Source organism: Ananas comosus, linkage group 19 (assembly GCF_001540865.1).
Source record: "Ananas comosus cultivar F153 linkage group 19, ASM154086v1, whole genome shotgun sequence".
Taxonomy (NCBI): Eukaryota; Viridiplantae; Streptophyta; class Magnoliopsida; order Poales; family Bromeliaceae; genus Ananas; species Ananas comosus.
In genome coordinates, this window is record NC_033639.1 from 3,430,455 (window position 1) to 3,502,543 (window position 72,089).

Genomic DNA, 72,089 nt, shown 5'->3' on the forward strand with positions numbered 1-72,089 from the left:
TGACCGTGCGAGGTGCGTCATTCGTGGTGGCAGACATAGACGAGTATGATCCAATCCTTAACTATAAGGATACCAAGTTTAATCCAACCCTTAACTATAAGGATGCAATGCTCAATCAATCCCGTAACTATAAGGATGCCTCAACTCTGAGGATGCCATGTTCACATATGCCATAATACCAAATTTCATTCTTCAGCGTTCTTTAGCTCTCTAGCATTTGTTATACTCATCAATGCCACACACACCCTAAGTGTCTCATTCATTAACATTTGTTATACTCATTAATGCCACACCACTAAATGTCTCATTTCTAGCATTCATGACTTATTAATGCCACACAAACTATGTGTTCAACTCTAGCATTCATTATACTCATTAATGCCACACTACTACTTTACTCATGTCATAATGTCACTATGTTCTTTACCTCATCTAGGTTCTTGTCCCAACTCACACATTCATAGGGTTTACAACTTGTTCAATAGCTCACTAATATCTCATATGCATCTTGTACTCAAAGCATGCAAGCAATACATTCTCAACTCAACCCTACAATGCATGAAGTTCATATACACATATATGCTCAAGAAGTGACATTTAGACATAAAAGGAAATTCAATGATTTCAGATAGCACCACCCACCTCGTAGGGTTGCTAAGGTGCTACAATTCAAGTTTCGTGATTTTTGAGCGCCTATCCCCTCGACCATGGCAAAACGAAGCCGAAACGGGGTATTTCTTCTATTTCTCCGTGTAGACTCGTCGGATCTTCGAACCGAGTCTCCCAACGCGTCGGTTTTACCTTCAATTAGAGTTACATAGGCTCAATTTAGATCAAACTCAATCATGATCAAAGGCCCTATTTCGAAACCCTAGAATACGATTTATTGCATAGTTTTCTCATTTATTACATAGTATCCAAAACCCTTCATGATTTATGCAATATTGTAGGTTAAAATCATATAGGGTTTCCATTTATCTCATTTCCAAGGTTTTATACCAAAACCCTAACTCAACCTTAAGAAAATCTCACCTTGAATCCTTTGCTTTCATCAAGCTTCTTCTCCCTAAGGCATGCTTCACCACCAAGCAACCTTAAGCTCCTCCAAATCTCTCTTTAATGGAGAAATTACAAGAGGAAAGGAGAGAGAAGTGTTAGAGAGTAGAGGGAGAGTGATCTAAAGAGAAAGAAAACCCCTCTCCAAGCTCCTCTCGTGTTGGGCACAACAAGGGAGAGAGTTGTGTGGGTTCACATATATATAGGCCCTCCCAAACACTATTACAATTTTCAGTTTAGTATATCAGATACTTTTCGTCGGAGCCCTTCTGAATGTCCGTTTGCGCTCAAATTTGACAGTCAGGCTCGGTTAAAATCATTCAGATGAACGAAATCTTAACTTCTCAGTTTGAACTATTTTTTGTCACCGAAAACTCTACTGACTAGAATCTCTAGCAGATAGCAGTCAGATTTTATTTTTCACTTTACGGGTGTCAAAATGAGATAAAATTTTAAATCTAGCCCCATAAAAATAATTCTGACGTATTCTCAAGTTTTTATAATTTTCTGACACTGAATTTTCTGCTAACATATCATCCCCGTTTCTTACCGAAAATTCTAAATCTTCTGTTTCCATTCCAATTTCAGCAAAAGTCATTTCCGACTTATATTTTACTTCTTTACATCCAATAAAAATAGTATCTTACACTATTTTTATTTACATTTACTTTATATTAAAATTTTGGTACATTACAAGTGGTGCGGTACTCATCAGTAATATGCAAAAACAACAAAAAAGGGAAAGGAGAGAACATCACCGAGCTAGCACCACTGTGCCGACCTTGGATCACAGCACCCACTTGAAACTATAGTAGCGCCTAACACCCAAGACACACAGCGATGTCGACTGGGCCTACAAAAGACCTACCAAGTCAAGGTCCACCTAGTTGACTCCAAAACACTAAACGCACAACCCCTGAACCGACGAAATTTTCGAAAGACCACCGGAACACCTTCGAACCCAAAGGAGTACCCCAGAAAGTACCATTGTACACCTCAAGTCACCCGCTATCCCAAAATGCACCAAATTAAGTGTTCAAATAGCAAACACGTGCCAAAATGACTCCGAAATATAACAACATAGGTTCCCAAAAATGCTGTTTTCGACACCGAAACCCTCCACCCCTCACCCGTTGTCTCCGAACATTCAAGACAATAAGAGAAACCAATTAACAAGGCTTGGCGACAAACTTGGGTCATTCACACTAACAGAAAGAGAACCCTACATCGATAACTGCATTCCGCTGACAAATTCTCCGGAAAATGCCACAAAACCAACAACGGACATCGCGGAAGCCACGGGATCTTGGACGACCAGTCGAGGGATCACAAACAGTGGTCCTACACTACCCGAGGCAGACTGTGAGGCTCAGATTGCATAAAAGCCCCTAAGTTACCACTAATTGCAATATATATAATTGTACAAAATTAGTGTTTAGGGTCGTTACTGAAAATTGTGCAACTTCGAGACCAACCGAAGGCACCAATTGGTAGGTCTTGATGTACTGAAGCCCATGCTCACTATCCGAAGCACGAACGATGGCCGAGGAGTGCACCGGGGCTACCAGAACTCAGAATAGAAAGTCCACCGGGGACGACGATTGCATATCATCATATATCACTAAAAATGCCTTAGCTCCTAATTGTTTTCTAAACATTCCTTTAATTCCTACTATAGTTAATCCTAAATGCGTAAGTCCTAAATTTTGTTTTAACATTTTTTCTTCTGACTCTTTATCAATAAATTCTAAACCAACATTCTGATGAGTTAGTGTCCTAGAATCTTTTCTGTTGTTATCTTGGAGCCTTTATTATAGTGGAATCTGACGTGTCCTGTACGATTGAAATTTTTCGGTATGGATGATGAAGATTTTTTTTTTTTTAATAAGTGTGAAGCATGTTTTTAAGAAGCATGTATTAAATGTATTGAGAAAACATACAATATCATATTAAGACTCGCTATTAATACTTATATGAAAATAAGTTACAATATACGACTGCTATAAAACAGATAGAAGCATGAGAAACTCGCTTAGCCTTAATTGAACAAAGAATAGAAACTTACGAAACGCTAATACACCAGCAACAACCTAAGAAACCTGATAAAGAAAAAGGAATTATTATTAATGAACCTAGTGATTTAGAAGTAGAACACAGACAAATAGAAAACGATGAGTACTATAAAAAATATAGAATAATATAGAATAATATAAAATAGTTTAATATGTAATCGAAATAAACTTTTAAAAAGTATAACAATAGCCTGTAAAAATAAAAAATATATATATATAATTGAAACAATAGCTTTAGTCGATATAGGATACACAACCTGCTTAGTAAGTTCTTCCTTAGTTCCTAAAAGAATTTTATAAATTAGCAGACAAATTTTCACCAGGAATACAAATGGATGGTACTACACATATTTATACCCATTATATAGATAATTGTAAAATTAGTTTTATGGATATTGTAATTCCTATATAGCGAATATTATACTTTACCTAAATCATGAGTTAGGGCTTTGAGAGAACCATCATCATAAAAACGAAAGAAAACTTATTGTGATAATTTTTCCAAAGGCCAACTATGTTGTAATAATAAGAGTCTCATACATTGTGTTTGGTTGGGGGATGGAGGGAGGGAGCGGGGCAGGGCGCCAGAGGAGGGGGGGGGACACAAAAAAATGTGGTGGGACAACTACCCACCTCTTAACAGGTTATCCTAGGATAGTTCCGCCGCTTTTATTATCAAGAAGTTTTCCGAAATAGTTAGGAAAAAGAGCAGAATAATTATTAGTTATAAATGCCTTAACGATAATACTAGAACAAAGGCTTATACTATACCTGATAAAACCCTATTAATTAATAAGAAGATTTTTTAGTAAATTTGATTGTAAGTCTAGATTCTAGCAAATTTGCATGGATCTTGAAAGTATAGAATGGATAACCTTCACATGTCTAGAAGGATATTTTGAATGACTTGTAATGCCCTTTGGTTTAAAAAATACCCCTGGCATTTTTCAAAGAAAAATGGATAATATATTTAATAAACATAAATATTTTGTTCTAGTTTATATCGATGGCATCTTAATATTTAGTAAAAATCTACAATAGCACCTAGGTCATTTATAAATTATTTTTAGTGAATTTATAAAGTATGGAATACTTATAAGTAGAAAAATGATCGAACTTTGTAAAACTTATATTAACTTTTTAGCAGTAACTCTAGGAAATGGAAAAATTAAACACCAACCTCACATATCAAAAAAGATATTAGAAATGTCTAATAAACCAAAAACACTCAAAAAACTCCAATCATTTTTAGGAATTATAAATTATGTTAGACCCTTTATTAAAGATTTGGAAAAAATAGCTGGATCATTATATTCTATAACATATAAAGTAGGTCAAAAGCATTTTAATCAAGATGATATCAAACTAGTACACCAAATTAAAAATGTAGTAAAAAATCTCCCTCATTGAGACTTATTTTTAAGACAAAGATTACATTATTATTGAAACAGATAAATGTTCATTAGAATGGAGAGCTTGTCCTAAAAGTAAGACCTCATAAATATAGTTATGTAAAAGAAGAAAAGTTATGTAGTTACTAGTGCAGAACCTGCGCTTCGCATCGGGTAGATCGTATTTCAATTACTTAAAAATATAATTATTAAACTTGTAAGATTAAAAAATTATAACTAAATAAAAATATTATCAAATAGCATTATAAACATTAAAAAATAACTCTATTAGTAATATTTTCTAAATTTTTAAATAGTTACATTATTTTAACAACTTTATTTAATTAAAAATTAATTAAATTTAATAGTTTTGAAAATTGTTCTATACATAACGTTTTTGATATTAAAATCAAAATAAAATCGTATAAAATTCAATATTTTAAAAAAAAATTTTACAATCCAACCATTCTATATGTTAGATTTTTAAATTTACGTATAAAAAATTATACATTTAAAATTTTTATAATAAAAATATTTAGATTAGGTTTAAAAAAACTCAATTCCTAAAAAAAAAATCCCACTACCGAGAGAGAGAGAGAGAGAGAGAGAGAGAGAGAGAGGAGAATTAGAGGGCAAAAAAAAAATCCCACCCGAGCCACCCACCCGTGCCTGTGTGCGACCCTCGCCTGCGCCCGCGCCCCGGCCGCCTGCGTGCGACCTGCACCCGCCCGCCCTGCCACGTGGAGCTTCCACGCTGCCACGTGGAGCTTCCGCGCCGCGTCCGCCCGCGCTACCACATGGCGTATTTCGAGAACTCAACTTTTATTATTTTGTATGGATGCTAGTGAAAAATTTTTTAAAAAATGTCATATCAGTAGTATTGACGCTGAAATTTTAGTAGTTATCTACGCCTTAAATGCTTTGTAAATTACATATCATTAATAAACAAAAAATAATAATTAGAACAGATTGTAATGCAATAGTAAAAATTTAGGATAAAAGAAATAAAAAGGTAAGTTCTATGAAAAGATGAACATTTAAAGTTCATATTTAAACTCAGTATTAAAATTATATTCAAAAAGCAAACTCAAATTTTTAATTTGAATTTCAACTTAAAAATTTAAAGTTTGAATTATCAATTTGAATTCAAAGTTCAAGTTGAAGTTCTTAGCTAATAATAATTTAATTAAAATTAAATGTTAAAAATTTAACTTTAACTTTAAATTTAAATTTAAATTTAAAAAATTAGATTTAAATATAAATTCGTAAATTTTAGTTTAAAGAATTTATATTGATTTTTAAGTTATAAATAAAATTCAGAAAGTGAAATTAAATTCATAATTTTAATTCAAATTTAAAATAAAATTGTCGGTGACTTTAAATATTACTTTATCAATCTAATTTTGTAAAAATAACTTTCATATTTAATTTTATAAAGTAAACAACTGGTATAATATCTATTTTTCAAAAGGGGTAATTGTTTATATATCCTTGAAAAGTTTCCAACTTTCTAACTTACCCCTCTTAGAAGGCTAATATTTTACATTCCAACTTATTTCAAATATACTCATAGAGTTAAATTCTATTAATAAGCTGTTAGCCTGTTATCTGTATAAAATTACTATTTTGCCCTTTCAAATATATTATTCTACTATCGCTGACTTTTCTTATTTGCCCTTAAGTTAGGAGCACAAAAAATATTTTAATTTTCGATCTTTTCAAATATACCCTTCTATCATCACCAATATTTCTTATTTGCCCTTAAGTTAAGGACAAAAGAGGTATTTTAATTTTAATTTTTTTTAAACTCTAGTAGATGTTTAACTCATATTTAACCTAAGTTAACTTAACTGGTGATAACTGTAGGGATATTTTGGAATAACGGAGGAACATATGAGAGGTATATTAGAAAGAAAAAAAAATAGGGATAAATAAGATATTTTGAAATTTTCAGAAGTACATAGGCAATTATCCCTTTTAAAAATATTAATATTATGTTGCATTTTCGGTCAACTAAATATACGGTCAATGCAACTTTAGGAGCATTCAGTTTGTGCTATCTATACATTGGTAGAACCTTTTTAGGAGGAAACTTTTTCCCTCCCAGTGTTATTATTATTATTATTATTATTATTCCTCTCGTTCTCTCTCTCCTCCCTATTCCATCAGGTAATTTCTTCCCTCTCTCCTACCTTCTCTTTCTCTTCCTTTCTTTTCTCTCTTTTCCTCTCTCGCCCGCTCTTTCTCTTTGTGGCAGATCTGTGGCCGTGTGGCCAGATCTGCAGCCTTGGGCTAGGCCGCATCGCCGGATCTGTGGCTGTGAGGCCGTGTGGCCACGGATCTAGCGGCGCGGCCACATAATTAGATCTGTGGCCTCACGGCTGCGAAGAGGTAGTCGCCTCACCGGTCTGTGGTCCGATCTGTGGCCACGCAAATTTTTTTAAATTATTTTTTTAATTTGTAATTCTGTGTCGATATTAATATTATCAAATATATTAAAATTGCAGGTTTTGTTAGCAGGTTCATGGTTCTAAATTTAGTGTAAGATCATTTTTTTTTCTTGAATAGTTGTTTTGCTAAATGTATTATTTTTGTTTGTTTTCAATGTCAACTGTTCAAATATAACTCGATTTGTTTTAATGCATCTCGATTTGTTTATGAATCTCCATTATTTGGGTGAATGTGATTGACGTCTCTATTCTATTCTCACGCAGTCACACTAAACAAGTTCTATTTTAAAGTTCTTAGGATTCAACGTATACCTGTCTTTGTTATTTTGCTAAAATTGTTGCTTATATTTGCTTTGTTTTAGATGGTGTTCGAGATGGATCTAACTTCAAATGAATTTCTTTTCCGAATATTTTCTTTAATAGTAAAATACTTTGAGATGATCAAAGCTTTGTTATCTTTAAAACTAGCGATAGCACTCGTTCATTTTAAATGCCACACTAGACATCATTTTTTCCGGAGGAGAAGGGAGGGGGTGTGACGGCCGATGGACGAGCATTGTAAAAATATTTCATAAAACATAAAAATGTCAGGAGAATAGAGCTGGCAATCCAGCTCGTTGTTTGTGAGTCAGCTCGTGTTCAGCTCGAAATGAGCTCGAGAACGACTCGCTCATTTAGTAAACGAACTGAACACGAGGTGGATTTTCCAGCTCGTTTAGTAAACAAGTTGAACACGAGCTGGATTTTCCAGCTTATTTAATAAACGGGCCGAACATGAGCTAGAGTCAGCTTACTCGTGTTCGGCTTGATAACAGCTCGATTATTTTTATTTTATATTAATATAATTATATATATATATATATATATTATATATATATAAATATATAATTATATTTGTACATAAATAAATAATACAAATTATTATTTTTAAAATTTGCAGTCCAACTTAAAAATAAAAAGGCGCATTTATATCTAGAATTTCAACAGTTGGATCAAACTCTAATGGGTAATATTCGATTATCTTTTAACTTCCCCTCCTCCTAACCCTAATTCCTCTTTCCTTTTTCCTTTCACACTTCACACACACAGCCCGCCTCTTTCTTTCTCTCTGTCTTGGCGACTACGCCCGAACCCCCGGCAGCGCTCTTCCAACTTCGCCGTTCGCACACTCCCGGCAGCGCATTCTTTGCCGTTCGCATATCCCGATGGAACTCCGGCAGCGGCGATTTCATCAGGTTCGTTCTTCGTCTTCCATTGATCTTCATCATTTTTTCCCCCTTTTTCTTATGGTTTTTTTGAGCAGAATGTGAGGGATTTTCTTTATCGTATCGGATCGGCGCAAAATCCACCACCGCTCAACTTCCTCCCCGGCAAGGTAGCCTTGAATAATCCAGCCAACGAGCCGAAAACGAGCTAGCTCGAATAAATTGCGAGCCGATCACGAGCTGGACTTTTCGAGCTCGTCACGAGCTCGAGCCGAGCACGAGCCGACCTTGAACACTTTCGAGCCGATCTCGAGCTGGCTCCGGCTCGCCCGAGTTCGGCTCGTTGACAGCCCTACAGGAGAATACTTTATGACAATGATTTACCATGCTATGAGAACACTTGCATGGATGTTAGGCCCTTTCATAAACTTTGTAATCTACTTTCAATAAACTGTGTCTGTTGAGGAGATCGTTGCCTTATTTTTACACATTGTTGCATAGTGAAGAATAGGGTAATTAAAACACAATTTATTCAATTAGGACTCAGGAGAAACAATAAACAGACATTTTGAGGGTGTTTTGCTTGCTATTTTACACCATCGTGATATTTTGTTAAAGAAGCTTGAATCAGTTTCTATGAACTCAATTGACCGAAGGTGGCAGTGGTTTAAGGTACTACTACCAATTTCTTTCCTTTTGCTTTCGTATAAAATCATATAATTGGTTTAATTGTACCCAATAATCGTACAATATAAATGTAGAATTGTCTTAGCGCGCTAGATGGAATCCATGTTCTTGGTCATGTCCCCGTCACACATAGGGCTAGGTATCGTAATCGGGATAAGAAAATTCTCACAAATGTGTTAGGAGTGTTCTCCCAAGATATGTGATATATTTATATCTTATGTGGGTACTACCTTTTGCCTAGGGAATGTATTCTTTTTTTTGACTATCAAGCCCTTAGGTATCTAAATTCACAAAAAAAAGTTAGGATTTCGATACGCCAAATGGGTAGAATTCCTTCAAGAATACACATTCGTTCTCAGACATCGTGCTGGCATAGAAAATAAGCCCGCATACTCATTGAGTAGGATAGTTGGTACTATTCAGTCGATAGGTGTAAACATTATCGGCTTCGAGAGAATCAAGGAAGAATATTCCAATTGCCCTGACTTTGGTGAAATTTATGCTGCATTTGTGGAGGGTACGACCACCAGTAATGTTTATGTCTTACACGATCAATATCTTTTTCAGGGAAGTTGACTACGCATACCTCATGGATCACTATGAGATTTTATTATATTGGAACTGCATGCGGGAGGATTAGCATGCCACTTTGGATGGGAGAAGACCATAGTGATGGCCTAGCTTGAAACGAGATGTTGCAAGAATTGTCGAGAGGTGCGGGACATGTCAGCGAGCAAAAGGCAAGCGACAAAATACTGGATTATATACACCCTTACCTGTACCACATTCACCATGGCAAGATCTTAGAATGGACTTTGTTTTAGGGTTACCAAAGACCATTAGAAAGCACGATTCGGTTATGGTTGTTGTTGATCGATTTTATAAAATGGTACATTTTATACCATGTAGGAAAACATCCGATTCCTCTCATATTGCCTATTTATTCTTTGCTATGATTCTAAGGTTGCGTGGAGTGCCCAAAAAAATAGTTATAGATAGAGACTTCTAATTTGTTAGTTATTTTTGGAAAACTCTTTGGAAACTAATGAGAACAAAATTGCACTTTTCATTTGTGCACCACCTCCAAACAGACGAACAAACTGAAGTTGTCAATCGAAGTTTAGGTGATTTATTAAGATGCTTAGTTGGAGAAAACATTAGAAATTGGGACACTATTCTTCCTATAGCTGAATTTGCATACAATAGCTCCATTAACCGAACAACTGACATGAGTCCTTTTGAAATTGTTATTGGATACAACCCGCAAAAACCTATTGATTTAGCATCCTTACCTATAAGTTATCGAAGTAGTGAACATGCTGAATCTTTTGCTCAACATATACGAGAATTGCATAATGAAATTTGGAGACGGATAATTCTTAGCATTGAAACTTACAAGAGACGAACGCCGGAGTATCAAAGAATTTAAAGGAGATATGGTTATGGTGAGAATTAGACCTAAGAGGCTTCCAAAAAGAGCCGTTAAGAAATTGCATGCACGATGAATGGGTCTGTTTAAAATTCTAAAGAAAATTGGTTCTAATGCCTATTCGTTTGAATTACCACCCGACATAGGGATTAGCTCCGCTTTCAATATCGAAGACCTAATAGCCTATCGTGAAGATATAAATGACTCAATTCTCCTTCATTTGATAATCCTTTTTCACCTTCACCTTTTCTTTTGAGCCCTTTGTTGCAGAAAAGAAAGATGCAATCCAATCGAATACTCCATGATCGTATTATGCCCACACGAGATGGAGGAGATCACACGTTCTTAGTCAAATGGTTGTATAGGCCTTATGATGACGCGACGTGGCTCACAAAAGAAGAATTTCAGAGGATCGACCCAGAACTTTTTGAAGAATACATCAATTGCAATTCGTTGGAGTTGAATTTTTCCAAGAAGGGGAGAGTTGGTGGAGAACCGGGTCCTTTTTGGATTTATGCTCGTCGTCGGAACTGAATTCTTCCCCGATGAGCTCTTCCCGGGGCAAAGTCCTAATCAAAGCAGGCAAAAAGCGAGAAAGACCCAGTTGGAACCGAATTCTAAATATTTGGTTGGACGATGGACTAGTACTAGAAGTCTAACTTGAATCTGAGTCTGATTCAGATCCTAAATTGCATCTGAGTTTGATTAAGATTTAGTGGGTTAATTTTGGAAGTTTAATTAGATTAGGATTTTTCAGTTTATTTGGAAGTTTTAGATTAGAATTCTATTCCTTTTTTAGATCTCTATTTTGAATTTTGCTATGAGAATTTATTTATGACTTCGAGTTGTATTCCTAATCGTTTTAATCTATTCTCTCTATAAATAAGGGTCAAGTCTCTATTGTAAGATATGCTTTTGATTAATGAAAATTGAGTTACTTGAATTCCTCGTGAATTTTCCTTGCCTTTGCGAAAGCGTCGACGGAGAGAGTCCGGCTCGGAGCGAGTCCCGTGAATTATTTTCTTTTTTTCCTTGTCCTTCCCTTTCCTTCTCTATTTTATTTTAGTCGTTGGATCTGTTACAATTAAAGAGAGCTGTTGAGATCGACTTATCCGCATGGGACCCACCTGCGGGATCTTTTCACAAGCCTTTCGTGAGATTCCCCCCTCCGTCTGTACTGTCCCTCTCTTCTCCTGCTGTCCGTATAGTAGGAGTTGGCCCACTTGCTCAAGAAAAAAAAAACAACAAAAATCCGACTGATCCGCCGTCGCCGTGACAACCAACTAATTGAGATTGGGATCAAGCCTACTTCGTGGAAGCAAGCCGTCGTCGAATCCATTGATTTCTTTTTCTTTCTGCGACTATTTCTAAACCCTAATTTTCTATTATCATCACCCCATCGTTTTTAACCCTAATTTCTTTCCACTATTTTAGAAATTCCAACGAAGCGGCTAAGATCTGATGATCGAAAGAAATTAAACAAACTCGTCCGCGTGCGTGCGATGGATCCGATCCTGTGGAAACTCGAAGGTGTGATCTTTCCTAATCGATCTCTTATTTAAGTTTTCGAATTCCGAATTTGTCATTTATTTCTTTTAGTTTGATTTCTAAGAATTGCTCAATCTATATTTTAAGTAATTCTCGAAAATCATAAACCGTCCTACATCACAAAGTGTACAGGTCCACTCATGCAACTAGCTATGCCGTGACCTCACGACGCAACCTGACTTGCCTTCTCACAATAATCAATTGTGAAAACCGTGGGGTGAGAAACCAACCTGAGGTTTTCTAGTGGGTGCAACAGAGCCACGAAGGCAAGCCATAATCACCAGGAAAGAAGGTAATCAAAAGATATAGATAGATATTATCTTTTTGAAAATGAAGCCTACAGTAGCAAGATATAAATGTGCATGATGGTAAAATAAATCGGAATGCCGCTATTGTAAATGATATCTATCGAACTATATGCCTCAAAGGATGGCATGTTGTAAAGAACTATGAACTATTTTAGAAAACAATAAGAACTGCAGATAAAGCAAAAGTTTTGAATTGCAAATAGAATGAGAGGATCATATGAACTATGAAGACAAGTATATAAACCATAACCTAAATCAAAGTGAACACGAAGATTACCAGAATAATTGCACAAACAATATCGAGACACCATAAGATCCATCAAACTAATAGAAGTCAAACGTAGCCATCATATCCTGAGACTGCTGTTGTTCTGAGTTTTTATCACTCTCCTTTGCAGGGGCATTTCATTCCTTTCCTTTCCTTTGGCTGGGTGGCTAGCGCTGCAGGATAACCTGCTTAAGGTGTCTACAGAATTTGTGCCGTTACTATTACTAAGCAATTATTGTTCTTATTCACTCAATATTGTTCCATAACAAAACACCTATATTTATGCTGCTCGTTTTTTCAACACATCCTACTTAATGGTTGGAAATGGTGTTCCCATTTGAATCTTATTCCATTGTTTGAGGGGATACTGTAATCTTACATCTTCCCTAGATTCCTACAACTCAACATCTAGGTTTGTATTCCCGCTCTGTTTCTATGTCTGACCACCATATTATATTTTATATAACACCATTTTTATTTATGACAAGATTCTTTCTATTTTATCTTCTTCTTTCATTAATGAAACTAGTTGCCTAATTTCTTCTTTATTAATTAGCTAATCTGATAATGCTATAAAATCATTTTCTTTGTGAACTAATATGAGTATATTATACATCTCAATCTCTCTTTTTTTTAAATTTTTTATAACTAGATTTACAAACAAAGGTAAAGTTTAAGAGCGCATTATTAGGTTAATAATAGGCCCTTGGAACAGAGACCTCGCCTTCTCCAATCCAGAAATGTTTTGGAATGAGATCAATTCGGTGTGCTTCTCCCCTGTTTCTCATCTTCTCATTAGTTTCAAGATGAATGGGATTTTAGGTGCTTGCACAAACCATTTGCATCCACATATCAAATCTTATTCTGAGGGGTTTCATGTGTTCCCTTATCTCATTATATCTACTGAGGTTTGCTCAGGTTTCTGAATTGGGTGACAAGTTTTTGCTTTCTTGCTTGTTTCTTTCTTTCTTTTGATGGTTTCTAGTTTATTTGATGATCATAATGTTTGATTTTAGGAAGGGGAATATGAATGATGCTACGGCGGGCGCAGTTGCTGGAAAGCTTGCCAATAAAGGAAAGCAGTTGATGACGTCGAACTCAAATCTAAAGCAGGTGAAAGAAGGGGATGCGAGGCCTCATGGAAATTTTAACGCTTATCCGAACTCAATGGCGACTTACGAGGATGTGATCGCCGATCGAAAGCTGTTCATGGGAACTCTCGAGAAGTTGCATGCTGCGATGGCGACAAAATTCATGTGAGCTATCCTTTCTTTTCTTAACATCGTTGGCATTATGCGTTTTCTGGCCAATTATCAGAATTGGTCTTACATTTTGTACTTGATGTTTCTATGCCTTTTCTTAGTAGTAATGCTTTCAGTTGAATTAGTACTTTAAGGCTGCGTTTGGTACTGAGGATATCCTAGAACAACACGGGATATCCCTCGAGTTGTAACCAAACAGCAGAAGAACAGAAGGGAACGGATTGTTCTGGTCAAAACGGATTGCTCTGGGTTGTTGAACAACCCGTTAAAAATTGTTTCTAGGGGAACTGAGAACAACTTTGTTCTTCTCTTTATTTTATTAGATAAATAGATATATAAATAAATATATTAATATAAATATTATTTTTATGATAATATATTTAGACTTAAATTTTATTATATAATATAAATTAATTAAATTTTATATATTATTTATTTTATTAAGTTTTATTATTTATATATTAATATTTAATTATTTTATTTTATATTAAGTATTATATATATATAATTATTTTTTCATACATTATATTTTTTTAATTTGTATTGAAATTTACACTATTATTAATTAAAATTATAAGGATATGGTTACACATATTATCAATAAATTATATAAAATAAATTATTATATATAGTAAAATAAATATACTATTTTAAATAAAATTGTTATATAAAATATTATATTATAAATTACTACAAGAAATAATTTTATATAAAATATACTAATATAAATTAATTATTTTATTTTTAAAAATATATGTAGATATTGTTCTACACTTTTTATCCAAACGCTACTAAGGATATCCTCTAGAATATCCCCGAATGCATCCAAACATAAATTTACAATTGTCTTATCTTATATCGGAATATCCCCTGTTCTCGGGAACAACAAAAGTTGTTCTCCAAAATTTAGTTCTCCAACCAAACGCAGCCTAAGGAATATAAAACATTAGAGTTTGTTCTCCTAGATTTCATTGGCTTTTGTTTGTTTTTTTATCAATACTAAGTTAATGGGAACATACTTCAAAATGAAAGACCATGACTTGTGATTTGTGAGTTATACTAGCATGAAAGTATACTTAGGCTCCATAGGGATGGTGGGGAGAATAAGATATCTACATGACTCATTAAAAACGGAGCAGTATGTCCCTGCATGCTGTCTCCCCAACTCCTTTTTACCCAATATCGTTAGGTAGCCCTCAGTACCAAAAGGGCCCTTATGCATCTTGTAATGTCTAAAAATTGAAGATCATGAATTCTTTCACATTTTCCATTGTCTTGTTGAAAAAGCTTTTCTAAATCTTATGTTCTTTAGGCCGAATTAGCAAGCCAGCTCTCATGCATATATAAATAAGTAGGTTTACTACTATATGCCTATTAATATTAGCTGCTCAAATTTTTTAATATCGAGCTTGATGTGTGGATCTTTGTATATTTGTTTTGGCATTTATTATGTTGTACGTCAAACATTATCATGCACTAGGTCATGCAGTAGTCAATACATCGATGTAATTTATACAGTTACAAGTCCTATAAATATTTATGTTTAACCCTCAAAAAGATCTATGCTTTTTCTTTCCTTTTTTTCACTTTCTGATTCTTCTATGTGGTTTCTTTTCCATCTATAACATACTTTCACATTATGATGTTTTACCTAGGTTTTATTTTTATTTTATATATATATATATATATATATATATATATATATATATATATCTTACATGAACTGCATATGCAGCTGCCTATTGCAAAGATGCAACACGATACATGCTGTGTGCCACCATCTCTACCTTTTAGAAAATCTCGTGCCATTAAGTTTTTGCATAGTAGGAATTTTTTATTTTGTTTATGATGCAGGACGGTTTAGGGAGTTTAGGGGTTTCTTGAGTATTGCTTAAAATACTGATCGAGCGATTCATAGAAATCAAACTAAAAAGAAATAAATGGCAAATCTGAAAATTCGAAAACTCAAATAAGAGATTGACTAGGGAAAGATCACATCTTCGAGTTTTCGCAAGGTCGGATTCATCATACACACGCTTGCGAGTTGGTTTAACTTCTTCAGTTGTCGGATCTTAGCCGCTTTATTAGAACTTCTAAAATATTGGAAAAGATAGTTAGGGTTAAGGTTTAGAAAGGAATGAAATTAGAAATAGGATACTAGGAAATTAGGGTTTAGAATTATTTGTCGAAAGAATAGAGAAATTGAAGGATTTGATGACGACTCGCTTCTACGGAGTAGGCTTGGATCGCAAACTCGTTAAGATAGTTGTCGCAACGACGGCGGGTTGTAGGGGGAATGCGCCTTACGTACGGCTTCTCCTGTATGGCCCGGCTGTGGGGAGATCCTGCGGGTGGCCTCCTAGTCGTATTCATATCACCCCACAGCATGGCCCGGCCCGGCCCTGACCCAGCACGACCCACATTATACCCTTACGAAACATGGGATATGTTGTGAGCTGGACTAAATTTAATCCAATCCGGCTCTAATCTCGCCCAATAAACATGCTCTTTTTGTGCTTAGCATTATCTTGGTGATGCCGCCATTATCTCTTGCAATGTTCCAAAAAGTGGTCTATGCGGCCACAAATGAGGTTCAGACCATCAATCACACCGCATATATAATATTTGGTGCACTATGCAGTTTGACCGCATATGCAGTAGACGACCACAAATGAGGCTGCATATACGACATTTTTTTTAAGGTGGGAATAAAAAGCAATATTGAATGAGATTGTTCGGTTAATGATTATACATATACATATTTATTTTTGTATAAGTTTAGTTAGTAAAAATGCATATAAATGCAATTATCTTTAGCGCCCTGGGGAAACTGAGTTTAGCGGAAATCATGTAAATTTTTTGTAAATCCTTTCCCGATGGAAAACATAGTTAGCAAAAACTGTGTAATTTTTTTTTTTAAAACTACTAAACCTGCCCCGAATGTGCACGGCCCCGTTACATGGGCGGTCTTTTTTGTACAAACGGACAGAGTCTTTCCTATACATGTATGGCATAGGAGCATAGTTACGCAACGGCGATAACACATAGTACAACTACAACAGGGACGAGAAATAATCACAACTATTAAATAACTACAAATCCATCCAGAACAGGTAGAGAGTAATATGACAAGTCTAAATTATCAATAACATTTTTGAAAACCAAATCAAAAACCTATTTATCATGAGAAATGCAAAACCAATAGAAATCCAAAACACTGAGGTTATATCTCATTTTATGAAACGAGAACTAAATCATGATATTGAAAAACGATAAATAAAGATTTATGAAGTTATAAAACTTGATGTTTCCAAGATAAGCCAAAAACTAGAGAAGCTACCGAGGTTCTATCTCCCACGACCTCACACAGCATCCCAATCCTCACTACCTGCATCACCTGTAAAAAGAGGATCAATCTGCCAACCACGAAGGTCAAATCTCATGATAGTATCCAGCTGACCATAAGGTCTATGTGATGTTCATAATCGAGTGCAACCTACCTTATGTGATGTTCATAATCGAGTGCAACCTACCTTAAAGTTAAAGTCAACGACAGAGTACTCGTGTATCATCAAATCCTACTCTACATGTCATAAGTCCAACAATGATAATGTCTAAACATGGCAATCATGAAGCATGTAAAAGAGAGAAACGATAGTAAGCCGACATGTAAAGTAACTAAGCATGAAAGATATAATCCGCTCTACTAATCAGTAATCAATAATTACCCAACAATCATATTATAACGATAATTAAAGTAAGAAAGTAGAGCAAGTAACATGAATAGTAAGGAAGTAGGTAAAATCGATCTGCTCAACAAGATCTATGATGGAAGCATGATAGAGGTAACCGAGTAGAACACCACTTTACCGACTTCGGATCTAAACACCCACCTATATATTGGATTATATCCGAGTCCGCGACTCCACCAATGTCTCTTCACGTGAATCTAGACATAATCACTGAGTGTCAATATAAGCCACTACGTGTCCGAAGCACCAATCGACACACATACGGCACTTCGGTGCACAACAACTTACACAGAACATCAGTTTTGAAATCCGATTTTCGAAACTAAACCAATCCACGAGCCGACTCTACAAGAGTCCAAACTGCTCCCAAGCATCAAGTCGACTACAATCTGCGACACTAAGTCGCCAAAGATATTAACTAGTGTGATCAGAACATTAGTTTCTTTAACCGATTTTCGAACCTCGCTCAAACCGTCGCTTAACTCACTGACACCTCCACTCAATCCATGGAGCGTCTCGAGCAAAGCTGTAGGTCTTCTTGGATAACCCGCTGTCCTAAGACACCAATTTACGTGTTGGGACAATCATACAAAAGATGCCAACAACAATGATTCGGCCCTAAAATTAGGCCGCAACGGGTTCCGACGTATGCCGATCTTATTATAGGAACCAGCAAAAGATAGGAGCACTCATGCTGCTGGTTTCAACCAGCGAGGACTCTTGGAAGCACATCCCGAGAATTTCGGAGTCCAAGTACATAGCCAGTGCAGCGAAATGGCAGATTTTCCGCCCCGATAAGTCCCAAAGTTACCGTTTTCGGAAACGACACAACATATGACTACATGATTGCTCCCGATGGTCATTTCCGCTTGGAATGCAATTGTAACAGAGCTCTGGTCAGCAACAAGCATGGCCACGCACTCCTAACCTAATGGTTTGGCCAAAAAGGCCTAATTTCGATTTTAGAACGCGTGCGTGACTTGCGTTCAGCCCCAAAGGCGGTCCTAATACTACATCACTACATAAATGTGACATGACTTCATTTGCAACTCAGAATAGGGAGGTCGGAACATTGGTCCATATTACCGATTTCTAAAATTTACCCGATTGTCGCACAAGCTCACCGGTGTACCACTACTACCCACGAAGTGTCCCGAATCACACTATACATCTCAATATCCCATCTGCTATCCTGAAATGCACCACTTTAGGTGTCCGGACAGCCGCACACAAAAATGCATAATAATGGGATATGTGACCCTGAACTAGGTCGAGTCGGGTTCCAAGATTCCGTTTTTGCCTCTGGAACCAACCAGCCTACAGCATGCATGCAGCCACCCAAGGGTCAACCAATGAGGTTAGACCAACCAACAACGCTTGGACACTGAAGTGGACTCAACTGCGAAGATTTCCCTGAAGTTGGAAACCGCAACGCAATAATGATCCGCTTGTGGTTCAACTTGAGTCGAATCGCACCAAATCATCCCCGAAAGATTTTCGGGCCTCGAAAACCCAGTTTGAACATCAAACCATGATAATTAAAGCCGCCCAACCTTTCTTACGATGCGAAAAGTATCGAAATAGCCAATATCCACCATAATCACATAATAAACAGGGATTTCAAGTTTTATCAAACTTTTGCGATTCGAAAGTCAACCTACAGTGCAATGGGTTGATGACACTCCTCTGGTTGCAACAGGCCCGCACGAGGGCCACGATGATGGTCGTCGGTGATTGGACAGCAAGAAAAGGCCGTCGGAGGGGATTCGGCCACACCACGATTGCGCACCGCCTTGGATTGTTCGAATAGCTCTAACAAGGTGAGCATGATGTCGAGGATGGCAGAAGGATTGCCGTGCTCCCAAAAGTACGCAGATTGCCTGCAACTGGGTTGACGAGAAAAGCTCAACAACAAGGCATTTCCCCGAGCACCAGGCGAGCAATGCTAAAATCAGCGGATCGAGTGGGGCTTGGTTACAACTCAGGGGAGCATGGGCACACATGGGTACCAAAGTGCCGTGCTGCTGGAGGGAGGTCGTTGGAGGTGCGGTTGGCCGAAGGAGCAACCTGCGACCACAAAGAAGACGAAGAAACTATAGCTGCAGCAGTAGCAGTTCCGAGCTTGAGCATGTCTAGGATCGGCCAAGGCCGGCTGTGGAGGGTGGTTGGAGGGAGGTCGAGGGTTGCGTGCCCTGCCACCTGATGGTTGCTGATGATGAAACTTGCTGGATCAGGAGGCTTGGATTCGGGTCTACGCGTTCTACCGCAGGGAGCTATTTAGCTCAAGGAAAACTTTTGGAGGGTCCAGCGGTAGCTGGAGCAGGGCGGGTTGAGGTTGTTGGAGTTGGGAGCCTGAGGTGGTGGTGGATGCCGCGGCCAACACAAAAGAGAAAAAATAGAGAGAGAGAGAGATCGAGATCTAGAGAGAGAGGAAAAAAAAAAAGAGGGGAGCTTGGCTGAGCTGCTTGCCGGCCGGGGAGGAGGTGGGGCGGTGCTGTGGAGTGAGAGAAGAGGGAGAGAGTGGGAGAGGGAAAGAAAAAGAGATACTAGGGTTTTCTCTCCTTTTTTCTCTTTAATGGTAACAATTGCAGGTAAGTCCTTCCACAACCTCTTCTTGCCCATTATGATCCTCTCTCAGTCCTCTTCGCTTAGGAATCTTCTGTTTCGAAAATCTTTCACTTTTCACGCATGAAATAATAACTTTTTCGGAGATTGCTTATTTTTTTTCAATCTTGTGAAAATTTCACTTTACCCCCTCATGTTCATAGTTTCTTGCCCTCATAATTATCTTTCATCAAAGTAGAGAACTTTAATTCCATTGACTTTTGCACCTTCCTTCCAGATTTCCTCAACAATTCCTTGTTGTGTGTTCTGCTCTGTACCGTCATCTATATTTTAGATATGAAAGCATTAATTGGGGGTCCAATTAGCTTGCCTTGTAGATCATTCAGTTTGGTTTTTCTTTCTTTTATATCATGCTGTTCAGAGAAAATGCAACCGGTAGTGTGTTGAATAACTTAAACCAGTACAATTTAGGAAATTATCACATTTCATAGTTATTACTAAATTTAGCCTTTTGTCTTCGTTGCTAGTGAAACACAGGGTAACTTCTCGAATTACTGGAGGAAGAATATTGAGTGTCCCGTTTGGCATATTTTCTTGAGTTGATCATAGAAATTATTCTAACCCTATTTGATATTGTTATCTTCATTTCTGTTTGGGCAGGTCTAAAGTGCTACTCTTATGCTGACAAGAAATTGGTCTAATTAATTAACTATTGAAAGTATGCCCAATTTACTATACGTCCTGTTGAGATACTATATTCCGATGGTAGCTGCAATCTAAACTAAGTGCTGAGTTGTGTGAGATGGCCTCCTTGATAGAGATCTGAAAAGGGTTAACAGTAGTGAGTGCGTCAACCTACAATTATCCTGTAGGCATATATCTACAATAAACATGTGGAAATAGAACTTCTGTAGTATCAGCCAAACAGGTTAGTTAACATTACTTGATGCAAACATGTATGCATAATCAGGTATAATATTGCCATGAAAATGAGTAAGAGCATAAAAAGTATCATACATCGTGAAGAGGAATAATAAGATCCTAGCTAATTATACCATTTGTACAACCACTGAAAACTGCTAATTAATATCTTGGCATTTTCAATATTGAGGCTTTGAGCCTCTCAACCTGGGAGTCAAGAGACACCATGGCGATGCCAAGACACTAAAAATAAGGAATTAAGTGCCATAGCATCAGGTTGTGCCGAACACTTGTGGCACTGTATGGCAAATGCTTGTTGTGCTGTGCCAATATGTGCCGGTCGCTAAAAAACCTATGTGCAGACGCACATTAGCATGAAATATTTATTTTCCTAAGCACCCATATTTTCTAATTTCTTAGAATATATCTTTATTAAATGTTTCACACTTTATATTAAGATAAGTACTTACTAATTTCAAAAAAATAGAGTTTTGAGTCGTGCCATTGGCATGGGGTTCATATCATGTCATGGTGGGCACGACCTGTGCCGATGGAAACTTAAATCCTCGACTAAAAGTTTGAGGGACCTTTCTTGAAATGATCTACTGTCTTGAAAAGGATATATACATTTTTGCATAAATTGCTCATTAAAATCAAATAGGAAATATAGCTTTGTGGTACTTGCTTGTACACCGGAGAGAGACTGTAACGACCCAGCCCACTAGCAACAATAATTCGTTGGGCCCAACCACCGGCCCAAAATGCTTAAGCCCAGTTATTATTACTAGTGTCTAAGTCTCTTATAAACCCAATAACAACCCCTTTCCCATCCGATGTGGGACTATTGGGGTGTCACAAACTCCTCCCGTTAAGGCCCTGACGTCCTCGTTAGTCCAATCACACACACAGCCCAAGATCACCAGGCGATGTGAGACTCGTCTCGCTAGCCCGTCATCCAGACCTTGGCTCAGCCGAGACTCGCCACACATGTCTAGCTGGTGAACCGGCTCTGATACCAAATGTAACGACCCAGTCCACTAGCAACAATAACTCGTTGGGCCCAACCACCGGCCCAAATTGCTTAAGCCCAGTTATTATTACTAGTGTCTAAGTCTCTTATAAACTCAATGACAACCCCTTTCCCATCCGATGTGAGACTATTGGGGTGTCACAGAGACCCTATGGCTAGGTTACATGGCCACGGCTTGCGTCTTACGCAATCTAGACATGGGACGTGTGGCGGATGCGCAACAACAGGTGTCCATTGCGTGCTTGGGATTTAAAATGGGAGGAAAAAAAAGATGCAAAGAGGACTCGCGTGCATCACGTGAGCCGTCTTTGCATAGGAAGAGTTCCAAGGTTTTTAACAATGGGAAATATCTTTGTCTGCACTTAGTGTATCCTTAACTATTTTACACCACAGTCAATATTTGATTAATGCTTTAAAATTAAAATCTAATTTAACATATATGATTTATTATATATAAAGATATATTTACAAATAAAATAATTTGGAAAAATCTAATACTTAAATGTTAACTAGTTCCAAATATCAACAAAATTAAAAAGGACTGTTGCTCAATTTATTAAAAATTTTATTAAAAAATTTATAAATTTTGATGCATAATTTTTTTTTTTTTGTTGATGTTATATAATCCATCTAAATAAATTTGGTTGAAAATTTTGTTGTGCTCTGTGTGGTGAAAGAGATCTACTTGTGAACTTGGTACAGGTAAATATATCACCAATTCATGCCTGGCTTTGTAGGGTGTATAAATAGAATTCATTTACTAATTTAAAATATTATAATATTTTGTACATAATATTTTATAGTATATTTAAAAAGTAATATTTAAATGTTTGCCTTGCCTTGTCTGTGTCCTAATTTTTAAGTTGCCGAGTCACCGTGATAGCATCATGTCATGTCCCGTGTTCATGCCCATATCCGTGTAACATAGCTCTACGGTGACTTGGATGCTTCCTTTGAAATTGAATAGCGGGATAGATATCGCAGATGGATGTTTTATATATACACCGATGCAATTGATAACTCGTTGCAGTTGAAGAGGATATTGTACATTTGTGATGGAGACTCTATGGCAAGGATTAAAGTGTTGTAGCACGAGGACGTGCCGGTTGTCGCCTGGCACGGTACGGCACAAGTACGCCTCCGTGTCGACACGTGGCACGCTTGCGTGCCAATGGATACGCATGACCTTCTAATAGCACGTTTTGGCATGAGTTTTTTTAGTTTTTTTTGTTTTCAATAAACTCTTATAAATCTATTTTGAAAGATCTAGAAAGATAATTATAAATATTGGCTATATATTGTTTAATATACTCCGCAATTAATATAGTGGTAGATTTTTTATATATGTAAAGCAAAATATAACTATAACTTATGGAGAATAACAATTAAAAATAGATTAACTTTGAAAATTATTTTGATTTTACCTTTTTTCATAACCTAAAAAAATTATAGAATACAAAATTACAGAAAATTACTTTTTCTTAAAATTTTAGTTGAATTTGTAAAATACATCCATATTGATTGGACGCAATGCTGCATAATGGCTAGATTAACTAGAACAACACTATAATTGCTCCAATAATTTCTTTTAATCATGAATCTTTTAAAAATATTTATTAAAAATTGAAGAAAAAATTAATTTTTATTAAAATTTTTAAGAAAAATTGTGAGATCTATTCATAAAAATTTAACAATAAATCACAGGACGAATAATTAAGAAAATTTAACTATCAATTGCTTCTATTTAGTTTTTTATTTTATTAGCATTTTTCGTCTTCTAAATTCGAAAATAGAATTGGCGAAGTTAAAAAACTTTTGTCGTAAATCTCATACCCAATGCTAGATTTATCCAAAATAATTAAAAATCAGACTATATAATGACTTTCTATTTTTAAATTTTTGTAAGCTATAAATAAAAATTTGCATAATTTGAAAGTTCTGCAAAACATGAACTTTATAAGTTAAAAATATTTAAGATGTATGAAAAACAATTTAAAATTGTAAATTGTAAAATTTCCAAGTGATTAAATAGAAACAAAGTAGAAATGGAATGAATTGGAATAGAAAATTAGGGAAAAAACTATAATAAGAAAGTGGAGGAAAAAATAGAAAGCAAAAAAAAAGAGACAGAGTTAGTGAGAAAAAAAGGAAACACTGATAGAGTGAGTTGTGGAGAAGAAAAGGTAGAAGAAAACGAGAGAGAGGGATGTGTGTGAGGGCAAAAAGAAAAAAAAAATGTAAAAGTAGGCCAAAGCAAAAAAAAAAAAAGAAAAACAAAAAAAAGGGTTAAAACTTAAAATGCTGCGCAGCGGCACTATGCCGCGATACCCAAATTGTATCGCTCTATCTCGCGCGATTTCCTTTAGGTATCGCGGTACGGGGGTTCCAAGAGAAACCCCCTTGTACCGTGTCCCGTAATTGGTGGCACGGCACGTATTGGCACAGGGCGATACTTTAAACCTTCCTCTATGGTGATGTGGATGCTTCCTTTGAAACTGAAGGGTTAGATGCTGAAGATGGACGTTTTATAGATAATAGATGTTTTATAGATACACTGTTGCAATGACAAGTGTATTGCCTAACGGCATTTTTTGCAACAATCAAATGCATAATACTGGTTTTTTATTTTTGTTGAGTTATATCAAATATAAATATGCTTTCCTACTTTCCATCTGACAAGGCCCTTTAATTTTTTGACACTTTTAAACCATTTATACTAGAATTATTTACCACATTGTCCTCAAGAAATATTTTCAGTACAAAATACTTAATACATGAAATTCAAACCTCTTTCACAAGTAATCGATATTTTCTTATCGCTTGTCTATCAAACTCGTTGTTAAAATGCAAATTGGTGTTGATTTTTATTCTTTTACATTTTCTTATCTAGGGTGCCAATTATTGGAGGAAGGGAACTTGACCTTCATCGATTTTTTATTGAGGTTACATCTCGAGGTGGAATTGAAAAGGTAAGGGAAAAAACAATGTCGTAACTTTAGCATCAAAGTTTACATTTAGCTTCCATTTGTTAATCTATAACAATTTGGTTAGGTTAAACTTGCATGTTTTAACATTTTGCTAATAAATGTATTTTTTGATACTAAAATATTTAGTATGTTACACATGAAATTTTGCTATCAATAATTGGTATTTTTGTTAGGAAGCATTTCTTGCTAAATGTTTCACATTAATTAGCTAAGCATTACTTCAGCTTGGGGTTGCGCCACTTCATTTCACCCATATCGTACTATATTTTCATATATGATCCACATACTTCCTTAAAATGATTAAGAGCCTTTCTAGTGTTATTTCTTTCTTGTGTCACTAGTTAGATTCATTTTAATTTCAATTTTCATCCAGTCCAAAAGTCATCATATTCGTATCTCCGTGTGACAAACTGAGAGTTTTGCTGCAAGTAGGCTGGGAAAATGTGTGCTTTTGTCACACCCCGAGCTCCAACAAAAGCTTACCTAGCATGAGCATTGACCCGCTGTATATACAAGGTACCCCCGATGCGCACAAGGCGTCTACAGCAAGGATTTAATTGCCCATCGGCATGGGCCGTATCCACTGTGCCGTATTGTGCCAACAAGAAACTGGCACGATACAATTCCTGTACTGATGGCATAGCTCAGAACCCTCTATTCGATAAATTAGTAAGTGATTTTCTCAATAAAGTTCAAAAGATTTGATAGAAATACATAATAAATAGTTAGAATATTTTGTTGCAGAAGAAAATAAATATTTCATGTCATTATGTGTCGGCACACATATATTGCCGACACATGTATTTTTTGTGATTGGCACGCATCGGCACGGCTCGGCACGCACCGTGCCGTATTGTGTCGGCAAGTTTTCGGCACGACCTTGTGCCACGACACTTAAATTCTTGGTCTACAGACACAATTCACAAAGATGATGTGCATATCCTAATATGGTAATCAGTGCAAATGACAAAACCTAAACTGGAAAAGATGTACATCAAGCAACAATCATCTCCAAATCAACTCTCAAGTACAAGATATATTACATACAAAAACTCTAGGAGGTACATCTGAACAAGTCTCTAGCACATCTCAAGGAAGTTTAACAAGAATAATTACACGAACTACATCCAAAATGAAAGGTGCATCGGGTCCACCTCTAAGAATGCTTGGTTGGGCCGGCTCTAACTAGACAGCGACTCCCTTGCCGCGATCCCTACCCTCTCTCACTGCGGAAGGCTATGAAATAAAAATAATCAACAAATGGGGGTGAGAACTATAAACATATAGTTCATAAGGTCTCATACATCTTAATTATAACAAGTATAGTGATAACCAACAATGCAAGGAATATCCATCTCTACTCGACTATAATGCAAGTATATGAGCTAACTAATGGTACCACCAATTGTGCTACTAGCAAGGAAACTCATAAAGCAATCATATGGCCTCTACTATAGAGCAATCATAATTCGTGCGTAGAATGATGAACCCACATGCTAATAATTCACAAATAGTCTAATTAGCATGCTAAATAATGGAATGATTTCAACATATGGAGTTAATGACATAGAGGGAGTGGACCAATTCTGGTGAGGTCGAACACACCAGATGGTCCACGAAACTTGTTCGTTCCTTAAATCAGAGTTGTCCACCAATTTCCTTAAGCCCTATGAAAAGTTCCCAAGGGCCCACAACATCTTAAAATGTTCTCCACGGAATTCACCAAAATCTCAAGGAAAATGAGTGTAAAATATCTCAACTCAAGAAATCCTTATCCAAGCTTAAAATTAAAGCAATGAGGCTTCAATTCCAACCTGTATAATTGTTCTAAACACATCAATTCCATACCAAAAGTCTTCAATTGAAAATTCCCAAAATAAAACCTAGTTTTCACAAAATGAGAAATTCTACCAAAACCTCGCAATTCTACAATTTAGAGGTGCTAAGAAGTTTACTAAGCTCAATACAAGCACTAACCGTCAAGTCCAAGTGTTGAGGATGAAGTTTGGAAGCTCCAACGACTCTCTTTCTAAGCCCAAGCTCCCTACTTTGCTCCACAAGATCCTAGTCCCATGGAGAAGAAGATAGCTAAGTGGAAATGCAAGGAAAGGAGAAGAGAGGAAGAAAATGGAGAAGGGAAGAGAACCCTACAACTCCAAAGCGCCTGCTGCGTTTAGGAGAGTTGGGATGGGGGTGACATATATAGGTTACCACAATATCCAATAAGTCCCCCAAAATTGGGAATTGCAAGCTGTGTGTAAACAGGTTCTGCACCATTGCGTATCGGTACATGAAATTGAATACCCTCACATAGCTCAAGTGTTCCGGTACTGAGAATCTAGTTCCGCAGAATCCAAACGTTGGAATTTCTAATTTTCTACTGTGTTTCGGTACACAGTAAATCAATATCGGTACATAGGAAATCAGTACCGGTACTCAAGTTGAGTTCCTCAAAACTCGAAAGCCACTCAAGCCAGTCTTCTATTGAGTCCCAGTACACCTCAACCAGTATGGGTACACAATACTAAAACTGCTAACTTTAAAGAATTTGGTCTCCGAAGTCTGTTTTCATGCCATTTAAGCATCGAAAACACACTCAAGCTCTCCAAACTCAGCCAAAATCTCCAAAATAGTATTAAATGCTATTTCTCTCACTAAGACTTCGTAATTTGCAAAAGTCTAGTGTACTATATCCTCCCCTTCTAAAAATGAGTCGTTCACAAAACTAAAAATTAAATATTTCTATTCACCATCTAAAAAATATGAGGAAACGCTCCTGACGCGCACTCTCTAGCTCCCAATGAGCTTCGCGCTTCATTATTGTCCCAAAGCACTTTCACATAAAGTATTTCACGATTCTGAAGCTTTCTCACTTCGCAAACCAAAGTCTGCCTGGAAGCTCTTCAAACCCCAAATCCTCTCGTAGCTGTAACAAGCAAAGTCCACCACCCAGGATAGGTCGAACACCTATCTTCGGAGTATTGAAACATGAAATACAATGTGTACTTATGACACGCTACCGGGCCTACACGCTTCAAAACCTCAAACGGCCCAATGAATTGAAGTTCAACTTCCTATGAATGCCAAATCTCTTGATTCCTGTAGTCAGCAATACTTTCAAGAAGACCTAGTCTCCTACTTGGAGCTCCAATCCATGTCAACGTTTATCCGCATAGCTCTATTTGACTTTGTACTCTAGTCAAAAGTTCACGTGCAAGCGATCTTTGTTCTCGACTTCTCGAAGTACATCGGGCCCAAAATCAATCTCTCTCCTACCTCACTCCAATGAAGTCATTTCGTTCATAAAAAATCTCAAAAGGTGCCATCTTAATACTTGCTTGATAACTATGGTTATAAGCAAACTCTGGTATAGGTGGGTGCTGACGCTGTCACGCCCCGCCCCGTTGCACAGCGGAGGTTATGCGGGCTCGTGCACAGATCCGTCGAAAGGATTAAGTTTTCTTTATCCGTCCAAGGCGTGAACAAAACCAATACTTTGAATTTCACCCAAGAAAAATAACATAACATAGTTTTGCACGAGGGCTTATCACAAGAGTGAGAATGTAAATCTAACTATTACAACATTGTCATTCACATTTTACATACATTTTTACACTTCACATAATACATGAATATATTTTTTTCCTCAAAATACAACTTCGTTCTCAAATTACATTTTCATTTCAGAAATATCTTTACCTTTTTTTACTTATACACGGGTGACCTACACTTAGTGGCTTTAAGGCGCGATGCCCACACCTCGGTTCGGTGCCGCTCCGCTTGTGGTTGGCTCTGCAAAACAGGGGGTGAGAATTAAAAGAAGATTTCAGTGGGTTCGGTCGCCGACCTCGACGATTTTCCCACAAAGTCTAATCAAGGCATAAGTAGATACAATAACCAAGAAATAGTAAACAACTACACTATGCATAAACTGGAATAAATACTACTATGCCTTTAAATAATGAAATGAGGTTTTTTGGTTATCTACTTTGCTCGGGTATACAGTAAATCAGTACCGATACTCAAGTTGAGTTCCTCAAAACCTGAGAGCCACTCAAACTAGTCTTCTATTGAGCTCCAGTACACCTCAATCAGTACCAACACACAATACTAAAACTGCAAATTTTGTAGAATTTGATCTCTGAAGTCTGTTTTCGTGCTATTTAAGCATTAAAAACACTCCCAAACTCTCCAAACTCAGCCAAAATTTTCGAAATAGTATTAAATATTATTTCTCTAAGACTTCACAATTTGCAAAAGTCTAGTGTGCTACAGCTTTGCTGCTCCCTACAGGGTTGCAGGAAATGTAGTTTAACTACTCATTTTCATATTCAGTTCACTGCTTAAATATTCATGGGCCTGGATACCTTCGGACAAGTTTTGTCCTCCATCTTCAGCTGCTAAAATTAGTGAAATTTAGTATATCTTCTAGTCATTGACTATTTATTGCATTGTTGAGTATCAGCTTCCATCTTGATACTTAATGCATTTTATAAGCCATGTGTGAAGATGCTCGATTTTAAGCAAGTTTATGACTTCTCTAACTGTTTCTAAAAATTACCCAAAATGATAGCAGTTGATTGTTATCTGTTTTTATCATTAGATAGCTAATGAAAAGCACAAAGAAGAGAACGATTTTCCTCCTCCTATTATGAGATAGAGTTGATAGAGTAGGTTGTATTGTGCCATTTTAGTATGTAATAACTTGCCAAATGCAGAAGTTATTGTCCACGCCCAGTCCATCTGCAAAACTGTGTACTACAATCAAACTATCTCATAATTCAAATCATCCAAATTCAGATGAAGAAATGCTACAATAAAGTTGGCCGCAGAGATTGAAGTATAGGATGAAATAGAGGGTAGATGCCAAAATGTTGCATAGATGTGTGAATGCACTGGGTAAGTAATAAATTGATGGAGCTGTCAGGGCTCGCAGCAAGATGCTTTAAAGTGAATTTGAGAAATTTTATGCCGTAAAATACAAACTATCCAGTTTGATCGCCCATTTGCAATAGACCATAGTTTACGTGTCATCATATTTTCTTTTGAATTTGCTATTTGGATGACACGTGGGTGCAGACAAATAAATTCTATCACCCAAGTTAACTCGACTGCTATTACTGGCAATGAAAATTGTGTAATAAATATTGATGTAAACAGTGAACACAGTTGATTTTTTTGAGCAATAAAACTGAATATGCTAGGAATAAACTATTCCTAATTGAAACTAATATTCTAATGGTTTTGAATTCAGAAACATTACTGAAACTATTGACAAAATCAAAACCATAAAAACCAAAATTCTTAAATTTCATTTTGAAAATCATTATATGAGATTTAGATTTTTATAACCATGTAAATTGGGAAAGATCATTCCACATTTACAATATAACGTGTATAATTTGAAATGTTGTTAAAAGATGTACTAAAAGCTAAGATGCAGAATGCCCTTAAGAATATTTGGATTTGCATAATACTCCCCTTGAAATTCAAAACCTATCAAGATATTAATCACTTAAAACTTCTTCCATTAGTTTCCGATTACGGTTGATTTGAGAATAGAAAATCAGCTATTATCACTTAAACGCTTTCTATTAGTCTTCTACTACTGTTAAATTTGAAAATAGAAAATAAATTGAAAATTTTGGCCAAAATCATCAACTATTTTTTGAAAAGAAAACAAAGAAAGGGATTTTATGCTCTTCGGCTCTTTTTGGTGGTAGGTCCTATTCATTCTTGAAATAGAGTGGTCACTTGTCTAAAATCAAAAGATTCAAAGATTGGGTCTGGTGCGCCCGTAGGTACTTGGTTTATTATGGCCTTTATTGCTGTTTGGGCCTCCTTTGGTTAAGCTTGTTGGAACCAAAAGCACCCATCTAGTTAAATTATTTGTATGCAAGTGAAGTATTGTAGAGGTGGAGAAAATGTTAGATAGCACCAGAAAGAAATGCTAACAAAGCTGAAACTAAAATAGATGCTAACAGAATAAGCTGGGTCTAGTAGCAAAAAGAAAAATATTATTGTGGTAAGCAAGGTTAACAGCAGATAGTAGAGTCAGCAAGTCTAATTAAACTCCGATCTAAAGTAAGTGTTTGTTGAGTGCTGGCTGATATAGTCGAGCCTACGTTCCAATCTGTGCCTGGATATGCACATGTATATATGCATACAAGATTCAATTGTAACTACAGGATTTAAGAAATGTATATATATGTTTACAATTAAATTTGATTCTCGTCTCGGTTCGGTTAAGAGAAGTGTCAAAATTGAGCCAAAACATCCCTTACTTTGGGGGGTTTCATAGCGGATATGGGGTTTTGTTAGGTTTGGATTTTGATTTGGAACCAATACTCTCTTACTGTGGAGGGTTTTGTAGAAGATATGTGGTCTTGTTAGGTTTGGTTTTTAGTTTGGAACCAAACCATGAACACTCTTATCTTGGGAGAGTTTCACTATGAGACCCTAGGTAGTTCTATATATAAGATATAATAGGGCTAAAACTCTTGAACGGTGGCTAGGCCCAAAAAATTAAGAGAGTTAAGCGTGCTAGGATTAGAGTAGTCCTAGGATAGATAACCCCCTAGGAAGTGGGGCGTCATATTCACAGTGGACGGGGGATAGTGGACACCACCGTAGGTCATAGTGGCTGATATAATCCCATTGTGGGATTCACAGTAAGTTGCTGAAATGTCTACAGTCCTAGTTGCTTTTGCATTTAAACAATGAACATTATAGAAACAATAGACTAGTTCCAAATATAGAAGCATAGCACTTAAATTTTTTTCCTACATCTATGTTTCCAATTGCATTTCTACATACCATGGTGATCAGTGGCTGTCAGTGATCCTTTGTTGCCGCGCTGATAAACCCTTGTGGTCACCACGTGCTTTTCTCCCCAGATGAAGGAAACCCTAGTTTTCTCAATTCCTATGAGAAACATAAGTGTATATTTCCCTTGGTGCCCACTAAGTATTTTATTTTCGCTAATCATGTAATTTCTCAGGTATTTAGTGATTCTAGGCCACAACCACCTACTTAAATTTTTAGATATTGGGGCTTAAACCACCTTATACTGACTTAGTGTATGTTCACTACTATAGCAGCTGCTACATCTGTATAGCAGCTGCTATGGTTCTAGTATGCTTAGTTCTGTTGTTTATTACATAATGTAGCATGACACTCTGATACTGCTATAGAAACTGCTATATCTGCTGTAGTGGCTGCTATCTAGAACATTGATCTTGGGGCATATTGAAGTCAATATTAGAAACATATAGTTTGACTTACTGTACAATTTTGTGACTAACCAACTGATCACCTGGCTTAAACTTAGGACGACAATTAACATTGGTTAATAACATAATTTACGTGGTGGAGAATAATTTGACTTCTATCCTATACTGAAAGCATTCTTAATCATGTTATGTCAATTTATTTACCTTGGCTTAACTGCAGGTGATTGCAGACAGAAGATGGAAAGAAGTAACAGCTGCTTTTAGCTTCCCATCAACAGCAACTAATGCATCTTTTGTACTGCGGAAATACTACATGTCCTTGTTGTATCATTACGAACAAATTTATGTGTTTGGCTCAAAAGGGTGGAACTACCCTCAAACTGGTTTGTTCATCTGGTGTCTTGTTAGTATATATATATATATATATATATATATATATATATATATATATATATATAGAGTCCGGCTACTATACTCTTATGAGTACGATCGCCCTCGTACTCATTAGTTGTTTTCGATGATAGAGCTTCCGAATCGACGATCCATATATTAAACATTATCTAGAGCATTTAAAACTTCTAGAAATCAAATTTTATAATTTTTTGACATCATTACCTTACGATCAAAAGCTCACAAAATTGACAATTTTTAACGGCCGGTATGGGATACTTGCTAGTTTAACGGTGTAAAAGAATTGGAATATGTTGAATTTTTGATAAAAAATTCTATTCACTACCTAGAAAAAGATCAATAACTCCGATCTTAAATTGAAGGATCCGATCATCCATTTTTAGGACGTCGTTCGATTTTGACCGTTCATTTTATGCCAGTTTGATGGACTTCATTATGATTTTGAAAAATTACGAAATTTATTTTTTTAAAGTTTCAAATATTCTAGATCATATTTAACGGAGTGAATTGTCGATTCGGAAGCCTTATCATCGAAAATAAGTTATGAGTACGAAGGGCCCAATACTGATAAGAGTATAGTAGCCCTACTCTCTCTCTCTCTCTCTCTATATATATATATATATATATATATATACAGTTGAGCTAGAATACTCTCAAAAGTACCATAAAGGTGGTGCTTTTGAGTTTTTAGCCATTGGATGGAGAGATGTGAGGTTGAGATGATGGTGGTAGGTGGTGGTAGGTGGAATAGTGCCTGATCCAAAGGCTATTAGTAATCAACGAGTAAATCCAAGGGCTAGAAACTTAGAAGCACGGTTGGTGCTTCTAAAAATATTCTAGATCAATTATATATATATATATATATATATATATATATATATAGAGTGAGGCTACTATGCTATCGGAAGCACGGAGCCTTCCGTGCTTCCAGCTCGTTTTCGATGTTGCGACTTCCGAATCGTCGATCGGCCCCGTTAAACTTGATCTAGAGTATTTGGAGTACCTAGAAAATAAATTTTATNATAATATGACATTAAAATTTTAAATCAAAGATATTGATCTTGTTTTATATAGTATAAAGAATTTTCTATCAAAATTTCACGTGATTTGGATATTTCTACACCGTTAAACTTGCAAACGGCTCACTACGGCCATTGAAATTTGTTGATTTTGAGCTCATTCGATCACTAGGCAAATGATATCGAAAAATAATAAAATTTATTTTCTAGGTACTCCAAATACTCTAGATCAAGTTTAACGGAGCCGATCGACGATTCGAAAGTCACAACATTGAAAACGAGCTGGAAGCACGGAAGGCTCCGTGCTTCCGATAGCATAGTAGCCTCACTCTATATATATATATATATATATATATATATATATATATATATATACGGTCATCTTCTTCTCATTCTTAGTTTTGGTATTTCATCTTTCTCAATGTCATTGCAGCTGGTTATGCACCTTCCGCCAGCACATTCGAGAGATCAATTGAAACTATGTTGCCGTATTGGGAAGCTCAGACTTCTGCGAAAAGACGCAAAAGAATCAATGGTCTTCTCTCTTTTTCTTCTTTTCCTTCATCCTTTTTTTTTTTTTTAATGGCAATGCTTCCCTACACTATACATGTGCAATAATCTTTTGCAGTATTCCTTTGGTAGTAGTGCTGCTTCTAGTGTTGTCACCAGCTGATAGTTGGAAAATTGATTTTTTGTCACATAATGAGATCTTTAAAGATTAAACATAGAAAATTTTGTCTCCGTTGTGAACGGAATGAGGTATGTGATTATCAAAGGGAGGCTGCAATCTGATATGTTTGGAGGATTGTTTATTCATCAACACCTTGTTCTTAGTACTTGGATCTTTTGTACTAGGAGGGAGTTCATCTTCTGCAGTTTATCCTTCGGTTGTTGGAGTGATCGATGGAAAGTTTGAGCATGGCTATTTTGTCACTGTTACTGTTGGCGGTTTGACCAAATTAAAAGGTGTCCTCTACCACTCTCCTGATTTGGCTGCTACTCGCATTCCGCTATATTCTGGAATGGCTGATGACACTAATGTGAGGGTTACACGCCATCGCCGGCATAGGAAGAAGCTAAGTACGAGAGATCCCACGCATCCCAAGCCAAACAGGAGCGGTTACAATTTTTTCTTTGCAGAGCAGCATGCCAGACTTAAACCGCTTCATCCTGGGAAGGATAGAGAGATAAGCAAAATGATCGGAGATCTATGGAACAAGCTCACTGATTCTGAGAAAGCTGTAAGAAGTAAAAATATATTGATTGAGAGACGTTTTTGTTTTTTGGGATAATTTCAGATAATGAAAGCTGCAAATGTACTCCAAATATTAGCCACCATTTTCTTTTTCTTTTTTCTTCTTTCTTTTAAGCTCTCTTTCAAAACTGAATCTCAGGTATACCAGGAGAGAGGCGTCAAGGATAAGGAGAGGTATAAGACTGAAATGGCAGTTTACAGAGAAAGGCTCAAAATAGGCCAATCTGTTAGTACTGCAATGCCGATCTTGCAGCGCCCTGCTGAACAAGAGTTGGAGGTGGGAAATCCTGATGCGAAGGTGGAGATGGATGATGGTTATATACTTCTTTGCGATCAAAATGATAGCAGTATTGACGGGGAAGATGATTCCGAAGGGAAAGACTTGGATGATGATGATGATGATGATGATGATGATGATGAAATTGAAACATCACTCGATGTCGGTCAAAATGCCACCGGCTCTTTTAGATTGGCTGAACCTTTGCCTGATCAGAAAGATGGTTTTGAGTTGCGAAGGAGGGATCAGAGCCTTCTGCCAAAAGAATGAGCATCCTCTTCCTGGTGGTTCAATTTGGGATGAAGGCTCAAAACAGTTTTGGACGCACCAACTAATGGTAGCAAATAATTAAATCTCGAGATGGATCCATCGGTGATGATATTTAACAGCTAATTGTGGTGAATTTGCTCACAGAATTGTTGAAATGCCTGTTTCCATTTTTTGCACCACCTATTCATCTGGAAGAATTGTACTTCTGAAATTTTTTCTTTTTTAATTTTATGCAAATTCTTGCTCTTTAACATTCAAAACTTTGTGTTCAGTAGTAGCAGAGTAAGGCTTTCGGCAATGTATCTGTTGCTACTAAATTTGTATTCCGTATGAGTGGAAATAAATACTGGCGAGTTTCTGCTGAACGAGAGTAGGTCAATTTTTAATTACTTATTTTTTAGTTTTCAGGAATCTTGTAGACTTCTGCCGATCAATATACGGATGCTACGTTACAACATTGTGATGTGAAAGTGTAGCAGCCAATCGGGCTTTTTGTTAAACTGACCCTTAAATTTTATAATTTGCCAAACAATCCTGTTAAAATTTTAATCGGCAAACTAATTCTAAGTGCCAGTGGAGAGAGAGAGAAGGGAAAGACGGATTGTTTACCATTATTGGAGCCCGTTGGGTTTAGATTCTGAAAATGTAATTTTGCAGAATTGATTTTGATATGAAAAATTGATTTTAGTTAAAATCTTTAGAGCGTTTGGCTAAGTTTAGATAAAAAGTAATTTTTTTGAAATTTGAATCTAAAATCAAAATAAAAATTTGAAGTTTGAGGTCAAAATTAGAATTAAATTTTTTTTAGCTGCTTCTAATTTTGGACCTCGAAAATTAGAAAATTGATTCTAATTAGAATTAGATTTTGAAAACGAGGTTGCCAAACGCTATACTGAGCTAGAAATCACTTTTGGGCTCAAAATCATTTTTCAAAAGCTCGGCTGAACACCCGCTTGATAATACTTTAAGGCCAATTTGCATAAAAAAATTCATAAATTTTGAGTTTTCGCAAAACTGGGCTTTTTTTTCGATTTTACAGATTCAGTCCAAATTTTCAACAAACTGACCGAAATACCCTTATTACCTTTTCTCTCCCCTCTTTCTCTCGCTTTTTTTTTTTTTTTTTTTTTTTTTTTTTTTTTTTCTCTCGTTCATTTTTTTTTTCTCTCGCTGAAGAAGGCAGCGAAGGCAGAAGCGGAGGCGGAAACGGCTTGCCTCTCCTCTCACCCTCATGCTCTCGCCCTCGCCCTCGCCCTATCCCGCGCACTCCCCGCCTTCCTCGCCTCCGACCCCGCCAAGACCGCGCTACGACTTTTTTTTTTTTTTTCCCCTCTCCGACCCTCCTCCACCGTCTCCGATGGCAACGCCTCTCTCGTCCTCTCTTGCCCTCTCTCGCCTTTCTCTACCCTTCTCGTCCTCTCCCTCTCCTTCCTCCGCTGCCTCAGACGACGACGCATCTTCGCCGACGCCTACCCTGCGGAGGTTGCTGCGGTGCTGCAGTCTTGGAGCGGGGGGTCCTTAGCGGCGTCGTCGCAGGCGCCATGGCCGTTGGCAGAGAGGGGTGAAAAAAAAATTATAGAAAAAAGAAGAAAAAAATAAAGAGAAAAAATTATAAAAAAAGAAAGATGAAGATGAAATTGCACTATTAAAATACAATTGCATTATTTTAAAAAAACGTTTCACTATTATGGATATAAGTTGCACTACTTAAAATGTAAACTGCACGCTTTAAGATGAAAATTATACTTTTTAAATAAAAATTGTACTCTTCCAGAAATATTTATACTGTTTTCCTCTTATTGCACTCTTTAAGATATAAACTGCATCCTTTAAGATGAAAGTTACATTCTTTAAACGAAAGTTGTACTATTTGAGAGATGTTTATACTGTTTCTCTTCTTTTTTTCACTCTTTAAGATGTAAATTGCACCCTTTAATATATATTTACGCTGTTTCTCCTCTTGTTGCACTATTTCTGCTCTTATTGCACTGTTTCTCCTCTTATTCTACTATTTCTTCTCTTAAAGGGTGCAACAAAAGGAGAAATAGTGTAAATATCTCTCAAACACTGCAAAATATCTCTCAAACAGTGTAACAAGAGAGGAAACAGTGTAACTATCTCTCAAAGAGTGTAACGTTCGTTTAAAGAGTGTAACTTTTATCTTAAAGGATATAGTTTACATCTCAAAGAGTGCAAGAAGAGAAAAAACAGTATAAATATCTTTCAAAGAGTGCAACTTTCGTTTAAAGAGTGTAACTTTTATTTTAAAGAATGCAGTTTACATCTCAAAGAATGCAATAAGAGGAGAAATAGTGTAAATATTCTCTAAAGAGTGCAACTTTCGTTTAAAGAGTGTAACTTTCATTTTAAAGGATGCAGTTTAAATCTCAAAGAATGCAATAAGAGGAGAAATAGTATAAATATTCCCTAAAGAGTGCAATTTTCATTAAAAGAGTGTAATTTTTATCTTAAATGGTGCAGTTTATATCTTAAGTAGTGCAACTTATGTACATAATAGTGCAACGTTATTTTAAAACAGTGCAATTTTATTTTAACGGTGCAATTTTATTTTCATCTTCCTTTTTCTATAATTTCTTGTCTTTATTTTTTTTCTTCTTCTTTCTTCTACAATTTTTTTTTGGTCACTCCTCTCTGCCAATGGCCACGGCGTCAGTGATGACGCCGCTAAGGACCCCCTGCTCCGAGGCTGTGGCGACGGCGAATATGCGTCGTCGTCTGAGGCGGCGGAGGAGGAGGGAGAGGAAGAGGACGAGAAAGGCGGGAAAGGACGAGAGGGCGAGAGAGGCGGCATCATCGGAGATAGTGGAGGGTTGGAGAGGGAAAAAAAAAGAGCCGTGGCGTGGCGTCGGCGGGATCGAAGGCGAGGAAGGCAGGTGCGCGGGCGAGAGCGAGGGCGAGGGTATGAGGGTGAGAGGCGAGGCGGGCTGTTTCCGCCTCCACCTCTACCTCTGCCTCTGTCTCCGTTGCCTTTTTCGGTGAGAGAAAAAAAAACGAACGAGAGGAAGAAGAGGGGAAAGAAAGAGGAGAGAAAAAGTAATAAAGGTATTTTAGTCAGTTTGTTGAAAATTCGGACCGAATCTACAAAATTGAAAAAAATGGCCTAGTTTTGCAAAAAGATCAAAATTTTTAGCTTTTTTATGCAAATTGGCCAAACTTTAAAAAGGTTAATTATTTATTGTTTTTTAGAAAACTACTAATTATTGCCATGGTTTATGAGATTTTCAGGTTTGTGTATTTAGTAGCATTGTATGTGGCTTGTTGGAATTTTTTTGTGATTATAAGAATTGCATGTGAGGAATTAAGAAAGAAACGGTAAATCATTTATCGTTTTCTTTCTAAAGAGAAATGGTAAACGTATAATCGCTTTTTAAGTTTTATTAAAGATAGTGAATCATTTTCCGTCTTTTAGTTTTTACTTCACACTTGGCATTGAGTTGGACAAAATAGAATTATGTGGTCAAATTAAATTTTAATAGAATTATTGAGCTAAATATAAATTTTTTAAATGTTATTCTGATAAAAAAGTCCTAGTCAAAACATTGTTCCCCCATGGAGATAAAAGGTTCAGCGCCTAACTTTTTTTTTGGGGTTATTTGCATATACGTCTCTGCAAACATAGTGAATTGCAGATATATCCCTGCAAAACAAAAATTCCATAAGTTGTCCCTGCAAAAGTCCTAAGTTATGCAGATATATCCCTCTGGTTAACATCCGTTAGTGAACTGTTTATTTTTTAACAGTGGATTCGTGAAATGACCTTTTTGCCCTCACAAATATATCCCTCCAAAAGCATCCCTCTTCCCCTTCTCTTTCTCTTTCTCTTCGGGCCGTCGGAGCCGATGGCGACGGCGGCGCGGGGTCGGGTTCGCCGGCGACGAAGAAGAGGGAAGAGAAAGAAGGAGAGGAAGAAGAAGAGGGAAGAGAAAGAAAGAGAGGAAGAGGGAGAGGGTTTGCCGCCGCCGCCGCCGCCGCCGCCGCCGCATCTCCTCCCTTGCCGGCGACGAAGAAGAGGGAAGAGGAAGAGGGAGAGGAAGAAGAAGGGCGAAGAGGAAGAGGGAGAGGGTTTGCTGCCGCTGCCGCATCTTCTCCCTCGCCGGTGACGAAGAAGAGGGAAGAGGAAGAGGGAGAGGAAGAAGAAGGGCGAAGAGGAAGAGGGAGAGGAAGAGGAAGAGGGAGAGGGTTTGCTGCCGCCGCCGCATCTTCTCCCTCGCCGGCGACGAAGAAGAGGGAAGAGGAAGAGGGAGAGGAAGAAGAAAGGGGAAGAGGAAGAGGGAAGAGGAAGAGGGAGAGGGTTCGCTGCCGCCGCCGCATCTCCCCCCTTGCCGGCGACGAAGAAGAGGGAAGAGGAAGAGGAGGAAGAGGAAGAAGGGTAAATCCGTCAATTCACATTATAATTAACCATGGTTAAGTATTTTAACTGTGGTTAATGAAAATTTTCTAACAGACCTTAACAGCAGGGATATATCTGCATAAATTAGGACTTTTGCAGGGACAACTTGTGGAATTTTCGTTTTGCAGCGATATATCTGCAATTCACTATGTTTGCAGGGATGTGTATGCAAATAACCCTTTTTTTTCTGTTTCTTTTTCTTTTATTTAAGGATTAATGGGAGGAAAGGAGCACTCTCCCAGAATAATGGCTCCAGAAATAGGAAAAAAAAAAGCCGCAACCTAAGTCAACTTAAAAAAGTCTAGAATAATGGACTTTGGGTTGAGGTGGAGTTCGGTGAAAACTTTTTCACCGCTATTTGTTTCGTAGTTATGGAAGTGGAGTTTTATTAGTTATGCTGTTTGTTTGGCAGGAAGTGTATGATGTAAAATTATAATTTATGTATAAATAATAAATAATTTAATAAATACAAATAATATAATTATATTTTTATATAATTAAAATTTAATTTAAAATAACTAAATTATTTTTTTACACATAAGTTGTAATAATACAACAATAAAATTATAAAGTAAAAAAAATATTAATACTAGATTAATTAATTTTTATCATATTTTAATCTTAACTAATCAATTTTTATCATATCTTAAATATGCCAACTAAATAAAAAAAATAATTAATATCATAATTAAATATAATTAAATATAATTATTTTTATCTAGTATATTATTTTATTATGTTTTCTTCACCTTCCTTCACCATAATTGACTTCGGCCTACGATGGGCAGCAGTCAATTACGCCGTTTCGGGTTAACTCGAGTTTCGGCCATATAATATTATTTTAAGGCGAACCAAACAACGAAAGTGATCGTTTATGGTTTAAACGACTTCCTCTCTTTCCACTCCCACGTCAATTTCACCCAAACAAATATACCTTAAGCTGAAGAAGGAAGCCCGAGGACCTTGAAAGTTAAATAGCAGCAGCTATCTATCTGCACCCTACCTTGGTCTCTTTTTGCACTTTTTCCTTCTTTTGCAATTAAGACTATTTCCTACCTACAAAGAATGAAATAATTAATTTTTTTTTCTCCAATAAAGCAATTCCAAAACATGATTTCCTTCCAAAAATTTCTATTATTCCTCTTGCTCCAAATGCTCAACGCATAGCCATAACAACGCATAGCCATAACAACAACATCACACTTTGTTCTATGTTCCTACTTGTCATTCTTTCTTCTCCAAATTTGCCGCAAACTTTTATATATTTTGGCCAGCCCTTTATTTTAAAAAGGTGCATCAACGACAGCCAAATTGATTTTACAGTCTGCATCTCAAAATTAGATAATTGCTAGATTCCTTAGACACATTACATGAGATAGAATGGCATATTACTAACTGCAGCTAAAGAGAAGGCGCAAATCAATTTAGCCATTACTCATCGACATATATAACAACAATTTTCAAGTTAATTCATTGACGAAAGCACAACTTGTTTTACTAGACAAACCTATCAACATACCGTTATTATCATATCACAACATTAATTATTTGATTCTCAAGATTTTCATCTCCTTAAAATGAAGGTCAAAACAAGAAAGATGGTTCAAGCAAAACAGGTAGTTTTCTTTTATATATTGAAACATACACTCCAGTAAGAAATGATTACACAACAGTCAATATAAGCAGTGAAATTTTGCTTTTGCTGAGATCTTTAGTAACAAGAGTCCCAATTCTCTACATTGTTGACAATTCACTGTTGTGAAGCTGCCTCTCCTTTCCGCAAGTTTCTGCTTGGAGGGGAAAAAAAGAAAAGAAAAGTGATTTTATCAATCAATACAACGATATGTAAAGCCCCTTCAAACAAATTCAAGAAATAATCAAATATATCAACAAAATCAGGTATAAGGGCTATCAACTTTCACCACTAACTGTATACTTCGGATGCATGAGCATCTTATTTGGTACATCCTTCGATTTACTTAAGGAGCATGTAGTATTTAGTAGATGAGGAATGCGATCAAATGTCAAGAAGTTATACCATATTCAACTTTTAAATTATTCTTTTTTAAGTAAGATAAGTCACCTCCTAAATATGCTATCCTACTAATCATGGATGTCAAGAGCTCGCAAAGAGAAAAAACTCAAAACTCCTTAGTTCCAATTATATAAGAAAATCGTCATGACAAAAAGTAATCCTTTGATAACTGATTCTGACACTCAAACGAGGCCTTAGTCTCTTAGATATAAAGGGCAATCACAAGCAAGCATGGTTCTGGAAAAAGTAAGTCATTTCAATCTAGTAATGTAGCTAATTCGTGATTGCATAATAATCAACAGATTTATGCATGTGATTCAAGTGAATCACCAACATATTGTTTGTTTACGGGAAACTAAATTTGATAAGTTAAATATCGAAGGGAAAGAAAACAAAGAAAAAGAAAATGATGTAGAGGGGAAGAGTTTTGTCTAGACTTTTCAGAAAGTTAATTACATAGTTTGTGTCAAAATTCTAAAAGAAAATCAGCAAATATTTTGGCTCATTGAGTAAAGAAAGAAGGAAAACTTCAAATAGAAAAGCACTTATGCTTTACTACAGGGGGTGTTAATTTGTACCAAAAATATTGGAAATCAAATTGTTTTGGCAAAGAAAATCAGCAAATATTGTGGCTCATTGAGTAAAGAAGGAAAACTTCAAATAGAAAAGTTCTTATGCTTTACTACTGGGGTGTTAATTTGTACCAAACATATTGGATATCAAACTATTCTGGCTGAAAATCGAATAAAAAATTGATTAACCATACTAAAAAAATTCACTAAGTTTGAAAAGACATATTTTCTGATACAATTCCAATTTGGCCTTTTGTTTTGCTGAAACAATTACTTATGTCGAATCCTTTTTGGTTCGGTTAGGATTGGATCCACTTCAGTTCAAGTCGAATCCTTTATGATTCGGTTCGGACCGGATCCACTTCGGTTCAAGTCGAATCCTCTGTGATTCGGTTCGGATCGGATCCACTTCGCTTCAAGTCGAACTATTTATGGTTTGATTCGGATCGGATCCACTTTGGTTCTAGTCGAATCCTTTATGGTTCGGTTCGGACCTGATCCGCTTCGGTTCAAGTCGAATCCTTTATGGTTTGGTTCGGACCGGATCCACTTCGATTCATTTCGAATCCTTTATGATTCGGTTTGGATCGGATCCACTTCGGTTCAAGTCGAATCCTTTATGGTTTGGTTCGGGTCGGATCCACTTCGGCTCAAGTCGAATCCTTTGTGGTTCAGCTTGGATCAGACCCACTTCGCTTCAAGTCGAATCCTTTATGGTTCTGTCACGCCCTGAGCCCCACGCCTATTTGGCCAGGTTCGGACAGCCGACAGCGCCGAACGGACAGGGTTTTTCCTGTACCGCGGACAGAGTCTCCCCTGTACGTTCAAGGCTCAACAAACAGTACAATACAAAAGGTTTCAAATAGGAACAATATTCGTACAATGATTGCATAAGGAAGGTATCAAACAACATAACACATCCTATGTTATTACAAGCATTCCCATTAGATTCATTTTTTTTACATCATACTTGCATATTACATTTTATAACCTCCAAATACAATCAAGTTACTACATTATTTATTTACAAGTTTGATACATTGTGTTCTTTTCCCTTTCCTATACCCCTAGGCTATGCCGACTCGGGGAACCGCTATCTCTGGTCTCTGGGGTAGGGCGCTATCTATGGAGCTACGCCCTTGCCTGGGGCCGCCGCGCTGCTCACGTGCGAACCTGTAACACCCCAAAACAACGTGAGGTGAGAACCAACTCCATGGTTCCCAGTGGGCACGGCCACCCAAGAAAAAAGCTCGACCGATAGGTCCCAGGAGGCACTGCAATCATGTTAGTCCAAAAACATCTACAGATATATATATCGTAATGTAATTATGCAACTAACAGATAACATGCCTCGCAATATGCAATATGAATATATGCAATTAACTAGTAGATCTATTGATTCTATGTTTAACTTTGCTAACTTTAGCTCATGTCATTCAATTCTAAGTTTTCTACTACCTTAGGTTCACAACTCAAGTGCCACTTGCTTCTAAGGTCTCTATTACCTTAGCTCTTGCTTCTATCACTAGCTTATAAGGTTTTCATTAACCTAATCAAGCTAACCACCCGACTCGGCCTCGAGTCAATCATCTGCGGATAGTCCGCGCACTGGCTGCACCTTAGCTTGGCTGCCGTCACAGCCTACCGCACCTCTGACTTAACCATCTGGCGGCGAACTCATCGCATCGAACCCAACAATGACTCAAGTCATGACTTAGCCATCTGGCGGCGAACTCATCGTATTACAACCAACAATGGTTCAAGTCGTGACTTAGTCATCTGGCAGCGACCACATCGCCCTTACCGAGCAATGGTTCGAGTCAATCTAGGCGGCATCATTCGATAAGCTAAATGGGCGAGGAGAACCACACATACCCAATTCCAACTTATTCTTATGGCATTCTCGGCGAGGAGAACCACACATACCCATTGAATCACTACCAGGTGAGGAGAACCACACATACCTGCAGTTATGATTCTATTTGCCATCTCTTTTACCATAAGTTCCCACTGCTTCTTTTGCGGCCACTTCACTAGGGATTTGGAAATCTACTTCACATAACTCAAGGGTTGGTCTCAAACCCTATAGTATTGACCTATCTAGGTCCAATGTCCTTTTCACCCTAGGTCCAACTGACTCTAGGTTCAATGTCTCTATCACATAACCTTGGTTTACTTTAACTCTAGGTTCAATTCTCAACCTATGTTCTCGACACTAGGTTAATGCTACACACCTAGATTTAGTTAACTCTAGGTTCATTCTCAACCTATGTTCTTTAACACTAGGTTAGATGCCACTCGACCTATGTTTAATAACACTAGGTTCATTATCATTCATGTTCAACCTATGTTTAATACACTAGGTTAAGTGCCACTCGATCTATTCGACATCTTAATTGTCCACATCGAGTTCAATAGATATCCACATTTTATCTAGCATGCCTTATATGAAGCCAACATGCATATTCTTTCTAACATGATCTCATAGCTCCAAAATGCTCCTAGCATTTATTCTACTAAGCATATATATATATATATATATATATCATCATGCTCACAATGCCAATATGCATCTTATCTTACATGATCGACAACATGTTAACATTCATGTCTATCTCACATGATCTCATAATGCTATTATACATTTACCATCTAGAGCTTGCATTTAACAATTAGAACATATTCATAATGTGTTAACATGCATATAATCTAGCATTTTCTTATCATGTCATCATACATGTATTAACTAGCATATTTACATTATGTCATTAACATGCATTCTTTACAATATACTCACATGCATTATTTAGCATTACTACATGCATCATCTAGCATTTACATGCATCAACATGAAACCACGTTTCTCTTAGACATAAGGGCGACCTAGTCGCTTCGGTGAGCACAACCTACCTTGATTCGCTCTCCGATTGCTTGTAGTCACTTGCAATCGGCCTCCAGCGGCACCCGTTGCTCGGTTTTGCCCGATCTTGCAGTTGCGCACCAACCATGCGCCGAATCGCGGCTCCGAAAATTATAGGTCTACGGTTTGTTGCCACGAGCCCCCGATTCCATTTTCACCATTTTACGATGTCGCCTCGGCCCTCCAGGCGGAAACGAAGTTAAATAGTCTGTTTCTTCAATATCTTTACAACGGCTCGACGAATCGCCGAACCGACTTCACTAATGCATTCGTTTACCTAGCAATTAGGTTGACAGAGGGTCAATTGAGATCAAACCCATACATTTTATAAAACCCCATTTTTGAAGCCCTAGATGCCATTATTGCTAAATCCACTATTTAACTTCATGAATCAAGCAATAAACCTCTGATTAGCATCTAAGCATTCTACTAAATCCATCTCTAGAGCATATAAAGCTAATCCTAGAGATCTACCATGAGATGGCTCAAGATGCTCACCTCAAAGCTTACTCCAAACCATGGAGAAGATGAAGAAGATGAAGATGATTCACTTCCATGCTTCAATCTCCACCAAATCCATCAATTTTGGAAGAGATTTAGAGAGAGAAAGGGAGGTTTCTCTCTCTCTCCATGTATGCGTGCGTGTGTGTGTGTGTGGCGTGGTGTGTTGCACGGTTGAGGGAGAAGGGAGAAGAAAGGGATTAAATCCCTTATATGCACTATTACAACTTTTAGTTACCTGCTCATAATCTCTACGATTCCGACGGAGCCCTTCTGGATGTCCATTTTCGCTCAAATTTGACAGTCAGGCTCGGTTTAACTTAATAAAACCGAATATATCTTAACTTTTCAGTTTCGACCCCGTTTGGTCACCGAAAGCTGTACCGAACTATAATCTTTAGCAGATAGCAGTTCGATTTTATTTTCCACCTTCCGGATGTCAGAATGACATGAAACTTTAAATCTAGCCTCATAAAAATATTTCTGACATATCCTCCAGTTTTCATAATTTTCTGACACTGCATTTTCTGCTAATTTATTTGTCCCATTTCTCACAGAAAATTCTAAATATTCTGTTTTCATTCCGATTTCAGTACAGGTCATTTCCAACTTATATTTCACTTCTCTAATTCCAATAAAAATAGTATCTCATACTATTTTTATTTATTTTCACTTTTATATTTAAAATCCGGTATGTTACATTCCACCATAACCGCACCGGAACCATTCAAATGGCTTTCCAATCAAATGTACACCGTAATTTCATAATTTTAGAAGTCCGGTACCTTACAGGTTCGGTTTGGATCGGATCCACTTTGGTTCAAGTCAAATCCTTTATCGTTCAGTTCAGATTAATCCACTTAGGTTCAAGTTGAATCCTTTATGTTTCGGTTTAAATTACACCGGCTTGTAATTCCGTTCGGTTCGATTCATACCTTCAATTTAGATTGGTCGGTTTATGATTCGATTTAAATTAGACGCTTTGATTAGTTGGGCCGGCATATCGTCCGATTGGATTCATCATTTTGGTTTGGCTAACCCAAATCAAGCCTATCACGAAGACGGTGACCCGGTATGATGAATTGGACTCGAGTCATGCCTATCACGAAGACGGCGACTAAGTTTAATGACCGAACCCGAGTCAAGCCTATCATGAAGACAGCGACACGGCTAAATGAACTAAACCCGGGTCAAGCCTATCATGAAGATGGTGACCTGGTTAAATAAACTAGACTCAGGTCAAGCCTATCACAAAGACGCCGACCCGGGTAAATAAACCAGACTCGGGTCAAGCCTATCATGAAGACGGTGACTCGGCCAAATAAACCGGACTGGGGTCAAGCCTATCACGAAGATGGTGACCCGGTTTAATGAACTAAACTCAAGTCAAATCTATCACGAAGATGGCGACCCGATTTAATGAACTGAACTCGGGTCAAGCCTATCACGAAGACGGCGAGCCAGTTAAATAAATCGGACTCGGGTCAAGCCTATCATGAAGACGGCGACACGAGGAAAATGTTTATCATGTTCTTATTATTTTCTTATTATTATTATCATTGTGGTCGGAATCGGGGTTCAACCGTGTTGAGCCTATCACGAAGACGGCTGCTCGGTATAGGTCCAATGAGGGTAACGATCCAATGTCGGGATTGAAAGTGTCGAACCTATCACGAAGACGGCCGCTCAATACCGACACAAGGATCGCCACCATCTTGTGCACACATATTGTTCTTTTGACATCATTATAGCGGAGGCGATGTTGAGGGAGACAGGCATAATGAATACGTGCATACGATGTAATAACGATTCAATGCCAAATTTGATCGAGTCAACCTATCACGAAGACAGTCGTGTTGATCAAACCGACAAAATAATTGCAACTACACCGTTTGCGCGTATACACCAACCCATCATCATTGTAGGAAAGAAAAAAAAGAAAAGAGGCCATATAGCCTCTCAGCGCATCGTCAAAGTCATCGTTGTCACACCATCGTCAAATGAAAGAGCCAAACTCTCTTCTTTTTTTTTGTACGGCTGGGGGAGGGGTGTGCACACCCCTTCCCTTTGTTGCTGCCTGCGGATAGAGAAGAGAAGGGGGAGACCCCCCTGTACACGTGTGACAGGAAATTTTTTTTTTTTTACCTTTTTTTGTTTTGCTGTTCTTCTTCTTTTTTTTTTCTCACTGTTCTCTCAACCTCTTTTTCTCTTTCTCTTCCAAAAAAAATTTCCACTCTCTTACAATTTGGATCCAATTTATAAGGATCCGAGAACCACTTATTTTTTTTTCTAGAAATAATTCAAAAATAGTCTCCTAAAATAAAAGTTTATTATCCTTCATCTTTTATAAGGAACTAAATACTTAATCAAATAATTAATACCATTTTAGATATCTTCCCTTTTATTTTTTTTTTTTGAAATAACAAAGAAATTTTTTTTCTTTCCTTTTCTTTCTTTCTTTCTTTTTTTTTTCTCTCTTTCTTTTTTTAATGAAAGAGGAGGTGGGCTCACCTCCTCTGTACGAATCAGAGAGGTGAGTCTACCCTCTCTCATTTTTTATTCTTTCCTTTTCTTTTTTTTTTGGTAATTCTTTTCCTTTTTTTTTCTTTCTTTTTTTTTTTTTCTTTCCTTCTTTTTTGAAGAATTCAAATAAGTTAGGATTCCTATTCTAATTACTCTTCCCTTTTACTCTTATATACCACGGGGCCATTAGGCACGGCACAGGCCAGATAGCCTACAGGTGAGTTTTCAGGCCAGACTGCCTTCGGGTGGGTCTTACAAGATTGGAACTATATGTAGTTGACATGCCAAGTGGATTTGAACTAGAATAGTAAGCAATGACATCTTACTATTTCCGTTGTGGACATTATGTTGGTTGCATACTTATGCTTACTCATGTTAGCATAGCTTTTTTATATGTGCAAAATCATGCTAAGTATAGACATCATATTGTAACAAGCATTCAAGTTATTTACCTGCTGTTCATTTCGTTTATTACTTGCTTCTACTTACTTGCCTAGTTTTGGGCCTAGTAGTGCTCTTATCTGAAGTCAGTAATTGCCCACTGGAAACTATTATTTAATAGTTCTCACGCCCTCTGTTTGATGTCTTTTTCAGAGCCTTCAGCACCGGCGGAGGCACGGGATCGCGGCAAGGGAGTCGCATAGCTAGTTAGTGCGGAGCTTGCTTTTACTCCTAGGTGGTCTACTCTCTTTTGTGTTTTTGGTGAGAGAGAGTTTTGTATCTATGTATAGAGACCACCTACGTACTACTATTGACACTTGTATTTGGAATCTTAGTTGTTCTATTTCATGGTTTTATTTAGTGGATTTCAGCCTTATGTTCTTTCCTTTATTGTAGAATCTAGTTGTACTTTGCTCTGATATCGCTAGACTTCTTGGTATTATTGCTTTATTTATTACCTTATTGTAGACGCCTTATATGTTTTAGACATATGGCGGGTCTGGGCACGTGCCGGGCGGGCTTCCGCTGGGTCCCGGGGCGTGACAGATTATTTTGGTATCAGAGAGAGCCAAGGGTTGAGTCTTAGTGGACCTAGCAAACTTTAGGCCGGTTGGACTATAGGAAATAGGCTCGTGAGAAATGAGGTCTATTTGATTTGTAAGCGAAAATATCATGATTGGGTATCTTTGATAACTCTAGAAAGTGGAGTTAAATCGAAGTGTATAGCTTCTAATTTCGCAGAGGGTTACGTTGGCGGCCGACAACGTAACATCGGGAGTTAGTAGTATAGAACACTTCCTTACTTTCGCATGATTTGGGTATTATCTTCTTGAGCGGGGATTCGATAGAGTGGGTTTTACTAACTTGCGCTTTTATGATGTTGTAGTGTGATGCCAATCACTCGCTCTCAATCTGCCGGAGCGGATAATACGGCACATTTGGAGGAGGTCGAGACCTCTGCCACCTCCAGATCCGGCTAGGTCCATGAGTTGAGAGGCCAGCTTGCGGCCCTCACTGACATGGTGACAGAGCAGACGGAGGCAGCACGCCCACAGGAGGCACGGATGAAGCACCTGGAGGATCTCCTACTGCAGCAGGCGGAGGCTCGGGAGGCTTGGGAGGCTCAGGTTCCTACACCACCCGCGCCTGTGGAGGTGGTTGCACCCAGGGGGTCGTCTCCCTTCCTCGACACATCGCGGACGACACCTGCGGTAGCGCCACGGGAGGAGGTGATTGTGGCACCACCAGCTCAGGTGCCTCTAGTGGGGGCGGCTTTCCCCGTGACAGTTGTTGGAGAGGAGCGGGACCGACTAATGGAGCGCCTCAACAAGTTCAGGAGGTACAATTCTCGGATCTTCGATGGAGAGAAGGTCGACCACTGGATCATGGAGAAGCGGTTGATGCATATGGAGAAGCTCTTCCGCGACACCTTCGTGGAGGAGAGGGATCGAGTTTGGCTCGCCACTCACCACTTGGACGACGAGGCCTATCGTTGGTGGTTAGACATTCAGGAAAACCCCAGCACAGATTTGGCGGCTATTTCTTAGAAGAAGTTCAAGGAGCTTCTATTGGCGCACTACTTCCCTGACAGCGTCAAGAGGAAGATGGAGCAGGACTTGCGCAACTTGCACCAGGAGAGACAGATTTGTAGCCGAGTTTGAGAGGGAGTTTTCTCGGCTTCTGCATTGCGTGCCTTTCGTCGTGCGGGACGACGAGGACAAGGCCCGCATCTTTGAGCATGGATTGCGACCGTCTATCTTCCGGTTTGTGCAATTTTCTAACCTCCAAACCTACCGGGAGGTGGTGAACCGCGCGCTCATTGTGGAGAGCGGTGCGGCGGATCTGCAGGAGCGGCGAGAAGGCATGTACAAGGGTAAGGGCAAAAGGCCCGCGGCTGAGGGTGCGAGCCAGACGCACTTTAGGAGGCCGCCGAAGCACCCTAGGAGCCAGCAGCGTGGGCGCGGCTCAGCAGCGCAGCAAGGAGGCACCGACCGACGCCGACCTCCCCAGTGTGTGATATGTGGTGGTCCTCACTTTCCACCGCAGTGTCCACAATGGGCAGGCATGTGCTACCAGTGTGGCCAAGAGGGCCACATCCGCACCGAGTGCCTGAGGGGTTCGTCACCGGCACCGTCGACTGCATCGGCACCGGCTCTACCAGCCGTTAGTCAGGGGACTCCATCGGCACAGTACTAGCCTGGGCGGTCATCCGTCCAACGTCAGGGCGAGAGATCTCGACAGGCCCCGAGTAGGCGCATGTATGCCGCTCAGACCGAGGAGGCGGCAGCAGCTGAGGATGTGGTTGCAGGTATCATTTTACTTGATGACATTAGAGTTCGTGCATTATTTGATACTGGTGCATCACATTCATTTATACACCGGCTGTTTGCCGAGTTGCATGGCATCCCTTTGGTTTTCTTGTTGCATCCGGGACAGGTTATAGTACCCGACCACACTCTGGATATTCTAGAGTTTTGCCCCAGTTGCCCTATTTGGGTAGGGGATTGGATTATGCCCGTGGATCTGCTAGCTTTGCGTAAGCTGGGGGACTTCGATGTGGTCCTGGGTATGGACTGGTTGACCAGGTATTATGCCATGATCGATTGCAAGAATCGCACGGTTACTTTTAGAGAACCGGGGCAGACTGAGGTGATTTTTAGAGGATGCTAGAGTTCGTTGTTTGCGATGACGATCAGCTCGTCTCGAGCTAGGCAGCTGATCAGCAGAGGCTGCATAGCCTATTTGGCTAGTGTTGTTGTGAGGGGCGATGATGACACCCCTAGGATTGAGGATATCCTGGTGGTGCTAGAGTTTTAGGATGTGTTTCCAGCTGAGCTATCGAGTATGCCCTCTGATAGGGAGATTGAGTTTGTGGTGGATCTCGTTCCTGGGACTACTCCAATCTCAAAGGCACCCTATAGGATGGCACCGGCAGAGCTGAAGGAGCTGAGGGCACAATTACAGGATTTGTTGGACAGGGGCTTCATTCGATCGAGCGTCTCGCCTTGGGGAGCGCCAGTTTTGTTCGTCAAGAAGAAGGATGGATCACTGCGCCTATGTGTGGATTGTCGTGAACTTAATAAAGTCACGATCAAGAATAAGTATCCGTTGCCGAGGATCGACGATTTATTTGATCAGTTTCAAGGATCGAGTGTGTATTCCAAGATCGACTTACAGTCGGGATACCACCAATTGAAGATCAAACCCGACGTCCGTCGAGAAGAAGGACGGATCACTGCGCCTATGTGTGGATTATCGTGAACTTAATAAAGTCACGATCAAGAATAAGTACTCGCTGCCGAGGATTGATGACTTATTCGATCAGCTACAGGGGTCAAGGGTATATTCGAAGATTGATCTTCAATCGGGGTATCATCAGTTGAAGATACGGCCCGAGGATGTGCACAAGACGGCGTACCGTACGCGGTACGGCCATTATGAGTTCACGGTAATGCCGTTTGGGCTTACTAATGCCCCGACAGCGTTCATGGACTTAATGAATAGAGTCTTCCGTCGGCTATTGGACCGGTGCGTCGTGGTATTCATTGACGACGTATTGGTATATTCTCGGACCGAGGAAGAACACGAGGGGCACTTGAGGACCGTGTTGGAGATACTCCGAAAAGAGAAGTTATATGCCAAGTTGAAGAAATGCGACTTTTGGCTATCGGAGGTCACCTTCCTTGGTCACGTAATTTCGGGCGATGGTATCTCGGTGGATCCGAGGAAAGTGGAGGCAATTAAGGATTGGCCTCGCCCGACGAGTGTATCGGAGGTCCGCAGTTTCCTTGGGCTAGCGGGCTACTACCGGCGGTTCGTGGAGGGGTTTGCTAAAATAACTACTCCACTAACGCGCCTTACACACAAAGGGGTGAAGTATGTTTGGAGCCCCGAATGCGAGCAGAGCTTCGAGGAGTTAAAGGAAAGATTGATCCGACCCCCGTGCTTGCCCTACCGACGCCGGGGAGACCTTTGTGGTATATAGTGATGCTTCTACGTTGGACTCGGGTGTTCTTGATGCAAAATGGGCGCGGTTATAGCTTATGCTTCACGCCAATTGAAGACTTATGAGAAGAACTACCTGATTCATGATCTTGAGCTAGCGGTGGTATTTTTTGCGCTAAAGCTATGGAGGCATTACTTGTAAGGGGAACACTGTGAGATCTATACGGATCATAAAAGCCTTAAGTACCTGTTCACCCAAAAGGAGTTAAATATGCGATGCGCGGTGGTTAGAATTGTTGAAAGACTATGATGTTACTATTCTATAACACCCCGGGAAGGCGAATGTTGTGGTCGTGCACTTAGTAGAAAATCGGGGAGAATTGGCTCGGCAATTACACCCCACCATTATTGCAAAAAGAGATGCAACGGCTGGATTGGAGTAGTAGCACCGGAGTACCGGCGACAACTTGCGGCGTTGGTTGTTCAACCGACGTTATTGGAGAAGGATTAAAGAGTTGCAAGTTCAGATGAATATCTCCAAAAGGTGCGCGGGGGGAGTTGAGAGTGGTCAGCCGATGATTTGCATTGGGACGCCTACGACGCGCATCCGGTTTAGAAACGTTGGTGTTGCCTAAGAATAAGGACATTCGCAGGGCGATCATGCAAGAAGCGCCATCAATCCCTTATAGTATAGACCACGGGTGGCCACCAAATATATCAGATTTGAAGTTACACTATTGGTGCCGGCATGAAGAAGACATTGGGGAGTTTGTGCGCAATGCCTTACTTGCCAACACAGTCAAAGCGGAGCGACGTTTTCCGGCGGGAAAAAGTACAAGCTTACCTATACCCATTTGGAAATGGGAGAATATCGCTATGGACTTTGTGACCGGATTGCCACGATCTCAAGGTGGGCATGATGCAATTTGGGTTGTAGTGGACCGGTTGACAAAGTCGGCGCATTTCTTACCGATTCATATTATATGGTCGGGGGATAAGTTGGCTTAAGTGTATATTGACGAGATTGTGAGACTTCATGGGGTGCCCGTGTCTATTGTGTCGAATCGGGACCCGAGGTTCACCTCCCACTTTTGGAGGAGCCTACAGGAGGCTTTGGGCACGCGGCTCGACTTTAGCACGACATTTCATCCTCAAAGTAATGGTCAATCGGAGAGGACAATACAAATACTTGAGGATATGCTTCGGGCGTGTGTACTGGATTATAAGGGCAATTGGCATGATCATCTTCTGATGGCGGAGTTCGTGTATAATAACAATTATCAAGAAAGTATCGCGATGGCGCCATTCGAGGCCCTTTATGGAAAGAAGTGTCGCTCTCCAATTCATTGGAGCGATGTGGGCGAAAGGGCGACTCTGGGCCCCGATGTAGTGCGGGAGGCGGAGGAGAAAGTCCGTCTTGCTCGCCAACGACTTGCTACGACGCAATCTCGGCAAAAGAGCTATGCCGACAAACGGAGGAAAGATATAGAATTCGCTGTTGGAGACCACGTGTTTTTAAAGATTTCGCCGATGCGAGGGATTAAGCGGTTTGGAATCCATGGGAAGCTAAGTCCCCAGTACCTTGGACCGTTTGAGGTGTTGGAGTGGGTCGGCGCGGTGGCATACATGATAGCATTACCACCAAGGCTTGCGGGAGTACACGACGTGTTCCATGTATCGAACCTCCGCAAGTATGTGCACGATCCCGAGCATGTTCTCTCGTTTGAACCGTCCGAGATTCAAGAGGACATGACCTATGAGGAGTTCCCGGCATACATCATCGATCGAGAAGTAAGAAAACTACGAAATCGCGAGATTCCGTATGTTAAATTCGTTGGTGTAATCACGACGACCGGAAAGCCAGTTGGGAGCTCGAGAGCGCAATGAGGGAACATTACCCTCATCTCTTCGACGAGTTGAACTAAGGTATGAATTTGAGTTAAAGTAAGCTAGTTTCGCGGACGAAACTAAATATAAGGGGTGGAGAATGTAACGTATCGAAACCCGAAAACGATTATCGAACTTTGATCAAATTGGTTAAAGTGTCGAGAGAAAGGGGCTGGCGAGTTCCATTTTACATTTCAACAAGGTTGGAAGGGTGAAAATGAGTTTAAGAAGTGTTGGAATGGTTTTGGCATCGAACGGCGCGAAGTAGAGTCGAAACGATGCAAAAACAGCATTCTGGAGCATTGTGTACCGGTATGTCATGATGGCTGTACCGGTACAGCAAGCGACCCGAGCACTTGGTTGCTCTCGGGTTTGAGGCTGCGCGAAGTGTACCGGTACGGGACCCGTGTACCGGTACACAGGCTGCGCAACCGAGAGAGTTTGCTCTCGGGTTTGGGCCTCTGCGCAGGTCCGTACCGGTACACAAACCGTGTACCGGTACACGGTGGGTCTGACACCCAGTGAAGTCTGCTACAGAGATAAACTTGAGGGGCCTATCAGCAATTATTACAACATATAATAGAGGTATTTCCTTCTCTCTTCACAGCACACACACCTCTCCACTCTCTTTTACATTTCCCCTCTTTCTCTCTCTTAAACCCTAGCTCCAAGACTTGGAGAAGAAGGAGAAGAAGGTGGAGAAGGATTGGAGGAGTGAGTTTAGAAGGCTTTGGTGGTTCTAGGGGCTCACCTACAAGGAGGATCTTGTTGGAGCTTGGGCTAAGGTGAGGTTTTACACAAGTTGAGCCAAGGGTTTGGGTTTAGACCTTAGATTTTTGGGTTTTGATCTCTCTACAAGTGAGGAAACCCTCTAAAGACCTTGAAACTATGAAATCCATGGTTATCTTGGACCCCTCTCATGGTGGATCACTAAGGCTCAAAGTAGATGCCCTAGGGATGGTTCTAAAAGCTTAGCAACCTTATTAGAGAGCTTCCCATGTGATTCTAAGCTCTCTTTTGCTTAGCAATGAGATCAATCTAGGAAAAATGTAAAAATGGCATGTTAGGGCATCCCAAAGAGGGGTTTTGTCCAAGTTAGGTTTTGATCTATTTTGATCATGTAGAAACCTAATTGAGGGTATTTTAAATGCGTTGGGATGCTCGGTTCGGCAATCCGACGAGTGTACGCAAAGTTATTGATATAAACGTCATTTTTCGTACAGATAGCCGCAGCACGCGGACTAGGGCTTCAAAAATTCCAAGAAATTCACTGTAGCATCCTTGTAACCATCTAAGGTGGGTGGTGCATTCCAAGGACATCGGAAATCCCTTTATGTCTAAAGCGCCATATTTGAGCATATGTATTATATTGAGCATGTTGCATAGTAAGGTTAATTGTAAATTTTCATTGCATGATATGAGTTCTAATGCTTGAGAAATAGTAGTAAATGTATGAGAATTGGTAACCCTATGTATGCATGACAAGGGACAAGAACCTAGAAGGGTTAGTAAACAAATGTGACATGTTGACGTAGACATAGAGTGTGGCATGAGTACAAGAACATAGCACCTAGAAAACAAGTATGGCGTCAATGACAAAGAACAAGTGTAATATACCGAAAATTCGGAAAATAAAAATGTCGAATTTTAGTCAAATTGACCAAAGTGCGAGGATGAAACACTTCGGAAAGTCCGAAGGTGTTAAAATGAGTAAAAGTGAGTTACGGGAGTTTTTCGAGAGCTAGAGAATTGAATTCTGCAAAACTGCAGTATTTCAGCTCTCGGGGACCGGTCCCTGAAGGGAGAGACCGGTCCCCGAACGCGTGCAGAATAAGACAGCCGAAAAATCGGCTAAGTCCTGGAAGGACAGCTCTCGGGAACCGGTCTCTGTCTGAGAGACCGGTCCCCCAGAGACCGGTCCCATAAGGAGAGACCGGACCCATCGCGCGCAGCTGCTCTGGCTGCGCTGGGAGAGCTCTCGGAGACCGGTCCCTAGTCGGGGAGACCGGTCCCCGAGCCCGAAAACTGCCCAGTCCAGGCAGTTGAAATACATGAAAGGTGAGGGGTTTAATAGCAATTGTGCAACCCAATGGTTATGTGTGGGGGCTGAGAGAGCCTTTCTCTCATTCCACTCCCTCTCACACTCTCTCCTCTCTTTCTCTCTCTAGAAGACAAAGAAGGAGAAGAAGAAGAAGGAAAGAAAGGAAGGAGAAGAAGGAGAAGAAGGTGAAGAAGAAGCTTTTGGAGCAAAGAGGCTTCATCTTCTTCCTCTCTAGGGCAAGAAAGGAGAGCTTACAAGGTAAGCTTTTAACCCTAATGTAGTAAAACCCTAGAGATGGGCTTGAATGAACCTAGAAATGGTTTTAGTGGATTGTTTAGAGTTTTTGAAGCTTTCTTTTTGCTTCTTTAGAGATCAAAACCTAGGTTTGCTTTAGAGGTGAGCTTGGACCACCTCTAATGGTGAAATCCAAACTAGGGTTTTGGAAAGCCTAAGAATGGTTCTAATGGATTATTTAGAGTATAGTGAAGCTACTTTTGCTTCCCAATGAGATGAAACCCTAGGTTTGACATGTGTATTGGAGCTAGGGCACCAAATTGGGGCTTTTGCTCATGAGGGTTTCTAGGTGCAATTGATCCTCTAAAAACCTAATTGGGGGTATTTCCGACGCGTTGGTGCGCTCGGATTAACATTATGAAAAGTCAAAGTAAAGTTATGGGCAAAATGGCCTAATAAGGGTTCGTTTTGCCGCAGGTAAAGAACGAGAGGTCTAAAAATCTCAAGAAAATCATCGGAGCACCTAAATAGACCTACGAGGTGGGTGGTGCTTTCCAAACTCATTGAAATTCTCTCTATGCCTAATGTGTCATTCTTTGAGCATATGTATATATATATTGTTGCATGCATTTTAGGGTAAAGTAATGATAAAATGTGATGATTGCATGATTGTGAGTACAACGTGCCAAATGTGATGGTTGAAAACCTTATGAATATAAAAACCCTATGTGTATGCATGAGAGAAAAGTGAGCACCCAAAGTGAGTAAAAGAACAGAGTGGCACAATGACATAGATCGAGTGGCATTCGATAAAGCTAATGTGAAATGACACTAGAGTTAGTGTGATGTAAAGAACTAAAGTGATGTAAAGAATGAAGAAAGTGACAACGTGTAAAGTTAAAGTAAAGTGGGGCAATAAGAACAAGAATTGTAACGAACAAGAATGCTAGAGTTAGTAAGAGTAATGAAAATGTAAAGAATGTGATTGCATGAGTTTGCAACATAAAGTGATGTAAAGAACACTAGAGCTAGTGTAAAGTCAAGATTGAACTTATAATCCTTTGAGTTAAGGATATGGTCATACTTGCTATGAGTTCCGTGCTCGAGGGCGGTCGCTCCCCCTCGGGCGATGCGCTCCGGAGTTATGCATCCGGGTTGGAGTAGACCCGAAGGACGGTCCTAGCTGGTGAGTTCCTGCGATGATGGACTTAATGTGAAGCAAGTTAATGTGGCGAAACCCCCGGGTTAGCCTTAATAATTAAAGAGCAAAGAGTAAAGAACAAAGAGCAAAGAACAAAGTGTAAAGTGCAAAGAACTAAAGAAAATGCATGACCTGCATTTATTAATGTTGAGCATAATTCTTGCTATTTGTTCAGGCATATTAGCATTAAGTATAGTTTGGTTACTATTTACAGCCTATTTCTTCTATTATGCCTGAGTTAGTCCTAGTGGGAAAGTCGGTGATGTTGAGGCCGAACCCACTGGGAACTTTGTTGTAGTTCTCACCCCACTATTTCCACAGAGCCGGGACCGAGCGAGCCGGCGAGCGACCGCGGTAAAGGTATCGCGCCTTAGACAGAGGCCACCAGAGTTGGGTTACATTTTGTAGTAGCTACCCTTTTATCATCTTTTGTATTGATGATTTAGGTTGTGAATGTTTAAAGCAAAGAAAAGAATGTAAGGCTTATTTTGAGGCAAATGTGATGTAAGAAAGAAATAATGTAATGAATTGTAAAGAATCATGGATGTAATGAATTACTTGTACGTGATCAAAATGAATCATAATACTAGTCGAATGTTTAGTTTCCTATCTTTCACTAATGGCTATTGCTTACCCTCGTGTAAGCCGTTTGTGTATGTTTCCGCTAGTGCTTTTCTCTATTGATGAAAATGTGCATGTGATGAGCCTTGGGCGGATAGGGGAAACTCTGTCCGTTCGGCGTCCGTTTGACGTGCTTGGGTCGGGCCAAATTGGCATCGTTCCCGGGGCGTGACAACAAGAACAAGTAGTGTACATGACACTAGTAGAGGTTAGAGAATGCAAGTGAATTGGGTTAGTGACATTATGACAAATGCACCTTAGAGTTAAGGGTCATACGAACATGGTTCTCCTTGGAGTTAAAGAATGGATTGAACTTGGAATCCTTAAAAGTTAAGGATTGATCGTACTCACCTAATAGTCCTTGCTCGAGGACGGTAGCTCCCCATCGGGCGATGTGCTCCGGAGTTGTCATTACTAGGTCGTAGCGGTTATCTCCCCAGAGGGCGGTCCCGTCGGGTCGTAGCGGTTATCTCCCCGACAATAGGGATTTGGGTTGGTGAGTTTGTGAGGGCGAAACCTACGGGCTAGCCATGAGATTGGGTAATGAAAAGTTAATCTTGCATTCATCATGAGCATTCTATCGAGCATAGTTTTACTTATCGTTCAGGCATATTAGCTGTATTTGTTAGTCGGTTATTATCTATTCTTTCTTCTATTATGCCTGATTAGACCTAGTGGGATAGTTGGCGTAGTTGGTTGCCGAACCCACTGGAAACTTTGTTGTAGTTCTCACCCCACTATTTCCACAAAGCCGGGACCGAGCGAGCCGGCAGATGATCGCGGTAAGGGCATCGCGTCCTAGATAGAGACCGCCCGAGATGGTTATCATTTTGTAGTCGCATACCTTTTACTATCATCTTTTATATTTGATGATTTTAGTATCATGAACTTGCTTTAATGAATGGTGTAAAGGATATTTATGTTAAATGTCAAAAGTTATATTTTGGAAGAAATGATGCATGTATGTGATTTAAATTTAGTCATATTACTTGTATATTGAATGGTTAATTCTTTCACCTTGGCTATTGCTTGCCCTCGTGCAAGCCATTGTGTATGCTTCCGCTTATGCAAATTTGTACTCTATTGATACTTGTGTTGAGCCTTGGGCGGACGGGGGAAGCTCTGTCCGTTCGGCGTCTGTTTGACGCTCTCGAACCGGCCAAAAGGGATCGGGCTCAGGGCGTGACACGTCTCCTCCCTTCCCCTTTGGTCCTAGTGGAGGCCCGCGGCCCTTTGCCGAGGCTCCCGACCGTCGCTGTGGCCGAAGAAGAGAGATGGACCCAAGTTGGACCCGTGCGGGCTTGAGTTGTTCTTGCACCGCCGCCACCGCCTCTTCTTCCCACTGCAGGCTAGCGTGTGTGCCAACCTCCCCCCACCGGCTGTACCTCCTGCTGCCGACACACCCTGCCACCGAGTCGCCGCTGACCCGGCTTCGGCCTCCCTGTCCACAGCAAGTGTAACACCCTAAACTTTAGCAAATTATAGGATTCTAGGGTTCGAATAGTGTTTAGTACTATTCCTGCTATGTTTGAGGGTCGTTGATTGTGTTCCGACCTATTGACTCGCGTCCCGAGGAGCGAGGATGGGTACTTAGCACCAAAACCTCTAAACTGCGGGTTTTGGAGTGCTGGGTACCGGTACTAGGGGAGGGGTACCGAAACCACACCGCGTGACCGAGAGATGTGCTCTCGGGTTTGAGCTCTGCGAGGCAGAGTACCGGTACTGTATCGCCCGAGTACCGGTACTGGAACTGGTACCGGTACTGCATCGCGAGAGTACCGGTACCCTGTGTGTTTTCTCGCCAGACCGAGGCTCGGGTAGGCGCGTGCTGTTGAGGGGTACCGGTACTCCAGCCCCCGTACCGGTACGTAGTGCTGCGTGCAGACTGCATATTTTTTTGGGTTATTTTTGTAATTGTTGCAACACAATTTATAACCCCCACACCCCTTACTAGGGTTCTTTTGTGCTACAACCTGAGGAGGAAGAGGTGAGTCCCTTCTCCATTTCTCTCTTGATTTCATCTCTTTTTCTTAGGAGATTTTAAGGTTTGATCTCCTCTTTTGTTCCTTCTTCATGTGGGTTGCTTGTTGGACCATAGGGAAGCCTTGAAGTGAGAGATTCGGGCTTGTTTGAGGATAGATCTCCAACCCTAGCATCTTCTAGCTTGGATTGGAGCTTGGGAAGAAGGTTAGTGACCATTCTACTCCATTTTGTTGTAGTTTATACTTTGATTTTGGAGGGAAACTATATGTCACGCCCTGAGACCGCAACCAATTTGGTTTGGTTCGGGCGCGTCGAACAGATGTCGGACGGACAGCACCTCCCCTGTCCGCCCAAGGCTCAACAACGAGATTGTGTACAAGAATTCACCCAGGATTTTAAATTCATTACATACACAATCAACGGCACAACCAGTGCCAACATAAAAGAACAAGTAATCCGCAAGTAATACAAGTGAAATAAAGAGAGATCTACTAGCTATTACATCACATTTACATTCTTTTTATAATTACATCATTCCCAAAATGAATACATGTTCATCTCAATTACATCATTAGCTCTTCCAAAAACAAAGCATCTAGATACAAAATGGTACTCTAATGAATAAAAGGAATCTACTATACTACTGCTCGGGCGCTATGCCTTTGCCGCGATCCTTGCCCGACGCGCCTGCACTCAACCCTGTAATGAAGTGGGGTGAGAACTATCTTTTATAGTTTCCAGTGGGCTCGGCCACCGACTCTGCCGATCTCCCCACTAGGTCTAAGTAGACAAAAGTAACAACTAGATAGATAGATAGATATCCAAAGCAGTAATGACATAATAGAAAAACTATGCTATTATGCCTATAATCACAAGTAATGAATGCATGCATCATTTAGTAAAGGTTTACTATCATGCTACTATGTCCAATACAACCATGTTCAACGACGGTTTATTCTTTTATTTACCCAATCCATGGCGAATCCCTTGGGGTCATCCTCGACTCACACCTTCACCCCGTTGGGGTAAGGAGACTCAACTCGCTCTCAAACCCGGGATGGTATGCAGACATCAACTCTGTCCCGATCGCCCGACACTCCGGAGTACTCGACGACATGGATGGCTATACCACCCCGGATGGCTATACCACCCCAAATAACAGACCGTGAGCTTGATCTATCCTCTCTACTTGAGGACACCCTACGAACTAGAGCCAACAACTCTCTTGGAACTCTCCTATTCCGACATTCATGCATAAGTGCTTAGCGATACTAAGTTCTTTGTTCATTAGTCATTCACTAGGGAATCCACCTATCTCTATGTTCACGTACCACTAGTGTCATAATACACTTCATTAGATGCCACTCGTTTTGTTCACATATCAATTATATGCCATTCGTAATGTCACTAATCATCATCAAGTTCATCTCTTTCCTTTAGTACTATAGGATTCAATGTTCCGACCCAGTCCTTACCTATCCAATTTACCAAGTATTCAACTCACACTAGGTTATTATTTAGAAAGTATAAGGAAAAGGTATTACAATGCAATCCTACAATGCATATGAAATTTCATATGTTCTAAGACATAGAAAGGAGCCCGGTTGCTTCGGGATGACTCCCCCCACCTTTTGTCGATGTAGAGGTTCTAGAAATGCCTCCCAACGAACGTTACGACGATGTCTCGGCCTCCTATGTCGAAACTAAGCTCGGTCGGCCTTGTTTTGCCAATAACTTTTCACCAGCTCGACGAATCGTAAATCCGACTTCGCCCCCGCGTTTAGACACCTAGCAATTAGGTTTAGATGCCCTCAAATGAGATCAATCTCATAAATTTCCAAAACCCCAATTTGGAGCCCTAGGTTTGTATCTATGCAATTGCTCCATCCAAACTCTAGATTCTAGCTTTAATCAACTATTAAGCATGCTTGGGGTCCATTTGACCCAATTAATAAGCTAGAAATCCGCAACCCTAGGTTCCACCATTGTTAGGGTTGAGAAGCTCACCTCTAGGTTAGCTCGAATGCAAGGAAGAGGAAGAGGAGAAGATGGTGATCTCCTTCAAGTTCTCCTCCTTCTTCTTCTTCTCATTCTTCTTCTTCTCTTCTTCTTCTTCTTTCCTAGAGAGAGAGAAGGAGAGAAATGAGAGAGTTTGGAGGGAAATGAGAGAGGGAGAGAGGGTTATTTACCCTCTATACCCCTTACTAATGGTATAATTGCAGCCAAGCCCCTCCACTTTGCCTTTCTCAACCTGCTCTGCCTGGGCAGTTTTTGCGCACGGGGACCGGTCCCTCTACGGGAGGACCGGTCCCCGAGAGCTTCTCTCGCAGGTTGGCGCTCCCAGCCAGCTTCTACGCACACGGGGACCGGTCCCTCCCGCCAGGGACCGGTCCCCGAGAGCAATGCTCTCGCAGGACACTTACAGGAATCGGTCCTCCACTGGGAGACCGGTCCCTACAGGGACTCCTCATTGCTTACGGGGACCGGTCTCTCCCACTAGGGATCGGTCCCCGAGAGCATTACTTGTGCGCGCAGAGTTTTCTGCCGCACACCAGCTTACGGGAACCGGTCCCTCTTACCAGGGACCGGTCCCCGAGAGCTCAACTGTAGAAGTGCAGGTTTGCACTATTTGCTCTCGTGGACTCCAACTCCAATGCACTTTTGGTATTTTAGACATCTTCGGCTTTTCCGAAGCATACGCACTCGACAACTAGTCGATTCTGGACGAAGTATAACTCTCAGATTTCGAGAATTTACTTTCTTACACTGTAACATACCGAACTTAAAAAGTTGTGAAGTTATGGTGTATGTTAGTTTGGAAGGCCATTAGGATGGTTCCGGTGAAGTTCAGATGCATTCGGGCATTTTCGGTGCGCGTTGGGTGCGAAAACGGAACCCGAAAGGCTATGATTGGACCTTGGCAGAAATCCGGTAAGGCGTGGATGAAAAGATTGTTTAAACGCGCTCGAAAACATGTATTGGGGGTCTCGGTACGGTTAGAGATGAATCCGAGGCCCTACGAGCGAAAACGGGCCGAAGGCTGAAATGCTGAAAATTTGACTAAGTACCAAAAAAAATGCAGAATTCTGGACCTACGGGGTCCGGTCCCTCAAGCCAAGGACCGGTCCCCGTAGCCCGAAAATGCCCAGTTCGGGCTGTGCACAGTTTGCAAATTTGAGGGGGTTTCTTGCAATTACGTGTAAGTAGAAGTGTATAGAGGTGGGATGGAGCTCTCTTCTCTCACTCCCTCACACTCTAAACCAAAAATAGCTCTCTCTCTCTCTCTCTCTAAAGCTCTCATTCTCTCTATCTCTTCAAGGTGGAAAGGATGAGGGATTGGAGGAGAAGAAGGCTAAGGGAAGGATCAACATCTTCTTCATCTTCTTCTTCACCTTGGAGCAAGCTTTTGGAGGTAAGCTTGTCGGGCTTTAATGGTAGATGTGTAGGGTTTAATTCTTGTACCCTAAAAATGGATTTTGTGGAACCCTTAGAGGCTAAAGAGATGATTATTGCTTAAATCATGAATCAATTGGAGTATTTTGCAATAATTGCATCTAGGGCTCCAAAAATGGGGTTTTGTGAAACGATGAGGTTTGATCTAAATTGAATCTATATAAACCTCATTGCTAGGTATTCTAACGCGCTGGTGAAGTCGGTTCGGCGATCCGTCGAGCCTACGCGAAGATATTGGCGAAAAGGACGTTTTCGGCTTCGTTTCCGTCTGGAAGGCCGAGCCGGCGTCCAAAAATCACGAAATCGGATTCGTAGACTCGTGGCATCACCTAGAGGGGGGGGGGGGTGTCATCCCGAAGTAATTGGGCTCCTTCTATGTCCTAAAAGATATGGATCCCAAGGATCTAAAAGGTAAATAACACCTAGAGGGGGGTGAATAGGTGTAAACGACAAAACTAAATAAACTTGATGCAAATTAAAAGAGAATGCGGAAAATAAAATCAGCACACCGAGATTTTAACGTGGGAAAACTCTAATCCGGAGAGAAAAACTCACGGGACTGATCACGCAAAGAAAATCCACTAAGAAAACTTGAGTACAAGTGATTTAACGAAAATACACGACTCAATTTACTGAATTCTCGATGTAGATTGTCTTTGCCGGTCCTCGATCGCTTGGAATTCTCCAACCGACCACGCCGCAAGTCCTTGCAGCAAACACGCCTCGACTCCACGAAACGCCGACTGAATCCACGGCCTTCACACACGATCCATGCGCATTCACTCCATCCGAAGCTCGTTGAGATCACAATTTGTGGTGATTGAAACACTTAGGAAGCACATATGATATGAGGAGAAACCCTTCTTAGAACCTCATCGATTTGATCCGCAAGGAATTCGTGGATTGGAATTAAAGAATCAAATCAATGATCTAAGAACTTGATACTTAAAACATAGATCAAAAGCTCCAAATCAAGTTTTTTGAGTTTCTAAAACATTATCTCTCAAAGCATACATCATATGGGTATCCTCATATCATATTTATAGGTTTAGAAGACTTAGAAGTAGACTAAGATTGCAAAAAATATAATTTTAAAAACTGATGTCGTCCTCAGGGACCGGTCCTCTCGAGGAGACCGGTCTTTGGAAGACCGGTCCCTCGAGTGGGAGACCGGTCCCTCGTTGCGTGCCTGAAAACACAGGCTTCGGGGACCGGTCTCTCATTCCAGAGACAGGTCTCTCGTTGCATGACAGAAAACCCATCGTTCGGGAATCGGTCTCACTTTCCAAGGACCGGTTACCTCAACATCTCACGCAGAAAAGACCCTCGGGGACCGGTCTCTCATCTCAGGGACCGGTCCCTGAACACTGAAAAGCCTAGAATGAATTTATCAATGCAATCTAAGTCTTCTAACATATTTTGAACAGTTACCATCACCTCAAATGATCGATACTTCATACCTGTGGTGTTGAGCTTTTCGAATGAGTCCTTGAGCTTCAAATGAATCTTCTTTTCCAAAAACTTCGTGTTTAACTCTTCAAGATTCCATTCGACTTTATGAAATTTGCCAACCTAGAAAAATCCTTAACAATCTCCCCCTTTGGCGATTTCGTGACAAAACATATTACAACGCTCGTTCAAAAACAGAAACTGTAAAAAGAAGATAATCGCAATCACCAAACAACAATCTCCTGCATGATTGATCCAATAAAAAAAAATTATATTTTTCTTACAATCCTAAAACAAACTCTATGACTTAGACATGGAGTCTTGAAGTCTTGAAAGTACCTGCAAAAACATTCTCAAAACACAATCAAGATTCAAGAATACTTATCATATCAAAAGATCAAACATCCACAAGTCATAGTTCATCTAAATACATCCACAATCTAAGTAAGATAGAGTTTCAAACATCTAAGTACATGACGAAGTTAGGCATCAAAGTAAGTAAGCATCATTTAAGCAAGCATCAAAGTAAGCATCATCTAAGTAAGCATCATCTAAGTACATGACGAAGGCATCAAAGTAAGCATATCAGCAGCTAAGTGCATGACGAAGGCATCAAAGTAAGCATATCAGCATCATCATCATCTCCCCTTTTTTGTTAGAAAACGCCATAACGGCAAAAAGAGGAACCCCGTAAAACTCAGTATGAGTCAACATCTAGCGGAGAAAGATCGGAACTATAGCAACCCAACTTATTAACGATTGCCTTCATTAACTGTTTCAGCTTGCCCACATCCTTTCGTAGTCGTACTTGCTCCGCAGAAAGTTTCTGAAGCTCTTCAGATAGACGCTGTTGCTCACGATATACAGAAGATACTGACACATCCTCGTCAGATACCTCAATGGGACGTGAAGAAGAGCATCAGGAGGTGGAGTAGCAGGAGGCGGAGAAGGTCGCTGGGACAGAGATCGAAGCTGCACATATGACTTTACAAACATCGTCTCACTGATCCTTCCCAGACTATGTTCCTATGATGCACATCGCGTATCCACATCAAATAGGCGTAGAATCCGCGTAATAATCAAAGGGAAGGGCAATCGCTCATTTTGACCTGACGTTTTAATATCCTTCGCCATTCTCCGCCAAATCAGAAATGGAATGTTCATATTAATGTTCCTTGCTTTAACAATATCTGGGTTGCCCAACAGGTACATGTAGAGAATGCGGTCCCATCTCAAAATCTTCGTGTTTGCCAGAGGCAAAATGTTATAGCAAACCACGAAGTTCAAAAACCTGTATTCCATCTTGAGATTTTTAGACATTACCATAAGTCCATTCGATTCTGTACCCGGCATACAAATAACATTCACAGCACGTTGCCAATCCCGAAAGGAGTCAAAACCTGCCTGCAAGTAGTCAACTCCATCAGTTCGAGTAGCCATCTCCAATACTGATGCTATAGTGTCAGGCGTGATAGTTAACTCCACACCACGTGCTGAAGTGGTGAACATGTAAAGACCGCCATCAGGCTCACACAGATGTCCCGCCCGCATATAAAACTGTCGAATAAGCTCCAAGCAGTATCCAGTCGGCTCAGGGAAATCACAAATCTCATGTAGATTCCCATTCTCAAACAAAGCTTGAAATGCCGGAACATGCTCGATCAAATTCGCAACTCCAACTGCACTCTCACCTATGCATAGTTTCGATGAATACATAGAGCGTCGGCGAGGATCAATCGGAGCGTCTTGAGCACTAGGTTCGCGAATCTCAACACCACTTGATTTCTTCCGACCACGAGTATATGTCAGTTTTTCTGTAGCCGTTCCTTTTCCCTTTCCAGTACCTTTTTCTTTCTCCTTTCCTTTCTTCTGCCCTTTTCCTTTCCCTTTTTTCTTGCCTCTGTCTTTGTCTGTCTCAGGAGCTGCGGATTGTTTGCCCTTCTTTTTCGACAAAACTTCAGGAGTCAAAGCTTCCCAATCTGTTGACTCAGCTTCAGACTCATCTTCAGGTGCATATTCACTACCCACATCCTCAACAGGTTGCTTAACTGGTTGTTGAGCCGAAGTACGCTGACGTTTACTTCCACGACTACCACCGGCCATTAGGAACACAAGCACAAGTAACCAAGAGTACATTTTTGAAGAGGCCCCTGTTAAAAACAATAGTTGATGTATATTGAACATAAGAACATCATATTTTTATGAGAAAATTGGTCAAAATAAAACCTGCAATTAGATGATCCCAGGGCCACCAAAAAGTCCAAAAAAAAACACATCACTGCCAAAACATGCATCAAAGCAGGTGGAAATCCAACATATGCAGAAAAAGTTGCAAAAGCAAAAAAAAAAAAAAATTCAGAACCAAACACTGCAAGGTCGAAGAACAAAGCACAAATCACATAAGTATGCCAAAAAGAGAGACTTGATCATGCTGGGTTGAAGAATAAAGAGGTTCCATAAAGATTGATGCATCAAACAACCCTAGTATATCAAAATGCACATAAATTCGGAATAATCATAAAGAATTAAGCAAAATGTGAAATCATTACCAAAACTCCAGGTGCAATTGATGAAGAAGGAAGAAAGGAGTCTTTGGAACCCTAGAAAGTGTTTTGGAAAAAAGTTGAAACGAAAGAATAGAGAGAGAAATTCAAATCGAACAGAGCTTCATATAAGGGCTCGGGCGGAGGGACCAGTCTTTCCAGGCAGGGACCGGTCCCCGTAGCCTATCTGCCAAAAACCCCTTAAAAAAAAAAAAACAAAATGCACCAATCTAACATCAATCAAAGAAAACCCAATTACATTTGAACCAACAAATTCATGAATAAGTTTTGACAAAATCAATTTCAATTAAATTCAAATATGTCAAGATTTGTTGAACCGACAAACCAATTAAATTCTAGAAAAGTATACTGCGAAATTCCACAAATCAGTCAAGATCTAAAATTATTGTATTGTATTATCGTCATATTTGTTAAAATGAGGAATAAAAAGATCCCATAATCGTGAAAGCAAGATAATATGTTCAAATTGAGTTATGCACACTATTCAATGAAGGAGTGGCTCTTTGAGCATCATTTCATAATCCACCTTATATCGCCTAGGAAATGTATTAAATATGACACAAATTTTATCATCTCCAAAGCACCTCAATTTTTTTTTTTTTAAATATCTCCGGTCATTCTCAGATGTATTATAGCTTTTCAACGATAGAGATGCTTTAATCAAACATGTGGTAGCTGCACACACTGACCGGACGACCGGGGTGGTAGCTTTTTCCTCCATGTGGTGGTAGTTTTCACACTTCAGCAGGGATGTAACTCTTTCCACATCTTTTTATTTCTAATTTAATCACCGGAAAGACTCCCCCTAAATTAGTGCAACCCCCAAGTTGAAGATAGTATCACAAGTTCAAAAATAAGAAAATCGTTATTCATATCATAACTCATAATCAAACAAGATAAAAATAATGTTTAAAGTTCAAAGAATGAGATGTTGAATTTTGCAAACTATACTAAAACATAATTTTAATTGTTCAGTCTTTCAAAAATATGACAACAGAGAATAAAATTGACAGTGACTAAGCAAACCATATTATGAAACAATTAAAGTCATGTCATGAAATTTTCAAAAATAATCATGTAAAAACAAAAGATATGCAAATAAACAAAACAAAAAATTGTGCATGATCTATGGCCCGTAGAATTCATCTAGACTGAAGGATTCATACCAATAGCCTTTCGCAAATGTAGAAAACGTTTTTGATCTAAAGGCTTTGTCAAAATATCAGCGAGTTGATTTTCAGTAGAAATGTATTCAAGTTGAAGAACATTTGATTCGACCAATTCTCTTAAAAAGTGATATTGTAGCTCAATATGTTTTGTTCGAGAATGTAAAACAGGGTTTTTAGAAATATTAATTGCACTTGTGTTATCACAAAGAATTGTAAGATTGGTGGAAGGGATCCGATAGTCACTCAGTAAGCTATTCATCCACAACAACTGAGTGGAGCAACTACCAACAGAAATATATCAGCCTCAGCAGTGCAAAGTGTGATACAGTTCTATTTCTTGCTGTGCCACGCAACCAGACAATGTCCAAGGTAAAAACACCCTCCACTAGTGTTTTTCCGATCATCTGCAGAACCAGCCCAGTCCGCATCGGAGTATCCAATCAAATCTAGAGATGTTTCCATAGGATACCAGATGCCATATGCGGTTGTACCTTTAACGTATCGAATAATCCTTTTAACCGCTTTTAGATGAACTTCCTTGGGGTTAGCTTGATAGCGAGCACAAATCCCAACACTAAAAGCTATATCCGTTCTACTCGCAGTCAAGTATAGTAAACTCCCAATCATACTCCGATATTGTTTCTCATCCACGCTCTTTCCATCAGAACTCAAACCAAGTTCCTTATTACTTGTACCCATCGGAGTGTCAAAATTCTTTGCTCCATCCAATCTGAATTTCTTAACCAATTCTTTGGCATACTTGGATTGACACAAGTGAATTCCATCTTTCGTTTGTTTAACTTGAAGTCCAAGAAAATAATTAAGCTCCCCCATCATCGACATATCAAACTCGCTTGTCATCAATTTTGCAAATTCATTAGCATCTTTATCTTTAGTTGCCCCAAAGACGATGTCATCAACATAAATCTGTGCCACAATAAAATCATTTTCCGAGTGTTTTACAAAAAGAGTTCTATCCGCTCCCTCTCGGTTGTAGCCCTTTTCTATAAGATATTTTGTCAGACGCTCGTACCATGCCCGCGGAGCCTGTTTAAGTCCATAAAGTGCCTTTTTCAATCGAAAAACATAATTTGGAAATTTTGAGTCAATAAAACCTTTTGGTTGTTCAACATAAACTTCCTCTTTTAAAAATTCGTTTAAAAATGCACTTTTAACATCCATCTGAAAAAGAGTAATTTTAAAATGACAGGCGATCGCGAACAAAATACGAATTGATTCAAGACGAGCAACCGGGGCGAAGGTTTCATCAAAGTCTATTCCCTCAATTTGTGAGTACCCCTGAGCCACAAGTCTAGCTTTGTTTCGCAAAATAGCACCATCCTCATTTTTCTTATTCTTAAATATCCATTTGGTACCAATAATGTGTTGTTGCTCAGGACGAGGCACCAATTCCCATACATCATTGCGAACAAATTGACCAAGTTCTTCTTGCATGGCATTTATCCAATATTCATCACAAAGAGCTTCGTCGACATTCTTTGGCTCGATCAAAGAAACATAACAAGCAAATTCACATTGTAACTGGCTTCTTGTTCGCACACCAATGTTAGGATCCCCAATCACATTTGATAGAGGATGATCTCTTGACTCTGTCAGGGGAGTAGTTTCAGGAGATATGCTAGGGATTTCAGACATGGGGTTTCAGATTAATCATGTGAATCAATAATTTCAGCCGATAACAGAAATATGATGCAAAATATCATCATTCACTAGCAATACAAATGGAGAATCATCATGCATATCACTTCAACAACAACATTGGGAGATCATTTCAACATGAAGATCCTACATTAAGGAGGCTTCATCTACTTTATTATATTAATAGATTTATCGCTGTTTTCCTTAGTATGTAAATTGTACGAACGATATACAGCGACTTTAACTAGAATACAAAGAAACATTCCTTCGTACTCGGGAGTCAATTTTTCAAGATTCTTCATGATCTCGAAGGATAAAACACTTACTCCCGACAGACACGAAAATATTGATAATTCGGTTTTCTACCAAGCCATAGTTCATACGGAGTGTTTAAAGTACCCGGGCGCACATAAATCCGATTGATGATATAGACGGCAATGTTAACAGCTTCAGCCCAAAAATGTAAAGCAATTTTCTTACTATGAAGCATAACACGAGCCATCTCTTGTACAACACGATTTTTGCGTTCAACTACTCCGTTCTGTTGTGGAGTATAAGGAGCAGAGAATTCATGTTTAATACCTTTTGAAACACAAAAATAAACAAATTTTGAATTTATGAATTCTCCCCCTTGATCACTTCGAATGCGCACAATTTTGTCATTACGTTCATTCATAAGACGGAGACAGATTTCAGAAAAAGAATCAAAAGTATCAGCTTTTTCACGTAAGAAAGCACTCCATACAAATCGAGTAAAATCATCAACAATAAGCAAGATATATCGTTTTCCATCCAAACTTTGAATCCTAGAAGGTCCCATCAAGTCCATGTGGAGTAGCTCTAAAGGTTTAGATGTCCCTAAGTTGTTCAAATTCTTATGTGCGGATCTAGTTTGCTTTCCCAGTTGACAACCCCCATACATAGTGTTCTCTTTGAAGTCTATCTTAGGTACACCTCTAACAATCTCCTTCTTCGAAATCTTAGATAGTTCCTTAAAATTTATGTGACCTAGACGTTCATGCCATAAGATTTCAGTCTCTAATGTCGCTAGGTTACATTTTTCGGATGAAGTACTGGAAACTACA

The 72,089-nt window shown here is 39.4% G+C and overlaps 1 protein-coding gene across 9 annotated transcripts; it reads left to right on the forward strand.

Annotated features, from left to right (window-relative positions):
* Positions 8,007 to 35,806, forward strand: LOC109725284 (high mobility group B protein 15-like). Of its 9 annotated transcripts, none has more exons than XM_020254407.1 (11): positions 8,008 to 8,204; positions 8,273 to 8,344; positions 11,725 to 12,130; positions 12,545 to 12,608; positions 13,431 to 13,670; positions 24,835 to 24,913; positions 25,448 to 25,600; positions 32,384 to 32,546; positions 34,027 to 34,128; positions 34,449 to 34,834; positions 34,988 to 35,806. In XM_020254407.1, the coding sequence occupies exons 5-11, from the start codon at positions 13,441 to 13,443 to the stop codon at positions 35,393 to 35,395; spliced, it is 1,521 nt and encodes a 506-aa protein (XP_020109996.1). In that variant the 5' UTR covers positions 8,008 to 8,204; positions 8,273 to 8,344; positions 11,725 to 12,130; positions 12,545 to 12,608; positions 13,431 to 13,440; the 3' UTR covers positions 35,396 to 35,806. The 9 variants fall into 9 exon arrangements, with proteins under 9 accessions (XP_020110001.1, XP_020109999.1, XP_020110000.1 ...); XM_020254409.1 differs by lacking the exon at positions 8,273 to 8,344 and having other exon boundaries at positions 11,725 to 11,820; positions 11,964 to 12,130; XM_020254408.1 differs by lacking the exon at positions 8,273 to 8,344 and having other exon boundaries at positions 11,725 to 11,820; positions 11,971 to 12,130.

Coding starts and splice junctions, on each gene's coding strand:
- LOC109725284 (XM_020254410.1), top strand. CDS start 13,441: ATGAATGATGCTACGGCGGGCGCAGTTGCTGGAAAGCTTGCCAATAAA. Junction 25,601..32,383: donor ACCCTCTATTCGATAAATTA/GTAAGTGATTTT, acceptor GCTTAACTGCAG/GTGATTGCAGACAGAAGATG. Junction 34,129..34,448: donor AAGACGCAAAAGAATCAATG/GTCTTCTCTCTT, acceptor CTTTTGTACTAG/GAGGGAGTTCATCTTCTGCA.